Source organism: Oryza brachyantha, chromosome 11 (assembly GCF_000231095.2).
Source record: "Oryza brachyantha chromosome 11, ObraRS2, whole genome shotgun sequence".
Classification (NCBI taxonomy): Eukaryota; Viridiplantae; Streptophyta; class Magnoliopsida; order Poales; family Poaceae; genus Oryza; species Oryza brachyantha.
In genome coordinates, this window is record NC_023173.2 from 9,075,014 (window position 1) to 9,147,102 (window position 72,089).

General features: G+C 42.6%; 2 protein-coding genes, 2 long non-coding RNA genes and 1 pseudogene across 9 annotated transcripts; 3 read left to right on the forward strand and 2 right to left on the reverse strand.

The window, feature by feature from the left end:
• Positions 1-1,111: 1,111 nt before the first annotated feature.
• LOC102713415 lies at positions 1,112-6,534 on the reverse strand (annotated as a pseudogene).
• Positions 6,535-35,654: 29,120 nt separating this feature from the next.
• On the forward strand, positions 35,655-36,731 carry LOC102714502 (basic blue protein-like). The gene is made up of 2 exons (XM_006662803.1): positions 35,655-35,902; positions 36,213-36,731. The coding sequence occupies exons 1-2, from the start codon at positions 35,734-35,736 to the stop codon at positions 36,413-36,415; spliced, it is 372 nt and encodes a 123-aa protein (XP_006662866.1). The 5' UTR covers positions 35,655-35,733; the 3' UTR covers positions 36,416-36,731.
• Positions 36,732-40,445: 3,714 nt separating this feature from the next.
• LOC121055717 lies at positions 40,446-44,653 on the forward strand. 5 transcript variants are annotated; one of them, XR_005812708.1, is made up of 4 exons: positions 40,446-40,960; positions 41,052-41,139; positions 41,812-43,134; positions 43,356-44,653. It is a non-coding gene; the product is annotated as an uncharacterized LOC121055717 (long non-coding RNA). The 5 variants fall into 5 exon arrangements; XR_005812707.1 differs by having other exon boundaries at positions 41,812-41,951; positions 42,060-44,652; XR_005812705.1 differs by having other exon boundaries at positions 41,758-44,652.
• Positions 44,654-44,855: 202 nt separating this feature from the next.
• LOC102713686 (serine carboxypeptidase-like 7) lies at positions 44,856-58,094 on the reverse strand. 2 transcript variants are annotated; one of them, XM_015842535.2, is made up of 13 exons: positions 57,822-58,094; positions 57,463-57,608; positions 57,145-57,347; positions 56,708-56,810; positions 53,213-53,250; positions 52,951-53,052; positions 52,612-52,731; positions 50,939-51,097; positions 47,724-47,795; positions 47,502-47,623; positions 46,087-46,200; positions 45,908-45,953; positions 44,856-45,257 (listed from the first exon to the last, which is right to left on the reverse strand). In XM_015842535.2, the coding sequence occupies exons 1-13, from the start codon at positions 57,953-57,955 to the stop codon at positions 45,174-45,176; spliced, it is 1,443 nt and encodes a 480-aa protein (XP_015698021.1). In that variant the 5' UTR covers positions 57,956-58,094; the 3' UTR covers positions 44,856-45,173. The 2 variants fall into 2 exon arrangements, with proteins under 2 accessions (XP_015698021.1, XP_006663394.1); XM_006663331.3 differs by having other exon boundaries at positions 44,858-45,257; positions 52,612-52,695; positions 57,822-58,092.
• On the forward strand, positions 54,053-56,268 carry LOC107305323. Its single transcript, XR_001551451.2, has 4 exons — positions 54,053-54,214; positions 54,887-55,695; positions 55,799-55,862; positions 55,987-56,268. It is a non-coding gene; the product is annotated as an uncharacterized LOC107305323 (long non-coding RNA).
• Positions 58,095-72,089: the final 13,995 nt, after the last annotated feature.

Consider the following 72,089-nt stretch of genomic DNA (forward strand, 5'->3'; position numbering starts at 1 on the left):
TATGGGTATGTTGGACCAACGGGGACGTCGGATCATTTGAGGGTTTGTGTATGTAACATCCCACCAAGGCTTAATAGGATTTGATAGAATACTCGTACTTGTTTCAACTTCTTTTCCAGAAGCTTATCTTAAGAGAACTCTAAGGTTAAGCCTGCTTGGCCTAGAGCAATCTTGGAATGAGTGACCGACCGGGAAGTTATTCCCGGGTGCGCATGAATGAGCACAAAGTGCGTAGAAAAGACGTGTGTTAGTTGTGTAAGGGAAGTCTTAATATCCTAGAGCACGGACCTATCCTACCTAAAGTTTGTCTTATTATGGGACGGAGACGGTAGATGGGTTATGTAGATACATTTAATTCATCTTCTCCACAACAGCTCCCTGAGCCCTTTATACTCGAGTTGGTTACCTCCTCATAGGTTCACGACCGATGGTGACTGATTTAACCCATGTGGGTTTAGCTCCTGAATGTTTCTTTTCTTTTTAGCACTATGTTTAGAAGCTATAGAGGGCTTGTCGATAAAAATACTATGTGCATCAAATAAAAGCACCTAATAGGTACGACCCTTGGCTTTATTATTAGATAAAGATAACTAAACATAGAGTCTAATATGAACATATCAAAAACGGAATGCACCTAATAAGTGCGACCTTTAATTCTATACTTAATTATTGATAAATAAACATATAATATAATATGACTCTATCTTATGTGAGCACATTAGTGTGGAATTGTGCCAAAATAATAATCAATACGCTACAGCATAAGTGTTAAAAGAAAATAGTCAGTAAACTATTTCTGAGTGGTTCTCGCTGGAGCGTAAGAGTGCCGTGTGGTTTGACCAAAGAATAGGCCATATCTAATGGCGTAATTTGTAGGCTATTTTTACCCAATAACTATATTTTTTATAAGGACTAACCTTTAGCTTTTTAAAGAGTGTACCGTTGACACCCAACAAGCAACCACAATATAGAGTAATTTATGCTTCTATATTCATGATATAATTAAAATAATTTATGTTTGATCTCTTTTAGTTTAAAAGTTATGAATTTTACAAATTTCTATATACGTATAAATATAATTATGAAAAAACTAAAAATCTCTATTAAACTGTCAGCAGTCAGGCAAGTCCCTTGGTGGTGGTGGCAGGGCACTATCTGGAGTTGGTCCGTTCTGAACCTCAAACCCATCGCCAACCCTATAGGCAGATGAGCATCAAAGTGGCAATGCATTATCCACATCCCTGCAATTAGAAAATAAGTAATAGTATAGTATCAAAATCGTTGGAGAAAAAAATGTTTCAAACATTTATTATCAAGGCACTTCTAGCTATAAAATGTCACTCTACCGGCTTATCCACCTATCTAAGTTTAGAAAATTAACTAAAATCCTAACCCTTTTCATGGGGATGTAAAATGTCAACACTGTCCTTTTCATTTACAGTTAATTTTTGGTACTACAATTATACTAAATAATTAGTACATGGCAAAGAATCCTTTTGATTTTTATTTTGACACCATTGGCATTTCGATCCCCATTTTTTATTTTAAGTTTTTTGCAAGTAAAAAATAAATATTAACAAAATAAGTAAATTTTAACAAAATAAGAAAAATGTTTATGGAACATATCCCAAAATTAACTCATCTCATAAAAAAAGGAGTACCACAAAATTTATCTTTGTGACACCAATGTCGTGTTTTAGATTGTTGCACGATTGAACATAAATGATTTTTTATAGTTTTTAACAGTGTGAATAATAGAATTACCTGTTATGAATTTAAAAATATTTTTTAAAAATAATAAATGATGAATCATATGTATAATCTTAACGACAGACGTATCATGGAAAACTGCGTAACCAAGACAAATTTTACAAAACGAAGACAACCCAAGTCGATAAAAGATATAAGAAACTTTATAACCGTGTCATTATAATTTTACAAAATAGATCGTAACCCGGGCTCACCAGGGTTGTTTGCGACGAAGCGGATGACAGCCCAGCCACCAGCTGGGACGGCGACGGTGTTCCGCTCCTGTGGGTTGACGAGGTTGTACTGCTTTGCGCCCTCGCCCTCCTCGAAGTTGCCGAACCCTTGCGCCAGCACGAAGAAGTTGAACCCATGGAGGTGGATAGGGTGGCTCTCCCGCGCCACCAGCGCCGTGTTCTGCAGCACCACCTCCACCGTCGCGTTGTACCGCAGCGTCCTCACCTTGGTCGACTTGGACGTGAACGCCAGCCTCCCCGGCGGCCTGGCGAAGTCGAACGGCACCGGCGGCGCGTCGGGGAAGTCGCGGGTGTACACGCCGGAGATGTTCTCGGAGTGCGCCGTGAGGAGCGGCACGGCGGCCGGGAGCTCGAAGGAGGCGTTGTTCATGCTGCCGGCGAGCGCCGGCGCGTGGCTCCGCCTGCACTTCGTCTGCCCCGGCCGGCAGTCGGCCAGCCCCAGACCGAAGGCGACGAACATGCGGGTGTCCACGGCGAGCGGCACCGTCGGCTGCCCGGGCCGGAGCAGCGCCGTTAGGTTGGAGAGGAACCGGTGCGCCGTGCCGACGTCGTGGACCTTTGGCGTCGGAGCTCGCACGGGGCGACGCCGCGGTGGTGCCGGGCTCGTGTTCCCTGCGCTGCCGCCGCCGTCGGCGTACTCCACGACGGCCGTCGCGACGGTGTCTCTGAACGGCTGGGGCGGGAACGAGGTCTGGTACGGCGACACGGTCACGTAGTATCGCCGTGATGGCGTCGCGGCGGCGACCATGAGCGCGTCGACGGTCTGTCCGGGAGAGACGACGATGACGTCCGTCTTGTACGGGGTGGTGTAGCTCGCGTCCGCGGCTACAACGGTGAACGTGTGGGCGGCCACCTTGAAGAAGAAGGGCGTGTTCACCGCTGCGTTTATGATCCTAAGAAGGTACGTAGAATTAGCCTGCACTTTCAGCTTGTACATCTCTGCAAAACAAATCATCAAATAATTAACCCTCAGTATTACTCCCTTATAAATGAGCATTTTTTTCATCATTTACAGAGATATCAAATTTTATCTAGAAAATAGTTGTACATCCTGGTACCTTGGTAAAATTGCTCCTTGTAAATACATAATTAGATCATCAATAATTTACCGTATTCTTAGCTTGAAAACTAAACAGATGGATTAATGTAGACATTTGCCTTGACAAGTATTATCATGATAGTATAAACTAATTAGATTTTACTTGTCAACGTTTAAAAATCTTTAACTAAATCTCTTTGTCCTAAACATCTGATATGTATGATGGATGCACTACGGCTTATATATCAAAATCAGATGCATGAATATATGAATAAAGTTAGGGTAAATTAATTGACTATCAATGTCATTACCACTCTCGCGGTTACTGCCGGAGCATTTGAACACGTCCCCCGGCTTGCCGTTGATGGTGTACGCATCGGCCGGCCTCACAGGAACGCCGGTGAGGAAGGCGTCGCGCTCCAGTCTGACGACGTCGTCGTTCCACCACTCACCTGCATGGGAGTGACGATCGGGACGACCCTATACTAGTCAGCAGCGTAGGTAGCAATTGAATCAGTTGATCAGGTGATGGTTTTAATTTCGGAGCACGTACCAAGCAGCAGGATCTCCTCCTTGTCAGGGCTGGGGAAAGGGAAGGGCCGGTCGCCGGAGCTGGGGACGATGACGACGGCGCCGTGGACGGTTGCGCGGAGCAGCGAGCTGTGGGCGTGCCACCACAGCGTGCCCTCCTGCCCCGCCGTGCTGAACCTGTAGGTGTAGCGGCGGCCGGGGCGGATGGGGCACTGCGTCACCATCTCCGGCCCGTCCGCCCACTGCGTCCCGCGCTGGAAGATGCCGTGCCTGCCCAACAACACAAGCTCGGCTGACATGCATACACGTACTGTACTATACTGAAAACATAATCCTTTTTATACACGAGATGCACGTGCAATCACCTCCATCTTTTAGCTTTTGCTTATGCTTATAAGTATATTTGAATTTTTCATCTTGAATTTAGCGTTGATTTTGAGGTTTTTTCGTCGAAGTTTATTTTTCTATTCATAGTCTTTAAATCGTTATGAATACGTACATTGAAGTTTTATTTGCAATATATTTTTCGTTTATAAATATACTTTTAAAAATCAAATATATTTACCTGCTGAAAATGAACGGAGGGAGTTTCTTTTAAGAAGTAGGTAAGCATGGTCTTTGCTTCAGCTGAAGCTGTAGCCAATTATATTACAACCAATGAACGGAGGAATACTATTTAGAGCAACATTATTTGTTGCAACTTTAACTAAAATTAAGTTTCTTGTAATACTTTTTATATACTAAATATGTTGATTAATTACTGATTATATTTATCCATCCTATTTCTTAAAAAGATATATCAGGTTTTTTCTTTCGAATAACAGGTAGGCCCGGTCTTTACTTCAGCTTAAAATATAGCTAATTATATTACAGCCAATGAATGGAAGCAATACTGTTTAGAGAAACATTTTTATATTACAACTTTAATTAAAATAATGCTTCGTGTAATACTTTCTATACACAAAGTGTGCTTATGATTTGATTAATCACTGATTAGATTTACACATTCTATTTTTTAAAAAAAATATCAGATTATTTCATGTTAGGACATTAAATTAAAATGCTCCTTACTAACTCTCCATGTAAAAAAATGGAAAGTGAAAATGTTTATTTTCTATAAGCCACCACAAATGTCGAAGTATAGTCTACCAGCTGATTTGGGATTTCAGGCTCAATGTAACACCCCAGATCCAAAAATCAGAATAGCCCATCATACGTGTTGATTGGGCCCGTCAAGTGGGCCACATACCCATAGCATATCACACATCGATTTTTTAGTTGATTGTTGTAAGCTGGTAAACACGTAAGTAGTATAGTTAGAGAGTAAACTGATTATATAATTGTGCAACTAATATGAGTATATACATAGGATGTTTAAATGTAGAGCTTAGAATTGATTTTTTTCTCGTCTACGTCAGCAACACTAATTTATTTTATAAGCTTCATCAATACAACAAAACATATTTTTATTATTGTTATTTCCTTTTTATCTACTCTATACAATAAATTTTCTTTAAATAATTGTTAAGATTTGATTCTAAATCGTTGCTATGGATAACAGCCATATATGACGCTTCATAGTCAACTAAAAATCATACCCTTATACCTATAAGACTGAAACTAGAACCAGCACGCGCAGATGCTGCAAACAGTCGACTACTCAGCTTTGTTAGTAGACTCTGGCCCCGTTCGGTGGGCATATGCATAAGTTAACATATGCCTGGTACGCAAAATAGATTAGTATATGACTAATTAATTATTAATTATTAAAAAAATATAAAATATATTAATATGATTTTTTTAAACAACTTTTTTATAGAAAACTTTTATAAAAAATACATTGTTTAATAGTTTGGAAAACGTGCGCACGGAAAACGATGAAGGTAAGTTAACTAAGGGCAGTCCTAATGGAAGAAACCAACACGGTTGTCATAGTATAAAAAATCATCTATAGAAACTATTTTCTACAATGGAGATGTCTTTAAGTAATAATGGTTTTGTCTTTCTCTCTCCTAACTCTATATATTCCATCAATTGTGAGCATGACACATGTCTCCTAGAAACTAGTGATTTCTTCTTAACCGTGAATTTATGGTTTTTTAGTGCATTGGGTGAAGAAAAGACTTAGTTTCTTCATGAGTAAACCATTTTTAAGCTTTCCCTATCTTTCTTCATTAATTATATTGCTATGTCACCAATTTACTTACGTGACAAGCTATTTAATGAGAATAGAAATCACCATTAATACACTATTAGGACTGTGCTAAGGGGGCATCCGGAACGTGGCCCCGCAAGTGCATACCAGTGGACGGTGACATTATAGGGTGAGTTGTTGTCGACGTGGACGACCACGGTGTCGCCCTCGTGGACGTAGATGGTGGGCCCCGGAAGCTGGTTGTTCACGGCAGTGATGACCATCGGCGGCTTGCATAGCTGTCTTATGGAGAAGTTACCCACCTGAACAATTTTTTGCATTGCACGGGTAAAAATCATACATGGTTTTATATTCGGATCGACAAGATAATAAGAATTTGTGTTATCCACCTAAATACAAAGTACAAATAAAGGACAGAGCAACAGAAAGACATGAAACGAGATTTCAGATTTGTTTCTAATTGCGAGCTAGGATGAAATAGGAAATATATATTTAATGGAATGGAAATTAACAAGGGCACCTAAATACAAAAACACAAGTAAATCACAGAGCAGCAAAGACATGCATCTAACGAGGTTTCAGATTGCAAGGGTGAAACAGGAAATATCTACTTTAATTATTAAACGGAATGGAAAAGCTAATATGCAAAGGGAATTAAGGTGATGAGCTTGGACTGAAGTAATTACACTGAACGTGTGCTCCACAACTGCAGCATGGCCAGAGCTGGCGACGGAGGCCACAACACATGTCAGCAGCAACAACCAACAGCGCGCCATGTCGACGAGCACGTAGCACAAGTACGTAGGGGACCAAGGGCGACGCGATACGATCAGCAGGGGTGTGAAGATTTATAACCTGAATTAACCTGTGGCTGACCCATTCGCCCCTGACAGCACAAGGATCCAAACGCTAACTAGTTAGCATGTCTACAATGCAGATGTATCCGTCCACATCTTTTCAAACTCTCTTTATACTTATAAGCAAAAAGATTAAAATTTTAACTCTAACCTTAGAATAAAATTTTGTGTCCTAGTTTATTTTTCAGACTTATTTTGCTTTTAGACCATCAAAAACATATACAAAAGTTTTATGTATAAATTATTTATGAATTTTATAAATATGATGTTTTGTTCGATCGCCTGCCTCCTACGCGCATATTGGGCAGTGAATTATGCGTGAAAGCGAATAAAATGCTGCGTTGTGACGGCGACAGTGAGCAGGCCAAAATGAACACGGTCGATCGGCAGCGTGGCGCCATATGTTACCCGACGGCCGACGCGCTGTACTTTCGATCACTTCTAGGGCGCCGGACGCAACCCGATCCAGCTGCTAATTAACTGCTACTACGCACTACCTCCGTCCCGATGCCGTTTGATTTTTTAAACGTACGTTTGACTATTCGTTTTATTTTAAAAATTTACATAATTACTAATTATTTTTATATTATTTTATTTATGGTTAAATATACTTTTATGCATATATATAACTTTACATATTTTATAAAAAATTGAATAAGATAAAAGGTTAAACATGTATAAAAAAAATCAGACGTTAAATATTTTGGGACAGAGGGAGTATTAAATTAGCTGTAAACTGACGCAGTTTGTTGGACTCGCCTCGCCTTCCATATGGAGTGATGGAGTGGTCGATAGGAACAGCGCAGGAACACGCTTGGCTTTCGGCTAATCTTGTCGATGGTGGCGAGAGGGTAACGATGCCGAGAAGCCCTATTTTTGATGGGCGAAAAACAAGGCCCATAAACCATCGAATCGATGGGAATTAATGGCAAGGTTTTGAGTTTAATATGATGGCCTATACATGTGCATGGCTGCGGTTCATGTTTTTCACTCGAAGTTCTAATTCATGGCCGATACTTTTGGGAAGCCAGAAATTAATTGAGGTAGGTAAAAAAAACTTGACTTTCTTAAGGCTAGGCTGAAATAGTTTTGTTATCATAAATACTGCTAGTTCATCTCGGCTCTCGTGACTTATGCTCGATCTTGCGCATCAATCTTGTTAACTAAGTTTATCTCATCTATATATCACTTGTAGAATTTATCATATGTCACTAAAATAAAGTGCTTAATAAAAATACAAATAATTTTGAAGTAATTTTGAGGGCTAATCTCGGTTGTTTCCTCTGGTTAATATTATAAATCACTTTAGAATAATTTATTAAAAGTCAAACTTTTTACAGTTTGACTAAAACTATAAAAAATGGGACTGCCTATGGAATTGCTGGCTGAAAAGTTTTGTAGCTTCAGTCATTTTTATGATCGTGCGATGAGGACACGCGTCGTTCATCCGAAGTGTCGTGCGTACACGGGCGTACGCGCTTTGTCTCCGTTGTACGTAGTTGCCCCTCCAGATGCAAAAAGCCCAAAAAAACATTAATAAAGCCCAATGATGAAGATTAATTGAAAGCCCAAGAAATAGCTAAATGGGCTGGTTTTGACACTAGAAAAATCCATGAAATAGTTAATAAAAGCCGAACAACAAAAATAAGACAAAAATATGTCCCACAACTACCCATGTGCGTCTACTCATCTAGTTGCCTCACCAAAGGCTTCAACTTGGCAGCCAAGAAAGGCAAAAAAGGAGAAAAGAAAGATCGTTCAGGAGAGGAGATCGAAAAAGAAAAGATCGAGAAAGAAGAGGAGAAAATCCAAGAAGGAAACTCCATTGATGCAAGGTTAAAAGATGAACCAAGAGGAGGGGGATGAATCAATGATAAAGAATGCCACACACCTAGGTATCATGCCTTTCTGATTGCTTTTAATCCATAGGAACATGCTTCTTGAGTTTGTTGATCTAATCTATAGATGAGATTTTATCTGAACGAAGAGGTGTTCTTTTTTATTTGATGAATAAAAAACCATTATGATATGAGCTTCTGATCTTGTAAGTATGTTTGCTCCATGTATGCACCTGTTCATCAAATACAAAATTTATAAATATTATGATTATAGCATAAATAAAAGAAACAACCGACACAACTATGTCTATATTCTGAACTTCCAAACTTTAATGTCAATGCATAAAAAAATCATAACATAATAATGATTCTAGTGCTGAACTTGAAGTTAAATATATGCATATTTGATTAATCATAAAACATGTCATACTTAATCTTTCATCTCGTGTGGATACAAAAAGCGCATACATAGAACTATATATTTCCACATGCTAGATTTCAGAACAAAATCTTCTAAGCTTGAACTGAATCTTAAAAACCTTCTAGCAGGTAGTGTGCATGACTGCTCAAAGCAATTGTAGGTCAATCCAAGCTATGGGTAAAATGCAAAATGAGCCATTGGACTTGATTGCCTAAAAAACTCAGTGGAGGATGACAATGTAAAAAATGCTATAACAGGACCAACACCAAGGCCTTTGATCAATACAAGTCACCTTGATGTGATGGTTTTTCATTCATGAGAGATACAAAACAAACAAAACTACATATTGAAATTAGGAACCTAGCTGACAAAACAAACAATACATTGTCCATACTTTAGTATAAACTCATTGCTATGTTGTTCGAGCCTAGCTAACAAAACACACAAAACACTCTAAATCTTCATATTGAAATTAGGAACCTCAAGTACCTAACAAAACTGTTTGAGCCTAGATACAAAACTAACAAAACTACATATGGCAGCAGAAAACAAAATATATATGCACTCAATTATAAAACTTGTTGTCTACACTTCAGTACAAACTCATTGCCCTGTGTTGTTAAAACCTAGCTGACAAACCAAATAAAACACTATTCATATTGAAATTTGATGTCAGAAAATCAGAATTAGTTCATAGCCAAAAGATTTTTGTAACTGAGTACATGACTATGCATAGAACTTCAAATAACTAATCATATACAACTAGCTAAAATTTTGACAAAACTAAGGATATGATTAGGAACTAAGGACCTAAAAAACTATCTGAGCCTGTATACAAACTAACACAACTAGGTATGGCCAGTAGAAAACAAAACTAACCTTACTTAATTTTGAAAACAAAACACAACATCACTGAAGCAAACAACCTTAATTGTGCATCTACATTGATAGAAGGAAAATCTACATTGATAAAAGGAAACAAAAACTGTACTGACTGAAAATGAGATACAATTTATTCAGATGTAGAGATCACTCCTCCAAGCTACCTAAAACTTCCTGAAGCATATCAATCTAATCATGAGGTGTACACTCCTGTTGGTTCTTACCCTCATTCTGATATTTATCCTTCCCATGGTTGCTACAATCCTAGAGGCTTCTCTGATTCGTCTGCAAACAAAGGTATGTTCTTCTATTATTTGATTGAAAAAATAATACCCACTTATATATTATTTCAGTACAAAATTGATAACATGACTTATCTTTAATAGCATCTTTCAAATGTATTAGCTCTTATAGGAATAATGATGATCCAACTTTGTCACTGTCAGTCTTTTTTGGTTCCATAAACCTAGTGAATAATGAACTTATCAAACTCAGTCTTGTGCTGTTAGGTCACTATTAGCTAAAAATGTGCTACCATTTTTAAGACAAACTAATGTTGGAAGAAAAAAGAAACAATATACTAAAACTCTGAATTATAAAAAAACTGACATAAATGGTAGTAACATTATGAGCACATGTTCAGGGTGGATGCAGAAACACGCAAGTAGTTTCGTCAGTAAATGGTGGGCATGAGGGTGATCTGTATGATGAGTGCACCTTGATGAGGAATGACCTAATGGTAAACTTGACTATTGACTAATAAATTGTGGTTTTCATTCCATCTATGTGTACATTATATCATATTGAAAAAATTAATATGACCTGTTAGGTTCAAAATTACTATACTCAAGTTCCTAATTCATCAAGCACAACACAGGATGGAGACTTTATGGTAAGAAAAAAAAATAGTTTCTTTATTTGAAAAATCATTGTTCTATATTGTTTATCCATATTTTTTTTGCATGTAGGTGTTGCCTGGTGTTTTTACTACTCTCATGCACCATTCTATGGCTAGATGAGACAAATTTGATGACATCACAACAGGGGATGCTTTTGGATTTTGGGTAACATAAAAAGCAGTGAAAAAATAAGGGACTGTCTATCTCTTTTAAACATGGTCATCTGATGAACTAAAATGAGATGATTGTTTATCTCTATTAAAAAGAGACATGGCAAGTGACTCTTAATCAGTTCCAAGAAAAACAAGACAGTTGTTTATTCACAGACAACATTTTTTTAATAAAAAGATGTCGATATTCATAGACTACAAGTGCTCCAGAAAAACATCTCCAATAAACTCCTTAAAGTGTGCAATAGATTGATCTCTAGTTTCTTCTCTTAAACATGAAGATGTTAATCATTAAAAAGAAAAAATGGCATGCATGTAGTTTATGCTCCTACTCCTGGTAGAAGCCGAAAAAATTTTCACAAGAGTTTCTGTTATTGCTATTAGTATATGTTAGTATCTCTATTGTTACTCTCATTGGTGAGAGGATGACACTCAAACTTGGGGCAATTTTCTGTTTACTTATCACCAAATGTCATGCCCTTCCCGGGGAGGGTTGGATACATATTTATAGCTGCCTACTAGTCTAAAAGATGCTGTCCTAGAGCATCTCAACAACCTGTCCTAGAGCATCCTAACCACCTGTCCTAGAGCATCCTAACAACTTGTCCTAGATGCTGTCCTAGCAACCAAAAGCTGAAAAACAAGGGTAGGACACCACAAGACCAAGACCAAACAGCCCAAGACTTATTCCTTCATTCTTCCCCTAAGTCTTGTGCGTCGTCTTGTGAGAAAGTTGAGCCATCCCGATCCGAGAGCAAAGCTCAAGGAACTTGATCCTACCAAGGGGCTTGGTAAGCAGATCCGCAAGCTGGTCCTTGGTGTTGATGTAGCTTGCCTTGATGCTCCCTTCCTCCAAGCAGTCGCGAATGAAGTGGTACCTCACCCGGATGTGCTTGCTCCGTTCATGAAAAACAGGATTCCTTGCCAGGGCCAGAGCGGACTTGCTGTCCACCCTAAGCTCCACCACTCCAGTGTCTCGGCCGAGGAGATCACCGAGCAGTCGAGCAAGCCAGAGTGCCTGGGGCGAGGCAGTGGAAGCCGCTATGTACTCGGCCTCGCAGCTGGATAGGGCCACCACCTGCTGCTTGATCGACTGCCAGCTAACGAGGCACTTGCCGAGGAAGAAGAGAATCCCGCTCGTGCTCTTGCTAGTGTCGATATCGCCGGCGTGGTCGCTGTCGGTGTACCCAATGAACTGTGCCTTTCCAGGGCACCTCGGGTAGTAGAGGCCGTGGTCGAGAGTCCTCGCAACGTAGCGGATGATCCTCTTCACAGCCTGCTGGTGCTCCGTCGTCGGTCGTTGCATGAACCGACTAACGTAGCCGACGGAGAATGCCAAGTCCGGCCGTGTGTGGGTGAGATAGCGTAGACTCCCCACAAGACGCCGGTACTGCGTAGCGTCCACCTCCTCCGCCGTGCTGGCCCGGCTCAGCTTCAGCCTCTCCTCCATCGGGGTGAGGGCTGGGTTGCAATCGTTGAGCCCAGCGAGCTCAACTACGCGCTTGGCGTAGGCAGTCTGGCGAAGTGTGATCCCAGAGTCATCTTGGTGCACCTCGATCCCCAGATAGAAGGAGAGGGGCCCCAAGTCACTCATCTGGAAAGTGGCCTTCATGTCTTCCTTGAACGCTGCCACCTCCGTATCCTTGGTGCCGGTGATCACCAAGTCATCAACATAAACACCCACCAGCAGGGTATTTCCTCCATTTCCCCGCCGGTAGATAGCAGCCTCGTGCGGGCTTGGCTCGAAGCCCATCCTCTTGAGCGTGGAATCCAACTTGGCATTCCACGCCCTCGGTGCCTGCCGCAGGCCGTACAAGGCCTTGTGCAGACGTAGCACCTTGCCCTCCTTGCCGGGGATCGCAAAACCCGGCGGCTGGTGCACGTAGACCTCCTCCTTCAAGTCGCCGTTGAGGAACGCCGACTTGACGTCCATGTGATGGATGCGCCAGCCTTCCTGAGCTGCCAGCGCAAGGAGTCGCACGGATTCCATCCGTGCCACTGGGGCGAAGGCATCGTCGAAGTCGATCCCCTCCTGCTGCACGAAACCACATGCCACCAAGCGAGCCTTGTGCCTGACGATGACTCCGGCTTCATCCCTCTTCAGCTTGAACACCCACTTAAGAGAGATTGCACGATGACCATGAGGGAATCAGCAAGCTCCCAGGTGCGGTTCTCCTTAACCGCGTCCAATTCCGCCTTCATCGCGGCGCGCCATGCCGCGTGTCTCTCGGCCTCTGCGAAGGACCGAGGCTCGCCGTCGTCGCACGCAAGGTGCAGCTGTTCCTCCAGGTCATGAGGCACCAGTCCCGGCACTGGCTGGTCGCCGAGAAGGTCCTCCATCGTACGGTACCGCAGGGGCTCTCCATCATGGTAGGCGTCGATGCGCTCCTCATCGTGTGAGAGCGGAGTAGCGAACTGCACCGGGCTGCGCTCGACGTGAGCTGGTGTTGGTGTGGACGTGCCCGGAGGGGTGGCTGGTGGTGTCGGAGTGCGTGGGGTCGCCAACTGTGGTGGTGTCGGCGTAGAGCGCGGCGCAGCCAAAGTCATGGCTCGAGAGCGTGGCGCTGCCGAAGTGGTGGGTGCTGGAGTTGGTGGAGAATCGGAGACTCGGGTAGGCACGCTCGGTGAAGGGGAGCTGCCCACTCCCCCAGCTTCCCTGAAGTGGATGTACTCGACAGTGAAGTCGTCATACGTCGGAGTAGAGCCGTTGTCCACCGTCTTGTCCCATGTCCATCCGCGCCCTTCGTCAAACACCACGTCGCGCGCCGTGCGCACACGCTGTGTCGCCGGGTCGAGGATGCGGTAGGCCTTCGAGCCTTCCGTGTAGCCGATGAACACCCCTGGGATGCTCCTGTCGTTGAGCTTGCCGATGTGGCCAAGCTCCTTGGCGAACGCGAGGCAGCCAAAGACTCGCAGGTGGGAGACCGATGGCTTGCGCCCATGCCAAGCCTCGTACGGCGTCCTGCCATCGAGAGCCTTGGTAGGTGAGCGGTTGAGGATGTAGACGGCCGTTACCACCGCCTCCCCCCAGAAGAGAGCCGGCATTCCTCTCTGCTTGAGGAGGGCTCGAGCCATCCCCACAACCGTCTGGTTGCGCCGCTCAACGACGCCGTTCTGCTATGGGCTGTACGGCGCGGAGTAGTGGCGGTGAATTCCTTCATCGGCACAATACGACGCGAATTCAGCCGCCGTGAATTCGCCGCCGTTGTCGGTGCGCAGGGTGCGCAACTTGCGGCCGCACTCCGCCTCCGCAGCAGCCTGCGTGCGCCTAATGGCGTCCGCAGCCTCTCCCTTGCTACCGAGGACCGTCACCCACATGTAGCGAGAGAGGTCGTCGACGAGCAGCAAGAAGAGGCGTCGTCCTCCTGGTGTGGCCGGAGTCACCGGGCCACACAAATCCCCGTGCACGAGCTCGAGCCGCTCCTTGGCTCAGAAGCTCGTCTGATGGGGAAAGGGGAGCCGCCTCTGCTTCGTCAACACACAGACGTCGCAGAACTGCTCCACGTGGTCAAGGCATGGCATGCCTCGCACCATCTCCTTGGTACTGAGCCGCTTCAGGGCCTCGAAGTGGAGATGGCCGAAGCGCTCGTGCCACTGCCACGCCTCGTCGTCCCGGCGAGCGACGAGGCACACGGGTTGTGCTACCTGCACGTTGAGGATGTAGAGTCGGTTGTTGCCTCAAGGAGGCGACCACGGCGCTCCCCGATCTTGCGCCGATCCCAAATCCTCATGACTCCGTTCTTGATCACCACGCATGAGCCTTTCTCTTCTTCCAGCTGTCCAATACTGATGATGGAGTTCCTCAGCGCGGGAATGTAGTAGACTCCGGTGAGCAGCCTGTGCTCGCCGGACTTGGTGGTGAAGATGACGGAGCCGGTGCCCTTGATATCCACGCCAGAGGCATCCCCAAACTTGACGAAGCCTCGGACGCTGGGATCAAGCTCGGTGAAGAACTCCCGTCGACCGGTCATGTGATGGGTGGCCCCGGTGTCGAGGACCCATCCATCAGTCTTGTCGTTGGAGTCGTCACCAAGGAGGGCTCGTGCCTTCGGCTCTTCTAGGTGGAGGAAAGCCGATGCGGCCGGTGCCGCTGGAGATAGCTCGATGCTTGCGTGTGCCAGGAGCAGGGCTGGTTCTTCCTCCACTTGTGCGGCGTTGGCTTGGCCTTGTCGTGGTTGTCGACAGTCCTTGGCCCAGTGGCCAAACTTGCCACAGTTGCGGCAGGCGTCGTCTCGCGTCGGCCTGCGGTTGCCGGTGGTGCCGCCCTGGACGCCTCCGCGGGCTCCACCCCGGATGCGTCCTCGCAACCTGACCCGGACGCCTCCGCGCCCCTTGTGCAGATTGCCGCGCTTGCGGCCGCCTACCGAGGAGGACTCCCCCTTTTTCCCATCACCCTGGCAGGCCTCCCACTGCTCCCGAGTGAGATGGAGCTTCCCGCCAATGGTGATGGGCCCGGAGAGGGGTTGTGGCTCATCGCCGTCGACGACCTTGAGGAGACCAATCGCCTCCTCGATCGTCATCGTGGAGAGGTCCAGCAGAGACTCGATGGAGCGGGCAATCTGCTTATACTTCTCTGGGATGCAGCGGAAGAGCTTCTCGACAGCTCTCTCCTCGTTGTAGGTGTCGTCGCCGTACTGCACCATCTTCTGCAACAGAGTGTTGAGACGGAGGGCAAAATCATCGATGTCCTCACCTGGCTTGAAGGCCAGGTTCTCCCACTCCTTGCGGAGTGCTTGCAGCGTGCTCTTGCGGGCGCGATCGCTGCCGATGCGTGCCGCAGCGATGGCATCCCAGGCCTCCTTGGCAGTCCGCTTTTGCGAAAGGGAAAACTGCATCTCGGATGGAACTGCAGCGATGAGGGCATCTAGCGCCCGTCGGTCTTCATCGTAGTCGACGTCGCCATACCGAACTGCCTCCCACATGTGCCGCACCTGGAGCCTCCCCCTCATCACCGCGGCCCACTCGATGTAGTTGGTCTTGGTGAGGGTAGGCCACCCACCACCGGGACCAAAGTCCCTGACCACCGCTTGGATGCCGTGGTAGCCATGGCGCCAGTCAGGGGAGGGAGAGTCGCGCTGCCTGTGAGGGCCGCGCTCTCCGTAGATCCGGCCGCCATCACCGGGAGGGTAGTCGCCGCGGCGTGTGTTCTCTGGGTTGCCGCCGGCACGCCTGCGCCCATCTGGGCTACCGTTGCCGCACGCGCCCTCGCTTGGGGCGCCGTCGGCGGATGCGTGGTCCCCTGGACCGCCGCCGCCATGGGGGTGGGCTGCTGCCCACCGTATTGTCCGCTCCCGCACCCTTCCTCTCGCCAGCTCCTCAAGGTCCCCGTCGGCGGTGATGTCGCCGACGATGGAGCCGTTGATGCTGCTACGCAAGGTCTCAACCTCAGCCTCCGCCGCACGTGCTGCATCTTCCGCCTCCTCTGCTTCTGCCTCCGCCCTGATCGCCGCCAACTCCGCTGCTGCCAGCCTTGCTGCCCTTGCTGCTGCTGCTGCTGCGGTCTGTGCCGCTGCTCGCCTGCGCTCTTGCGCTGCAGCGAGCTCGGCGTCCTGCTGACGTCGTGTGCTCGAGGCGCCTGAACGCCGAGACTGTCCGTCGGACATGGCGCGCCTCCGGGGGGCTGCTACGTGGAGAAGGGAAGGGGAAAGGGGAAGGAGGAGCAGCCGGTGGTGCTGCTGTTGATGGTGGCTGAGTGCTCACTCGAGCTTGGGAAGGGGAGGAGCAAGAGATGTTCAACCTACAGGAAAGTGTGGCTCTGATACCAGATGTTAGTATCTCTATTGTTACTCTCATTGGTGAGAGGATGACACTCAAACTTGGGGCAATTTTCTGTTTACTTATCACCAAATGTCATGCCCTTCCCGGGGAGGGTTGGATACATATTTATAGCTGCCTACTAGTCTAAAAGATGCTGTCCTAGAGCATCTCAACAACCTGTCCTAGAGCATCCTAACCACCTATCCTAGAGCATCCTAACAACTTGTCCTAGATGCTGTCCTAGCAACTAAAAGCTGAAAAACAAGGGTAGGACACCACAAGACCAAGACCAAACAGCCCAAGACTTATTCCTTCAGTATAAACTAAAATTGAGCATGACAATCATTTTGGTTCATGGTTACTGAACTCACATCTGCGAATAGAGTTTGATTTCAAAATCAATATTGCTACAATAAAAATGCCACAGGAAGAGGCTTCCATTCCAGAACCCAGAAAGGCAAGGGGTGACAAAATAGGTTAAAAAATGGTGAAATTATGATAAAGCATATGTATTTAGAAAAAAAACAGAGTATACAAACCTGTGGATGATGTTAGCTTTTGTGTAACTTCATCCATTATGGGTGACAAGCCTTGTGATCCAGAACTGGGCAGTTTCACAGTCTCTTCATCAGATTGTGTCACCGATTTTGATTTTGAAAGAATTTCAGTGCCATTGTTAGATGTACAACAGTGTGTGCTACCCTTAGGTGCAAGTTCACCTGCCTTTGAATCAACTTGATCTCTTGGAAAGTTTACAGGAGATGTTCTTCTTTTGCTTGGAAATAGATTGGATAAACGTGGGCTAAATCCTGAAGCTTGCTGTTAATCTTCTTTAATGTTCTTCATGGAAATTGTCAAGAGCAGAAGCTATCCCATCCTTTATCTAAAAAACAAATGTAGTTCAGGTTTAAAAATAAAAATAGAAATGACATAACATGTTTTCTATAGTCCAAAAAGCTGCTACAACATGTCCTAGCAATCTAGGTAATAATTAGGGCTGAAAAATTGTGTTACTGCACTATTCTTTAATGTTTCTTATTATCTTAGATACATATAGCTCATGGGACTTTTAACAGAAATCCAATTGGATTAAAAATCTCCCATGCAAGAAAAGACAACAACATTCTAACATATGCTTGAACGTATGTGTACTAATAAAAAGAAGCATGATTAAGACATGAGTGTGCATTGTTACTAAAAAACCATGGCAAACACATAGATGAGATAAAAAAACAAAAATCACTGCTGAGCTCCCTAGCTTAAAAAAACATGATATAAAAGGTGTTTTGGAGGTCAGTTTTAACAATATTATAAAGTAGAGAACTAATATATGTTTACAGCACCAAACGAGGGAGATGATGCATTCTGATCAACAATTGCTTTGAAATATGAACCAGGTCCACCATGACACGCTGCTTCAGTAGCAGCACACCTAGATTTCTGATGCAAGCAAAAAGACCCGAAAAAGGTTTTCTGAATTTCTGATGTAAGATAAACATGTAGAAAAAAGCTAAGCTGAAGAACATAACCTTTGCATTGGGAATAAATTTGTTGCATTTGAGGTGCTTCCTTTTCAGGGATTTATACTTCTGCATAAAAGAGTAAAGAAAGGAGTAAATAGAAGTTTAACCTCTCACACAATGTGACAAAAATTAACCACATAAATCCATATTTTTCATGGTTGATCATGGATACATAATACATAAGAAAAGAGAATAGCTACCAAAACAATTTTATATTTATAATAACAACAGATTGTGGTATTGCAGCTATTCAAAACAACACAAAATAGCAGCTGGATGTAATTAATAGGAAATAGATAGATGTAATGTGACTGCCAATATGGAAATAAATAAGCATATAACTATCATAGCAAAGAGTCTGGGAGAGATCATGTCACACACTATTACCTCACTAAAAACCAAAATTAAAAAAAAAAGATAAATATTAGCACAACAATTCCATGGGGGGCTATACACCTTCTTTAGTAAACTGATGTCATCTGTATCCGATCCAGTAGATAAAACATCATTTAGTTCTTCTTCAGTGTGAGCAGTGGTTTTTTCCTATGAAATCAAAAGAAAATATCAGTGAGGCTTAACTTTCAATTCACACAATATCTTAGTAAAAACAGAAGGCTTTAACCAACAAAATCCCTAAGGAGAATATATGCTAAAAATACTTAACATCAAGCATAAATAGATCTGATAGCCCATTTAACCTTTAGATTATGCTACATAGCATTAATGTATCCCTGATTCAACAAATGCAATTTGAGAACAGCGATCTAATTAACTGTAAAACTACAAAAGGTCTAAAATCACAGAACTTCCCTTTAGACCAAACAAAACTAAGTAGTTGGTGATATCCTCCGTTTCCCTTTAGACCAACCATGTTTTGCTGCTAAAAAAACTGCATGCTCCATTTCACCTAAAACTCTATGGATCTAACTAGAAAATCACTTGAATCAACAATAGAAACAACGCCCATGCCCTTCTCCTACTCCTTGCCTCTAGCTCCAGCAACCTAACTTCTTTCTTTGTGCAATTTCACTTCAACTGAACTAGAGCAGCGCCAATGATATACTTGTAGATCTAGACGAACAACAATAAAAATGGGACAAAGCATTCCACCCCCTCCCCCACTCTAAAATCCATATTAAAAACACATAAAAAAGGGCAGAAAAAGATTGGCTAGCTCACCTTGTGAATCGTTGCAACTCCATTACTGCTCAAAGGTATAGATCACCCGGGATCCACGCAACAAGCTGGCTGGGAGTTTTTGAGCACACCACTAGCCATCACAACACCCATGGGCCATGGCTGCGCCAACATCACCCGCGATTGGGTCTGCAGATGCTTCGCCGACGACCACAACCTTATCAACTTCTCTGCTTTCACCAATCATCCCTGACTCCACAGAACAAAGATGATGTATAGCCATAGATCCTATACATGGGGGTTCCTCTATGTCGATGGTGAAGTCGAGAATAGGGGCTCTGTCCATTGGAGAAGAAGGAGAGCATCGCGGTGTTGCTCCGGCAACCACGGTGGTGAAATTGCCTTTCCCCTCTTCCCCTCCCCACTAGATGAGAACGCGATTTGTGAATTTTGAACAGTTCCTGCGCGCGTGGGCTGGCTGAGAAAAAAAGAAACGAATGGAGTGGGTGTGGGCCCAATCTGCACAAATCTAGAGAATAATCGGACGGCCAAAAAAACAGCTGATAAAACCAAAAAAAATTACAGGCACTTGTGTAGCAAATCCCTAAAAAATATACTAAAAAATATACTAACATAGATGACACCAAATTATGTTAATTAGATTCGCCATTTAAACTTAGTTAATATTGAGTAGGTTTGTTGGTTTAAGACAACCAAATGAAACGAAACGGGTATTTATGAAGTACTGCTAAGCTAAAAAGATAAGATGGCAGTTTTATGCTAGTTAGTGATGTTAAGTAGATTAACAAGTAGTTCATAAGCTTCTTTTATTTGGTTTGCTATAGATGCATGACTGATATTACAAGGTAGTGGAGTTAAAGCTCTTGAGTGGACATCCCCTCAACTATTATATGTTAGTTAAATAGTCATTAAAAATTTCAAAATAAATGTGACGATAGATTAAATATGAGATATATCACTCCATAAACATGTAAATTAAGATATGACTTCTACAATTCGTAATAAAAAGATATAAAATTAAACTCTGAATAATATACACATACTCATAGTCAGATGTTTTATTTTTCTAATAATTCTTATAAGTCATATTTGAATTATATATTTGTGAAGTGATATATCTCATAATAATATATCTTCCTAAATTTTGTTCAATTTTTTGACAACTATTATATACCACACAATTAATGAGGAGACATCTTCTTAAGAGTTTAAAGTTATTTCCCCCATTCACTAGTATAGATCCCTACAAATATGACGGCCCAACCGTGACGGAGCCCAAAAGCCCGTCAGTGGAAAAGCCATCTATGACGGGCCGTCATAGGGCCCGTCACAGATGGTTGCGTATGGTTTGGCCCGTCACCGCTGATAAGTAATACGTGACTCGGGCAAATTTTGGCCCATCACCAAAAGTTATTGCTGGCCTTAGTGCAACCCGTTACCGGGGCACACGATCCGTGACGGGCACTGAGCATAGGCCCGTTGTAGATGTATCATCCCCGACGGGCCACAGGTTAAGGCCCGTCAGAGATGTCCTATCGGTGACGGGCCTCGAAGTAAGGCCCGTCAAAGATATTTGTTCCGTGATGGGCTTTAGATTAATGCCTGTCACGGATATTTTGACCTGTGACGGGCAGAAGTGTTGGACTGGCCTAAGGGTTCACTATATATATCAATGTCGGTCGCATTCCGTATCCCACTATTCATATTGGAGGGGGCGAGTTGTTGATCCAAATTTAATTAATTGGGAAAAAGTGTGGTAATATACTCAAGGATACATAGCAATAAATATTGAATAATTTTAAAACAAGTAGTATATCTAAATTTCTATTTTTCATGGATTGCAGTGTTCCGTTCTTGTTGTTTTAAAGTTGAAGTGTGGAGAAGCATATATTTCGCAAAGGTAAGAGAAAATAAAATATAAACAAATGATATACACTAGTAACAGTATATTTATAATAATTTTTTTCCCGTAGGTTTGACAATGGATAGAAATTGGATGTATGGAGTCGACCGGCTGAGCGAAGAGCATAGAAGTGGAGTCCAGGACTTCTTAAACATTGCCGAGGACCACATGAAAGGAAAGAATAAAAAATATATGACATGTCCATGCGTCAATTACAAAAATGAGAAGATGTTTGCCGATCGAGTACAAGTACAGTCACATCTAATTCGTCGAGGATTCATTAAGGGTTACACATGTTGGACAAGTCATGGAGAGGAGGAGTCAGTTAGTACCGTAGGACATGGAGAGACGGGTGAACAAATTGAAGAACAAGAAGAAGATGACATGTTTGTTCCATCTCCTTTAGGCGGTGACATGATCGATATGGAGAATGATAGTCTTAATGCAATGCTGCGGGATGCTGAGGATGCCGATTATAACCAAAAGGACTGAGAAATTCACAAGATTGGTGAGCGATTCGGAGACACCGCTATATGATGGATGCAAAAGCAAGTATACAAAATTATCTACAACCTTGGATCTGATGAAGTTGAAAGCAAGCAATGGTTGGTCCGACAAGAGCTTTACGCAACTACTGAGTTTATTGAAGGACATGCTCCCGGAGGATAACACCATACCGAAGACGACGTACGAAGCAAAGCAAGTGTTGTGCCCCCTAGGTTTGGAGGTTAGAAGGATTCATGAATGCCCTAATGATTGCATACTGTACTACAAAGAGTATGCTAACTTGGATCCATGTCCAGTATGCAAGGCCTCACGGTTCAAACGTAAAGATAGAATTAACGAAGGGAAGAAGTCGAAGAGAGGTGGTACAGCAAAGGTTGTTTGGTATTTGCTGATTGCTGCTCGTTTTAAGAGGATCCTTGCTAATCCCAAGGAAGCTGAGTTACTCCGTTGGCATGTGGAAGGTCGTAAGTCAACGGTATGCTAAGACACCCTGCTGATTCAATGAAGTGGAGAAACATTGATAGGATCTATGCACAGTTTGCAGAGGACTCGAGAAACATGAGGGTGTGCTTGTGTACAGATGGAATGAACCCGTTTGGAGATATGAGTAGCCGTCACAACACTTGGTCTGTTCTCATCGCAAACTACAACTTGCCATCGTGGTTGTGTTTCAAAAGGAAGTACATCATGTTGTGCTTGCTAATACAAGGACTGAGACAACCGGGGAATGATATTGATGTGTTTTTAGAGCCAGTTGTCGATGACCTAGAGATCCTTTGGAATGAAGGGGTTCAAACATGGGATTCGTATGGGCGGGAACAGTTTAATCTTCGTGTTCTACTGTTGGACACAATTAATGACTGGCCTGCTCTTGGTAACCTATCCGGTCAGTCAATTAAGGGGATGAACACCTACATCGACTGTAAAAAAAAGACACAGAGTTTGTGGCTTAAGCATTCCAGGAAGATGGTTTACTTGGGTCATAGAAGATGGCTACCAATCTGACATCGGTACAGGAGAATGAAAAGAAGTTTCAACGGGAAGAATGAACTCTTACTTGCTCCCAAGACTTTGACTGGAAAAGAGGTTTACGATATGGTCCAAGACGTGCGTAACGAGTTCGGAAAGAAGAGGAAACCATCCACCCAAAAGGACAAGCCGGTATGGAAGAAGAAGTCCATATTTTGGCGATTACCGTACTGGAAGGACCTAGAGGTCCGACATTTCATTGATCTTATGCATGTCGAGAAGAATGTTTGCGAGAGCTTGACCGATTTACTACTGAATGTTGCTGGGAAGACAAAAGATGGCTTGAATGCACAACGTGATTTAGAAGACTTGAACATTCGTACAGAACTTGCACCCGTTACCATTCCAGAGACAAGCAAAGTGTTTCTTCCTCTAGCGTGCCACACATTGTCCAAAGAGGAGAAGATATCGATGCTAACATGCTTGAAGAATATTAAAGTCCCTTCAAGTTATTCTTCAAGGATCAGTAGGTTCGTATCATTAGAGGACCTAAAGTTAGTGAGAATGAAGTGTCATGATTGTCACGTACTAATCACACAGTTGCTTCCGGTCGTGATTCGTAATATTCTCCCGGTTGATGTCCACCACACGATCATGAGTTTGTGCGTCTTCTTCGATTCCATTGGACAAAAGGTTATCAATCCAGAAAAGCTTGACGATCTTCAGGCAGACATTGTGAAAACTCTGTGCCACATGGAGATGCAGTTTCCACCCTCTTTCTTTGATATCATGGTTCATCTTCCTGTCCATCTTGTGAAGCAAACCAAAGCATGTGGTCCATGTTTTCTACGGGAGATGTACCCGTTCAAAAGGTACATGGGCATTTTGAAGGCATACGTCCGTAACCGAGCAAAACCTGAAGGTAGCATCATTGAAGGGTACACTACTGAAGAAGTGATTGAGTTTTGTGTTGACTACATGTCAGAGATAGATTCAATTGGTGTTCCAAGATCTCGTCACGAGGGGCGACTAGCAGGTGTTGGCATCGTAGGTAGAAAAAGAATCATCCCGGATCAACTCACTTACGGTCAAGCTCACTTTACGGTCCTGCAACACATGGTTGAAGCAGCGCCATACTTCGATGAACACCTAGCGAAGCTTCAAGAGGACCACACCGGTCGTTCGGAAGATTGGATTATCAGAACTCATAACTCTTGTTTTAATGAATGGTTTAAGAACCGCATCAGAGCTTCACAAGATAGCCATAGCGAAAGCTGGAGAGGCTAGCAGTTGGTCCTTCATGGGATGTAGACACATGGCAAGGTTATGACATCAATGGTTACACCTTCTACACCGTTCAACAGGATGATAAGACCATAGTGCAAAACAGTGGTGTCCGTATAGAGGCAATTCAAGATCAACTTGGGTCAAACTCATACTATGGGCGCATAGAACACATTTGGGAGTTGGATTATGCTAAATTTAAAGTGCCTCTATTTCATTGCCGATGGGTCAATCTATGTGGAGGAGTGAAGGTCGATAAGCAAGGTTTCACCACAGTTGATTTTAGCAAGGTCGGGTATGCTAACGAACCATTTGTTCTTACTAAACAAGTTCAAATATTCTACATCAATGACCCGACAAACCATAGGTTGCATGTTGTAAGAGAGGGGAAGAGAAGAATCGTGGGGGTTGACAACGTCGTCGACGAGGAGGATTATAACCAACACCTATATGTAGATCAACACATCGAACTTGATGATCATGTTGGTGATGGGGTTGGATATGTACATTCCAATCACCGGGAGGGAGAAAACATGTAGAACATCATAAAATATATTGTGTAATGAATTATAAAATATATTTTATATTCTAAAATTTTATCCAACAATGAAATTAAATTGTGTAATGAATTATAAACTATATTTTATATTCTAAAATTTTATCCAACACTGAAATTAAATTGTGTAATGAATTATAAACTATATTTTATATTCTAAAATTTTATCCAACACTGAAATTAAATTGTGTAATGAATTATAAACTATATTTTATATTCTAAAAATGTCACGCCCAGAAATTCCTCACATGAATTTCTGAACTTAATTGTGTATTAAATCCCTGTCCAGGACCAGCCAGGGTACACAAAAAGACAATGTTGATTACATAACCATCGTTCTTAGAAACAACTGAAAATTACACTTATTCTAGCGGAAATGCAGCGGAAAGAAAAAACAAAGGGGCAGACTAGCTCCAGCGGGTACGGCTCCAGTCCACAGGCAACACTTCGACGGCGGAACAGCTCACTCCTGAGAGGCACCTCCATCGGACTCTGCTTCTAGCTCTGGGTTGGGAAAGTTAAGCAAGGCTGAGTACAAACCACCGTACTCAACAAGTAACACGGACAAGGGGGAAAAATAAATGATGCAACGGAATTTACAAGGACGGGCTAGGGTTAGTTGCGACAAAGCAGCAGTTTAAATAAATAACAGAGACTGAAAGAAATAAAGGTAATTTAAATACAGTAAAGCATGAATAAAATAAGCAGTTGTAAAATACCACAACACTGTCCAACGTTACACCACGTTGCAACAGGCCCAACCACTACTCAACGTTACACCACGCTGCAGTAGTCCCAAGTGATAACAGATTTTACTCAAGTTATTAGGGTTCACTAATCACAGTGAAGCTGGGAGTTCGCCCGTAACCGTGGGCACGGCTATTCGAATAGTTTATACTCTGATCAGAGGTGTACTACTGTACCCACAAGACACGACTCCACTACACTTGAACGTGCACCGACATACCACCACGGCATACCGGAAAGTAGACCGTGATAGGACCCGTTACACAACCCTCCCTATTTAATCGTACCACACTTCAGGTTTCACCCCCTCCTTTACACCAAGTCGGGCAGTCCCCTCTTGTGCCTCGGTAGATCCGGAAGCAGGAGAAGCTTTCGTTACACCACGATTGCCCGTCCATACTCCATCACGCCTACCCTTGCCTGGGTACGTCAAATAGTTCGAAGTCATGCTCTAAATCCCACCTTACCCATTTCGGCATGTGGTTAGCACTTAACGACTTCCAGGGTTTCCCGTGAACCGGTCCTTAATCGCCATGGGTACGACTCTCAAAACCATGCACCCACAGCCCACCATTATCAATATTTTAGTTGACATTAACCCGAACCGGGTAGTGAATCATTGTCTCAGCTATTCAGAACTAAGCATAATTAAATGTGATCCCATGAGCTATTTGTTCTAAGCATGGCTAAGCATTAACCTAGGCCTGACACTAATCAAGTTACCCCTGGTCCAGCAATGAATAAAGTTGGATAAACAACGGCATAATTATAAGGTTTACCCGAAAATAACATAAACTAAGTACTTTAATTAAAACAATGCATATTTGAAATAAATAAGCGAGGAATTTGCAATAATGGGTTCAATATGTTCAAGGATGAGTGTCACTTGCCTTGCTCTGGCCCTTGGGGAACTTCGGCGACGATCTCGAAGTAAACCGGCTCTTCGGCGGGGTCCGAATCTAAGCGACAAAGCACAAAAATAAATAAAACAGGCACAAACTCTACTGAAACAGCAAAAGAAACTATTTTTAATGGATTCTTGATAATTTTATGAATTTAATGAAATTTGAATGGACCTAAACGGAGACTAGATGAATTACTTATGAATTTTAGAAGTTTTCTGGGTTTTTTAACTAAACAGAAAAGTCCTAAATCAATTATTGCGCAATTAATGGGGCTGCTGACGTTAGCGAGGAGAGAGGGTACTGACGGCTGACAGGTGGGGACCACCTGTCGGTGAGAGAGAGGGGGAGGGAGAGACTGACATGCGGGCCCGGGAGGAGAGAGAGAAGGCGGGCGCGGGGAGCGACTGACGAGTGGGTCCCACTCGTCAGCGAGAGAGGACAGAGAGGAGCGCGGCTCGGGCGGACGGCGGCGACCGGCGGGAGCGGCGGGCGACGCGGCGGTGGCGGCGCACGGCGACGGCGACGCGACGGCGACGGCGCGACGGCGACGACTGGCGAGCGGCGACGGCGCGACGGCGACGACGGCCGGGGCGGCGGCGCACGGGCACAACCCGGCAGAACAGCGGCGACGGCGACTGGCGAGCGGCGGCAGCGCGGCACGCGCGGGCGCAAGAGACAGCGGCGACGCGGAGGCGACGACGACCACGGTGGCCGACGGGAGCGGCGGGCGACGGCCTCGTCCGGCGACGGCACACGACTCGGCGGCGGTCGGCCGGAGAGGGGGAGAAAGAGGGGAGGAGGGTGCGGAGGCTCACCGGCGGCGGCGAGGGCGCGGACGGGTCGGCGAGACCGAGGCGAAGGTGGCGACGCGGGCGGGAGCGGGAGATCGGCAACGGCGGCGGAGATCGACGGGTGCCGGCGACGGGCGAGATGCGGCGGCGGCCGGGCGACGAGGGAACGCGCGGCGCCGAGGAGGCTCCCTGGTGACGGCGAGGGCGGCAACAAGTCGGCGACAGAGGGACGGAGGTGGTGACGTGGCTAGGCGGCGACGAACGGTGACTGGCGGCGAGATTGCGCGGCGGCGGCGAACGGCGGCAGCGCGGTGGCGACTCGAGCGACGATGGAAAACGAGCGACGGCGCGCGGCGGAGGGGGATTTATAGGGTGGCGGCGACCGGCTAGGGCGGGCGGAGGTTGGAGACTTCGGCCCAATTTGAGAAGGAAGGGAAAAAGAAAGGAAAAAGGAGGGAAAAAGGAAAACCCCACTTTGCCGAGTTTTAAATTAATTTGTTTGGCCAAATTTTATACTTCTGCAATTTGAATTTAAATCCTGTTAGTCGATTTGCGAGCCTCAATTTAAGTGAATTAATTCCTTTTAGAGGGATTTTTCCTGAGTTAATTAAGCCAATTGTTATTTACGGATTCCTTTTTACGATTTAGGCTTAGGACGAAACTCCGGGTGTGACAAAAAATTTATCCAACATATGCTCCAACAGGAGTCGAAAACAAGACCTTCGGCTATTCTCCTCCGTTCTTCTCCACTAGACCATGCTGTGTTCTGTGTCATGTGCTCAACCGAAAAGCTTATGAATATAGCCTCGAAGACTTTGTGAACGCCCCATCCGTGATGGGTTGTAAATTCTAGCCCGTCACAGATAACGTATTAGTGACGGGTGCTAACGTACAGCCCGTCACAGATAAGTTATCGGTGACGGTCTACACTTTAGGGCCCGTCACGGATCATGACATATATATATATATATGGTGCCTAGCGTTTTCGTGCACGCCACTCCACTTCGCACTCGACTCCACTCCACTCCGCCGCCAACACCCACCCGTAGATCTGCCACGACCACCGCCGCCGCTCGGACGCCGCCACTGGCACCAGCGCCCCGCCTCCGTGCGTCAACGGCCTGGACCAAGAAGGACACCGCCACCCAGACCGAGAAGACCACCGTTGTCGCCAGCCGGAGCAAGAAGGCCACCGCTGTCGTTGCCGCCCGGAGCAAGAAGGTCGCCGCCACCGGCTCCCAGGAGCAAGAAGGCCACCGCCGCTCCTCAGATCAAGAACGCCACCACCCCCCGGAGCAAGAAGCCCACCGCCGGCGCTAGGTTTTTTCTTCTAAACTTCATTTTCGGATTTTATTCCTGTTAGATAATTAGTTGCTTGCTATCATTTTCGGATTTTAACCATTCAAATAATTTTCTGCTAAAATTAGTAACTGGAATATATAATTCACTGCTAAAATTAGTTTATTGCTGTCATTTCAATAATTAGTTGTTCAAATGAAATAATTAATTGCTTGCTGTCGTTCTAATAATAATTAGTTGCTTTTAAACTTCCACAATGCAAATTAATATCTTGCTGTTAAGGTATATGACATGATTTTTATTGTTAAATGTTAAGTTAATGAGATTTTTGTGCATATTTTACTAGCTATTTATGAATTGCATGTGATGAATGGTTAACAACCAGGTTTTTTTTCGGGTTTAGCAACATTTGTCTAGTCTCCTAAAACGTGTAACACATCTGGTCGCCACCTTCATGCGGTTTGACGGGCATGTCTCCAGCTAAAGTTGACTGGCACGCTAAGCCCGAGAAAACTGCTCTCTTGCTAACTATAAATTTTAGTTCTATGAATGTTGAGAAAACGGTGTTATCCGTGTTTAGCTACAATTGTCTAGTCTCGTGAGACGTGTAACACATCTGGTCGCTGCCTTCGTGCGGTTTGACAGACATGTCTCAGGCTGAAGTTGACTGGCACGCTAAGCCCAAGCAAAGTGGTCCCCTGCGATAGTCTATGTAGTCGTGTGAATGTACTCATGTAAGTATGTTGTCACGTGAGATTTATTTCGTACATCTCACTTGAACAGCATATTTACTTACTTTGACTAAGCATTATTGGTCTGGCAGTAACTATAGTCTAGTTAATGTACAACTCGTGGGGAAAAAATCTGGACCGTTCACTTATAGACTAAACCAACTCCAGTGCAGGTGACAAGCACACACACTGCGGGATGAAAATCCAGATCTAGAGCACAAGAAGGGTGGCTCGGCTAAACAAGCAAGAAGGGTTCCTCTAGAGAATCCGAACCCCATCGAGAGCGATGCATAGGATTGTAATGTTCCCGCATCTAGCGAGTGTGGCCTTGACTTGCTCAAGGCAGTGCTAGGAAGACTATGTTCACTTCGCAACCCTGCCTTGAGCAAGTCTAGGGCACACTCGCCAGATGTGGGAACATTACATTCCTATGCATCACTCTCGATGGGGTTTGGATTCTCTAGAGTAACCCTTCTTGCTTGTTTAGCCGAGCCACGCTTCTCGCACTATTCATCCCGCAGTGTACGTGCTTGTCTCCTGCACTGGAGTTTGTTTCTTCTATAAGCGAACGGTACGGAGTTTCCTCATGAAGTCATCATTAATTACCCTATAATTACTACCTTTACTAGTACTTAGGTTAGATTAGAGGTGTTTGTTACATCTTATTCGTGATGTGTTCTTAACGTATACATGTTGAGCAATGGTTTTATGTTTCCACCTTTATTATTAGGAAAACTTACAGGACAGACAAGCCGACTGTGTCCGAAATGGCCGACCAACAACCACAACCGTCCTCACCCACTAGTGCAACCACATCAGGTTGGAACCGTAGGTCGCAGAACAAACTTCCTGAGACCAAGTACACCATCACCGAGATCGATGGGACTAGAACACCCACTGCACCTAAAATCGCGGCGAAGAAGTTTGCTAGTATTTGCGGCATTCTAGGCCGGTGCTACTTTAGCATAATCCACAAACACGTGGACCAGGTGACTCCAGCGGAGAAAAACGAGGCCTGGGAAAGGTTCAAGGGATGTTATGACTTCCCCGAAGAAGCTGAGAGAGCCCTGAAGGAAAGAGCGATGCAGAAGATGGGTACGGCTTGGAAGAACCTGAAGTATAAGCTACACACTGAGTACGTGCTCAACCACAATAACCCAACCCCATTTGATGAGTACCCGCACATCACACCCGAAGTTTGGGAGGAATTTAAGCAATTGAAGAGCACGTCGGAGTTCCAAGCCATTAGTTTGGCTCACAAGGAGCTGCAAGCTAGGAATGAGCATCCGCACCGGTTAGGAACGGGAGGATACATAGGCAGAATGGACCAACGGCGCAGGGAGGATGAGGCCGCCCGAGAGTCTAACATCCCGCCTCCTTTTGCCGACATCCCGGATGAGCGCGCGAGAAATTGGGCACAAGCACGTGCAAAATCCAGTGCCGATGGGACAGTTTTCTTCCCGAAGCCCGCGGATGCCCAAGTGTACCAAAATATAGTGAGTTTGCAATTTGATTAACATCACATCCTCGTAGACATGCGTCATCGAACTCACATTGTCTAACCAAACTTGTCTTGTGTAGGTTACTCTAGTTACAGAACAAAAGTCCTCGCCAAGCGAGGTCCAATCTAAGCGGAGGGAGGATGACCTACTCACCAAAGCGCTTGGAAACCCTGAGCATCGAGGCCGCACAAGAGGAATTGGTTCGACCGTTCCTTGGAAAATTGGCCTCGCTTAGTATAGCTGGCAGTACAAGAAAAGGAAAGTAAGCAAGGCGGACAAGGAAATCCGCTTGAAGGAGCAAATATGAGAGGAGTTGCGGGAGGAATTTAGTCAAGAACTTAATGCAAAGATGGTTGAGGTCGAGGCAAGGATAAGGCATCAGCTTGGACAGAGACAGATGGTCGTAGTTGACGAACCACCTCCCGCCGTTGTAGAAGAAGTATGCCCTTCATAGCGGAGAAGGAGCTGCGCGTCAGCAGAAGTTGAGGACGTAGCTCCTACGGTGCCGGCCGCAGTTGATCACATTCAACTAAGTAGCGACCTATTCGAAACTTGATCATTTTTCAGTATGTATATATATCCTTACATTAAATACATGATTTCAATGCACGTAGGATACCGCCATGTGCATCTTACGAGTAAGGGTGACACCCACCTGGTGCTGTGATGCTGCGGAGGGCCAAGCGTACAAGCCAACTGATACCACGAAGGTGCATGGCGCGGACTTGGTTGCTGGACACGCAAAGGTCCAAGTGGACATGGTTAAGGATGACTAGCTGACATGGCCGTTACCAATCCTCCCAACGACGAGATCATGACACTAGGGGCGGCTCATGGGAGTTTCATCCAATGGCCCAAGGACCTAATTGTCATTAAGTTGGCTCCTAGATCTACTAAGCCGTCGACTAAGCCAACTGCTCCATCTTGCCCATCACCTTCAGCTCCCACCGCTGTACAACAACTGCAGACACAAGCCGGAGTGGAAGCTAACATTGATTTTGGCCCTACGATGGCCGACTGTCGTAAGGAAACCCATGCTCAGTCGTTGCCTCCAATGGTTGCTTCTAAAAGGGCCGTGAAAAGGGAAAAGGCAAGGGGAAGGCGCCAGGGCCGTTAGCTCCCAAGAAGCTTAACCTTGACATTGTAGTGGCCAATCCACATCAAATCAAGTTAGGCATGCCTTTGGTTGTAGACAGCGTCCTTGGCAAAATGGGGTCTTATTCCCGACAACTACATGGGTACTACATGGAGAGGACCAACGTGTCAAGAAAAAACAAAGATTCATCCATAGTCGGGTACCATGGTCCTGAGCCATTCCTGTCGTCGCCCGCGTACTTCGTAGTGGGATTCGACGATTTATGCGACCTTTTTCGACAACGGGCGATCGACACAGGGTTGTTGAAGTGCTACTCCTTTAAGTATCGATAGCCTTAGTACAGATTAATTATGCGAGTACAATGCACCGTACAATGCTAATTGTAGCTACTTCACTTTTAGGTTATGTTGGAAAGAGTCCCGACGGACAAGAAGCCAAGTAGGCTTTCTAGACCCTCAGCAGATTAATGGCACGCAACTGAACAATGCTTTGGAAGCGGCTGTCGAATATCTTAAAAACTGCTTGTGGGCACACCAAGACAAAGACTTTATCGTGTATGCACACAACCAACAGTAAGTACTCCATCCATAGTTAGAAACTATTTCAAAACATATATCCTCGATTCATAACCAGAAAATACGTTATGAACGCAGATATCATTGGATTTTGGTGTGTATTGTCCCTAAATAGAGTAGGGTTTACTACCTCAACTCTCAAAAGAGCGACAAGTACAACTTCTCTCCTCGAACCTCTGCCTTGGACTCTGCATGGGACCAGTATGTCCTAAAGGGGGGCAAGCATCAAGGAGGAAAAGCAAACCTACACCACCACCTTGACTTCCCTATCCAACAATAGGTTGGCGACACGTGTGGTTTCCACGTGTGCCACCACATGCGAAATCTTATTATGCAGGTGAAGAATTCAGATCTTGAGGTTTGTGTAATGTTCCATTACTACGGCTTTACTTATAGTATTCTAACCACGTTATGTAACTTTCTAATGTTTCATCGCCATCTCTATTACAGGCAAATATAAATAATATTTCCTCCCACAACTTTGGCAATATTAGAGAAGAATTAGCTTCCTTCTTGCTTTCGGAAGTTATATCATCAAAAGGATCTTTTCATGCCACTTCGATGCCATCCTAAACAATTTTCCCTCTAGCTTGTGGTGTAAAGCTAAACAATTTTTCCGAGTAGCTGTGTGTGCTATAAAGTATAACAATTTTAATTCCCTGTAACTTATGGTGCAAAGCTAAACAATTTTTCCATACTTTTTAGCTAACTATGTGTTTACAAATATTTGCCACTAAGATACTATACATCATGTGTTCTTGTATATATTTACATGATGATTGCCGATGAAGTACAATACTTGCAGTGCACAAATATTAGTATATATCTATATTGCTCACCAAATACATCTGTTGTGACCAAATATTTGTATTTATCTCTTCTAGGATTGTATATTTATGCGTGTATATTCCAGAGGGCATGGCTAGCAATCCAGAGGCTAGCCGAAATACAAATTTTATTTTATTTTTTTGTATTTTATTATCGATGACGGGCCATAATAAAAGCGCGTTGCTATTGCATTATTCGTGACGGGCTTAGAACCTACCGGTGACGGGCTGTAATTTTAGCCCATCAAAGATAAGTTCATGCACGTCCTACGTAATCGGCTGGATGCCTATCGGTGACGGGCTATAAAATGAGCCCGTCACAGATGACTAGTATCTTTGACGGACTCTATTCCAAACCCGTCACGGATACATTATCCATGATGGGCTGTAACACCTTCCGTGATGGGCCAACGTTGAGGCCCGTTAGAGATGCCTACGATCCGTGACGGGATTTTCCTGTCAGTAATGTATCGGTCTCATCAGTGATCACTCAACACTGACCAAGCCAACGTCCATCACCAAAAGGCCTTTAGGCCCGTCATAGATGTCAGGTTCTGGTGTAGTGATTACATCTATTTCAGGTTATAAGTAAGATATTTTAGCTTTCTCTATAGTTATATGAATACTAATAAATCTGAATGCATATATAGATAAATATAACATAACATATATACACTGGTTCATACATGAATCTATAAAAAATCAAAATATCTTATAATTTGAAACGTATGCAGTAAACGGTAATTAAACTCAAGTTAGCTCGTTATATGATTATGAATCCATTCAAACCAGTCGCTTCGATTTTTTTTCTAGTGTTAGAATTAATCTATACCATCCATACATCTGTAGGATCGAACAAGATCAAACAAACCTATCAGAGGGGGTGAATGGTAGGGAAAAAATAAAACCCAAAAATCTTTCGCGAAATAAAGGATTACCTCTGTTGAAGAAATTGACGAAGGCTTGCTACCTTGATCGCGTCGCTCCTATGTCGCCGCTACCTTGATCGCGCTGCTCATGTGCCGCCGAACAGATCATCGAATCGCGCCACTCCTATGACGTCGATCGGATCGTCGGAATCCAAAAAATCACCAGTAGATGAAAGTCGAAAACGTAGATTGAATGATCTTGACTTTATTGCATCAACTGGTATTTATAAAGTACACCAACAGCACTCCTATCAAAATCGTCGATCTAGAATCAACAACTAAATCTTACAAAAAGCACACCGGGGGCATACCCCTCGGTCTTTATTTATATCGAAAAGTCTATCACTAAATAGGAGTAGGACTCCTTATACTAATACGACTCATCCTCGAAAAGTATTTCCAATTAGAATCCAGTTTCTCAAACCGTGCGAACGCGCGGTACAGTACCCACGTGCTACAGTCGCCGGACGTGAACAGTACACGGTTGCTACAGTAATCCGACTCGCTACAGTAGCATCCCGACTCCGCTACAGTAACCCGTGGCCTGCTACAGTAATCCGAACCGAGTACTGTAGCAAATTTCTTTCCTTTTCTCATCCAGTTTTGATCCGATTTACTTCCCGATTTTTCCAGCGCTTACGCATACAACATGTGAAAGCCCGTTACGATTCCATCCCACACGGTGTTGCTACACCATGTGCCAACTCGTATTCAACATCGTCACCTGGCATCCTCGATCGTCCGGACCTCAGCTCCTCCCTGAGCCTAGTCACGATCCCACCGCCATTGGCCGATATTGACCTCAAGTCACCTGCACAACTAGAGACAAATCAACCGTTTCCGAGCAGAGATATCGCAACCTGACTCACATTAGTTACACACACTCGCACCAACACCTTTATTGTTTCCAAACCAAATTCAATTTATCAACCAAATCGCAAGCCAATTGTTAATCACAAAATATTAATCATGCATATGATCTTACAACATCATTATATCATAAACAAATAGATGCTCTTATGACATTATTAGTGATTTACTACTTTTTTGAAAATATTTGGTATTTGTATTCATAAGATTTAATTTACACGCTGATCCACTCGGAATGATATATATATACATCAGTTGGGACACGTAGACTCTTTTCATGACACCTTATCCACTGCAGCTTTAAGTTAACCATGCACACTGTACACTGAAGTTCAGATCATCCAACCAAAACCAAAACCTACCGTGAGCCCGTGGTTTCAAGTGAAACGACAAGATTGATTTGCTATCGAATGAAATTAAGGGTTTTGTCTATTGGGATGTCCACAGTTAAAACTGTGACCATGGTTAACTTTCTCCTAACCTGTGGCTTCACCCGCAGGAAGAAGCACTATTCAAGACAAAGCTCACAGGCTAGAGCTTTTTCATGCTTGCCTACTCATGCACCACAAAGATTGGTGACCGAACAACTACACTATAATTTTATCTGGAGGAATCAAAATCAGCACGTATGCACTAAGTGGATCATATTTTGGCTTTTTGAGACAAAAAACAAACCGTATATTTGCAAATAAAAAATAATTTATGAATAAAACTTTTATACATGTGTTTTTGCCGTTTTAGAAGCAAAGGCTAAAAAAAATATAATACGATGAAAAAATCCTCAAAGTCACCTCCAAATTTAAGAATAAAAATTTAAACTTTGGCTTACAAGAATGAGAAGAAATGAAAAGAGAAGGGGTGTAACACCAGCAACAAAATATAAGCAAGCATACGGCTATAAATAGGGGCATGAGGCTTGCCATACTTTGCATGCACATAACAGATATATCATATCACAGAAGCAAACTTCCAGTGCAGTAGCTAGTTCATCAGAGCGTAGGCCAATAATATGGGGAGGTACAGTCTTGGCCTTGTGGTTTTAGGGTTGCTGGCCCTTGCGTTTTCGACCACTGTAATGGCCGAAACACACGTCGTTGGAGATTCCAAGGGCTGGGACTACTCCGTGTCGTTCGATAGCTGGGCCGATGGAAAGGTCTTCGCTACTGGTGACACTCTTGGTACAGAGACAGTCTCACTCTTTCTCCTCTCTATCTTTCACATGCACAAACATATATACATGTTACAAATTTCTCCATGATATATATCTTTTGTGCTCTCTCTCTCGCTCTCTATTTACATAACATTTGAAGCTAGTTATGTAAACATTAGCTAGTTCAAATAGTTCGTCTGTCTTTTGTCCAAGAACGACGAAAGTAAATCACATCATGTCAGTACGCTTATTGATCACCAGCTATAGTTATGACGATCTCGATTAGTTTCCATGTTATATCACTCGTCGTCCTGACTGCGTTGTGCACGTACATGCAGTTTTCAACTACAAGCCCGGGGCACACAACGTGCTGGCCGTGGACGCGGCGACGTACAGGAGCTGCAAGGTGAGCAGCCCGGACTCGGTGGCGGCGGCGACGGGGACGGCGTCGTTCCTCCTCAAGAAGGGCGCCAACTACTTCATCTGCGGCGTCGCCGGCCACTGCGCCGCCGGCATGAAGCTCCGGGTCGTCGCCAACTGATCAATCCCTTGAAATCTATATATAATACCGACACGATGGCTGCTACCTGCTGCAGTCTGCACTCTGCAGCAGCAGCCTAGCTTGCTCGGTTTGGGGATTTGATCGTATGTGTATGTGTGTAAACTGTAGTCTATAGTAGCTCGAGTGCAACACTACCGGGTCTGCCATGCTGATCACCTGGATGGGCAGCATGGCTCTGCATGCTATCTGCTTTGTGTGTTCTGAATAATGACCCGAGTGAGTGCATGCGCTGTGCGCACCTGTGTGCCTGTGTTGGAACTACTTAATATATGGTTCTTCTTCACCTTTGATTGGATATCTGACTACAAGAGTAAAATAATTGCACTTTGCAACCGATATTTTCGGTTTGCAGGAAGGTGGGCCAATAGACAAGCACACCATTCCTTCTGAGGGTCAGTTTACGATTTTTCTGTGTTGTCAGTCGATTTTAGGACCATCCGGTGAAAATCTTGAGGACAATAACAAATATATTAAAATCTAAAGAGGGGTGCTATCCCAAGTTGTACATTTTCCAGAAACTACGGGCTCCTTTGAAATACAGGATTCTCAAAACACAGGAATAAAAAATATAGGATTTCTGTCAACCTAAATCCTATGGATTAGAGAAATATATAGAGAAAACCTACAAGAATAATCATTTGGATCAAGTACAGAAATAAACATAGGAATTAAAAGCGAGAGATAGACACAAATACTTTTTTTCATGAGGTTGGATCTTATGTTGAAAATCCTCCAAAATTCAAATGTTTTGAGGGGTTCCTAAGGAATTTTAGAAGAATTTGGAAAAGTCATTCCTTTGTTCCAAAATGTCACATAGGAATTTTTTTTCTATAAAAATCTAATCCTTCGAAATTTTCTTTTGTTCCAAAGAAGCTTTAAGTGTGGTTTATTGAATATGCTTGGGCTAACTAAACATAATGTATAGGCATGTGGTCCTCACGCATGTGGCACTCGATAGCCCATCCCTGGCCCTTTAGTGCAAGGCTAAAAAGTTAGCCAACAACAAGCTATTTAATATTGCCATGTTATCAATAGCCATCTAACAACCATCACATATATAATAAATGGTCTATTAGGTTGGCTCTTAGTTTGCCACTATTAAATATTCAGCTATTTAGCACTTGATGTGCACATCATATGTTATGGTTACATCTGTATGGCCATTTGATCAACAATCACGAATGCTCATCCATTCATGCACTTATCAAAAACAATATGGAATATGACCAGATTAAGGCATGGTAATTATAACAGAAAAAAATGGCCATTTCATCAAAGATAATTAGGTGGTAGAGTGCTAATTAATCTACTATGCATGTGGTGAGCAGCCAGGAGAGCATGAGCAGCAGCCCCGCAAGACAGCATCTCTGTACAACCACACATCTCTTTACATCTCCATACCCCCGAAGAAAATCACAAAACATGAACTATTCAGTGTGCTGACATGCAAGCACAGTAAGCCTGGAACATATCAAGACATATCAATTCATCATTATGTAGCAAATTCATCCGTACATAGTACGAGGCTATAAGCAAGATTTACCAAACAAGAAAAAAATGTACGTAGGCTATGCATGGGATATTTTGCCTTTCCTATCCAGGAGCCTCGCGAGCGTACGCATCGCACCCATGCAAATGTTCACGTATTAGACATTCCCTCCACCTCCGGTTGCCACTCATGAGCAAGGTATTCCCTTTTATATTCTATTTATTTAGTTATGGTGTCTCTTGGTTTCGATATATCTCCTTTTTTCTTTTGATTGGTAGTAATTTGAGTATTTGGCAAACTTCGGGTAGAAGCAATGCAGCTTCCGGTGTGATACTCCCTCCTTGAGGGAAATTGGGAGTAGTTCTGCTGGTGGTGCATGTGTCGTTTTATTTTGGTAATCATGTTGTATTAGTTGACATTACTGTTAAAAATATAAGCATTTGTAGATTTAATTAATTCCCTAAATAAATCATGACACTTAATAGGAAAACAAACAGAACCATGTAATATGATCTAGACATATGTAAATTAAAGCACTACGTACATATGAATAGATCAAATATAAGAAACATCACTGAAACGTACCGATGATTTAGAATCGAGTTCTCAACTAGAGCGTTCACGGCTCTAGGAGCATAAACCCTGCGCAACAGCACATGTTGATAACATCATGCTACAGCCGAAGAGGAAAGATAGCCATGGTGGACAAATAGGTGCAGTCATACTTAGCTCTTCCTAGAAACATTATTCACCATCTCCTTGTGGCAGGACGTGTAAGGCGACGGTTACATAGATCTACTCTTCCAATCCGTTGGTGGACACAGGCGAGCCGGACATTGTGGGCGACTTGCGATGACATAGTACATAGGAGGTAGCATACCGTAGATATCGTTCACGTATGCTTCATGGAGGCTCGACTCAATATTTATAAGCAAATCAGGACATGTGATTAGGGTGCTTGAATGATCTCAGGAACTCATAACCGAACTGGATAAATTACGTGTATTCTATTCGAACTTCACGTAAACCAGATAAATAGGAGTTTCAAAACAAACTCTAGATAAATCCAGTAATATTTGCAGCAAAACAAAACTGCAAAAGAAAGCAGAATATGTGCATGCACGAGGAGCTAATTAGTAGACCATTGACACGCATGTCGCATGCATGAGCCACCCATGTTTGGCCAGGCAAGCGAGCACATACATGTAGTTCTCCAGTTCGATCTCTCTCACACCATTTGCTGAAATGACTAGGATACTACTATCCGTTATAAGGAGATTTCCATCTCCTTGTTAAATAAGCTAAGTGGTACTAAACTTTACATGCATACCTTTTCATGAGATGTTCTTTTAAGATTTTCTTAAAAAATATTTCACCTATGGGCTAGACCTATGATCTAATTCCAACAATTAAAACTATGTTATGCTACTATGTGTTTTGAAACATGTCGCTTGAAGTTGTCTGGTTATGCTAAACTATGTCATTTGAATATTAATACTCGATCATTAAACTCTGCTGAAGTCTTTCAACAATCAGGATTATTTGAAATGTATCACTTCTTGTCCGGTTATGTTCACGCAAGCATGCCTCCCGCGGGAGGTGGAGACGGGGATCACTCATTGCCTGCCATGTGGTAATGGGCATAACCGCACGCAGAATTCTCTCATGGGTGCTCGCATCGATAGAAACTATCCATATCCATCATGCCCAATTGCCATCGTTAATCGTGAGATGGTAATATTCCTTGCTTTGGTATGTTTTGTATACTATGTATTCATCCTTTCGTATGGTAATATGCAGATTTTATCCACCAACAATGTTGATTTTATCCCGAGATGGTAACATCTGCCTTTACTTTGTACTCCATATAGTTTTCATATTTTCAATATCAAACTATGCTAATGAAGCAGCACTGCCAATTTCAAGTGACATTGAGTGCGATAGTTGTACCATATGTATAGGCTTGGCTGATCCTATGTGAAAAAGTTAACATCTACCTTACAGTGCATCAACATGAGTCCTTACTTCTACATCCTCATCTCTTAGATCCAACGGTCTATCTTAGTCTATCTCTAAATCAACGGTTGGCATCATCTTCAATCTACTCTCCACTCAATCCGTCACACATGCGCCATCCCGCACGATTTTTTTTATTTTTTAAACCTTTTTAATAAATAATTTTATTACTAAACCTTGGGAAAAAATATTGCCACCGTATTAATCTTTTGGCCACGCCATCAACATTGGCGTGGCAAAACAACGCTGCCACGCAGAGTTTTTGGCGTGACACGCTTATCACGCCATTGTAAGTGGCACGACAACATTGTTTTGCCACTCCACTGACACTGGCGTAGCAAGACTGCCACGTCGATCAGGCTGTGCGGCAGCGTTGTCTTGTCATGCCACTAACATTGGCATGACCAAAAGGTTTATACGGTGAAAATATTTTCGCCCCAGGTCTAATACTAGAATTATTTATTAAAAAAGTTTAAACAATAAAAAAAATCATCCCTCACCCTAGCAAACGCCCGCCTGCCGGCGCCGCCGGCCCGCCGCCCCTCCATCGCCTACAATCTTCTCCAGCCGCCTCCTCCCACCGTCCCTAGCAACCGCCGCCGCCTCCGTCTCCGCCTCTGCCGCCGGCCCGCCGTCTCCCTCGCCGCCTTCCTCACCACCTCCGTCCCCGCCTACGTCACGGCCTCCGTCGCCGCCTCCAACGCTCGCCCGCTGCTTCCGTCGCAAGATGAGGCAGAACCCACAAAGCCGAACCCGAGCCCTCCCATTCGATTTCAGAAGCCAAACCCAACATCAACACCGTCGCGCCGCCGCCGCCGCCGCCACCGAGAAAGAGGAGGGAGCGATTCGCATCCACCGTCGTCGTCTCCAGGTTTCACGGGAGCAACACGCCAGCGCCGGCTTCCTCTCCCTGCTTCTGCCTCTTGGGGATTCACCGCCTCCTGCGCCGAGGTCGCACCCTAGGGTTCCACCACCGCCGCGTCGCCGCCAGCGGAGGAGCACTAGGATAGAGCGAGATGGTATGCTGATCCTAATTCGTTTTATCTTTTCCTTGCGATTTGTTTCGACCTTCGCCGCCTCATGCTTGCTTGCGTCGAATTTTGGCGGCAGGCCGGTAGGCTTCTCGCGAATCTCATCGTCATGGGCGAGACCGTGCTGGGCAGCGCCGCGGTTCAGGCGTATCGTCAAGCCATCTTCAGTGAGTAACTCTTTTCTTGATGAGCTACTCTAACATGCCGTTGCTCGCATCGTGACTGAGTGTGATTGATGGTCAATGTAATAACTATTGTTAATTGGATTCGTTGTAGCTTACTCATCGTGATTGATGGTCACATTAGTAAATATTGTTAATTGGATTCGTTTTAAATAAGTAAATTACTAATAGTCGTCTAGCCTAAATGGAATTTTGGAAATACGCGGTCTGTTCCCCTGTTCCTTGTGACTTTTTGTCGCCACTTTGGATATGTGCCAGGCTGCGAGACATGATATATCATGACTTCTGTTGCCAATCAAAATGAGCATAGCAAAGAGTAACTTGCTAATGGAGAGGAAACAATCACTTGTTCTACGCATATATGTGCTATGTTGTGTATTGAAGTCATTTGATAGATTAAATAACCATTTGATAAATCAAAATGATGCCTTGAACTTTATTCCTTTGTGCATCATGAGTCTTTAGTTCTTTATGGATATGAGGATCGTACAATAGGTTTAGGCTGTGTTTGCAATCTGTAACTTTTGATGATTCTTGATTATGACTGAGTTAATGGGATTACACATATTACACTGTTCCAACCTGTTTGCTTGAATATTCAAGATTGCAAACCAAAAGAAGAGGATTACTTTTATGCTAACCCCCACGAATGCCTAGCCAATTCAAGAGCAGAGCCAGAGGAGACATGGTCAGCTTCACGGTGTCAGAGCTACAGCCTCTAAGAGCAGAGCCAGAGGACATCCCACTGGACATTGTTTGAGGATCAACATCTTCTTGTGAACAAGCCGGCTCATATGGTATGTGCCATTTTTCTTGTATTTTTTTTTATTTTCACCGGATTGCAGTGATACTCAAGTGTAAGCTTTGGTTACACGGTTCTTATTTCTTGTTTGCTTTGCTCTAAGCATCAACCAGCAGCCGTGCCTTTACAGTACTGGAGCTCTCGAGTCTGCTTTCTTCTGTGACAAATAGTCTTAACATTCTAACGATTGCACTTTATTGTTTCAGCAAGTTTCAGCAACAGTCCCTTCATGGGTGGTTGGCTGGGTGCTAACATTGTTCGTTTAGTCCTTCCCTTCCACTGCTCCTAGATTAGTTTATTCTATGTATTTATGTTATAATTTGCACAGATGTCATGGTTTGTAAATTGTAGCTGTTCATCAAACCTGATAAACTTTTCTTGAAGGTGTTATTGAACACTGCATACCTGTGTTCACCTATTGTGCACTGCATCATTTGTCATCCCTTAATATGATTTAAACTAGGATGTTGCATACTTGTGTGCTTGTGACTGTGACCTGATTTAAACAACTACAAACAGGTAATTTACAACCACCTCTCCAGTACTTTTAGGCAAAAAAGAGTTAATAATTGCATTTTGAGTATGTATATGGTGACCAAAAGTAATACCAGTTGATAGATTAAATTTCCTGTTCTCTTGTAAAACAAATAAATTTTGTAATTCTATCCTAAAACAACTTATGTTTATTTATTTTAACATGGTAATGGACGATTTTCTGCTCCCCGCTGCCGTAGCCTCGCCATCCCCGCCGCCGTCACCGCACCATCCCCACCGACGCTGGTTTGGCTTATACTTTTTATTGGTGAATGTACAGATACATTCCTTTTATCTAAAGGTTACATTGGGCAGCATTTTTAAACAAAAAAATATTGGTGTTGATGTGTTGCTGGTTTGGTAGGATGTCAAATGATAGCATCCTTTGGTTGAGATGATGAACATGATTTTACTGCCTGCATCTTATAGTATCAAGTTTAGTATTTTTTATCTCAGAGTACATGTTAATTGTTCACACACAAACAAATTTTTGATTGGTTCCATGGAAAATCTTGGGTAAAGAGCCAGTTATTGTTCTTATTGGTCATCTATTTGTTCTTGCTCATCTTGCACCTGATGGATAGACTCTGAAGGGATTCGTTCTTGTTCTTGCTCATTCTGCACCTGATGGACAGACTCTGAAGGTATGTTCAATAAAAGAAACTAGCCCCCATTGTCCTGTGTTCAGTCTTATGCCCTGCTTTTTCAGGGCTATATGCTGATTAAATGTGATCTGTACTTTTCACCCTGGGTTATGCCACTACCGAGTCAATTTATATGGAGTATAGACTCATTCTAGAGTTCAATCTTGTTATGAATGCTTTATATAATTGTTCCTGCCCGTATCGTCTCCTTATTTACCTAGGAGACAAGGTCAAAGCCGTTGTTCCTCCCTCCTTCCACCGTCGGCACTTACAATGGCTCTGCCAAGGTGGGGGCGAAGAAGTAGGGACCCGCGCAGGTTGGTCCACGATCTCCACCTTTCTGTTGCAGTTTTCCTGGTAGCTTGAGTGCTCCATGTCGTGTTGTACTTTATGTACTCGCTTAGTTTTGCTCGGGGTATCGCGTGTGGCTGCGCTTGCATACTGGCGGATTGGTACATTGTCAAGGGGATCACGGTATAGCTTGAGATGATCGTTAAAGTTAGGTTTGGTGATTACTACTCTGCATGGCCTCGGTGCGTCCTACATATTTGGGACTAGCCTAATTATGGTTAGAAATTATTGCCGGCATTTTTGCTACTATGGGAGTGTAAGCATAAGAGGTCATTCGTCATATATTTACTGTCAGTTTGTATTCTCAGCTGAGCAAGCTGGGGTTACAGTAAAAGTCCTTGAATAAACTTTACATTTTATTGTAGTCACACTACATGAAGTCGTTGTTATCCACTGTGTCCATGATTCTGGGCCCTGTTTGAGATATATTATTGCGCGATTATTGTCGTGCATTATTGATTTGATTATAGGGATAAATTAAATATTTTGAGAAATAACCTTAACATTAATGAAGTACAATATTTGTTTTTGTTGACAAAATGTACTTTTCAAAGCATGGAGCAAATAGTCCGATGAATAAGCTGAAAAGAACATTGCCAGTCTTGTGCATATGTAGTCGAATATACCCCATGATGCTAGGTAATTTTTTTGCTTTACTAAAATAGATTCCAATTAAGTTTCAATTTATAACTCCTATAATTTACTACAAGTCACCATGTTTTGTAAAACTAATATACAGTTGAAAAGGCATGTTTCAATCATTATCTCCATATATTTATTCAAATAAGCAATTATACCATTATAATATCGTTCTATTAGGTGCTAGGTTTAACATGACCAAATTTGCACATGTATTTTTCAGAGTGCACTTCTTAACATATAGAACCTTGGATCTGTCTGGACTAGGATCTTTATATTTCCTGTTCTATTTGTATAAATCCATAAAGTCACTTTTTACCTATGTTATTTAATTTTTTATTTCCTGTTATATTCGATCCTACGGAATTGGTCCAAGAGTGAGGGTCATGCTGTAATCTTTGTATTTCCTGTTCTATTTGTATAGACCAATAAAGTCACTTTTTACCTATGTTATTTATTTTTTATATTTCCTGTTTTAATGGGCTAGAAGCACTACAATGGATTATTTTAAAGTATGCATCTTGATTTTTGCTCTCCAGTTGGCCACTGCTTACATATTTTAATTTTGGTGAATGTGCGTATTTCAGTCATATGTTATTTGAAACAGGAAAGAGGACAAATAATATTATGTGTAGAGACGTTCTCGATTGGTAGGTAATGATAATGATTTTTAATTATTTATATGCAATGCAGAATATGAAATCTATTGAAGTCGCAAGAGTTCAAATTTATAACACAAACAATATTTGTTTATTAATTTGGAACTAATTAATAGGGTAGTTTACAAAACTATAAAATGTTGCAGTTTTAATCTTAGTCCAAGATAATCAAATGCGGCCCGATAAACAATCCCGGTCTTCCACTGGAAACAGAGTACTAGTTCTGAAATGGCATAAGCATGTGATCTATCCTACTAAGACATGTGCTTATTTATACAAATACCTCTCAAGCAGAAATTGCAAATAAGTTCTGTTGACAAGATGTCTGGACTCAAATCCACCATTATTGAAGTAAATAGATAGAGTACATCCAAATATCTAATATATTCATCAAAGTGGCCTGTTGGAAATCCAACGGCTGAACATGGCGAAACATCTCTCTGGCTGGTACTCTGGTACAGTATGTCCACCACTCTGAAATTAAGTTATTGAGGACACTGTTATTGTACAAAGAGACTAACTATATTTATGTCCCTACATTATCCCCAAAAAGTCAATTTACACCCTAAATCACGTACATTTATATTGTAATTGTATTATAAGTTTCATACCTTATACTGCAATTTTTATACTATACAACACATTAAGGGAGAAGAAAAATGGTTACCAATATATTTTTTAATAATCTGAATAGTAAAGCATCATATGTCTATTCAAAACAAGGCAAATATGTGCGAGCTAGAGATTATTTTTGTTTTGTTAATATTTTTTATTTTTATTTTTTAATTTTAAATCTGAACCCTATCATAATTTATTCTTAGATCTAAATCTTTTGGACACACAAGTCCAATTGATACGGGGAAAAACAACATTGTCATGTTAAGTTTGGCGACGCCAGTTGACATGTGAATTTCTTATGACATGACATTGTTATTTAGTCATAGTAGGTGAGGCGGCATGGTCAAAATGTTAGAATATAAAAATAAAATTTGGTAGGCTTTAGTTTTAAAACTGATAAATAAAAAAATGTTCACAAATAAATAAAAAAATCAGAGCCAGCTAGCTTTAGATGGGAATGATGATCAATGACGCATAAAGCAGAATATTGGAAATGTTACTTTTACCTTCACAGTAGTGAATGTCACATTGTTTCCATACGTAATGGTGAATCTGCAAATCAATCACATTTCAGGGCGCACATAAGTATTATGGTTCAAAATGTTTTGTACATTTTCATTATAAAAAAGATGTGTTGTCAAAGCGGCCTTTTGTTGAATGAACCAAATTGCAGAAGCAATCTCACCCAGCAGATTGGCCATCAAGATGCCAGGCTCTCCAGTCATCCACAACGAGATCGGTGAGTGATCTCACCCAGGCTTGGGTACTAAGAAATGGCACAACAGCATCATGGTCGCCGCTATACATAGAAACAAAGTTATTATAAGTTAGAGAAAGTAATAAGCAATTGTGCGGCGGGCTAGCTACTAGGATGTTGCATGAGTACTTTATTCGTACTGTGAGTTTAATTTGTTTTTCAGTAAAACGTTAAAATTGTTCAATAAGGGTTGGGCAAAATTTTCTACTGGGTATCGAAAAAACACGTAATTAGCTGGTGGATACCGTAAGATCACAAATTTGCTGTAAGGCATCATAAAAATATGGTAATTAGCTACCGGGCACTTCGGCCAATTTTTTATTATTTCCGGAGTAAAAAATTTTAAAAATGACAAGATTGCCTTCGGTGGCCAACCTGCTATGCGCCCTCGTCGCCGCCTGCTCACTTGCCCTGTAGGCTAGGGTTCGGGTGTGGTGCGGCGTCAAGACCAACTGGATCTGGTTCGACTGGACCCAGTCGACATAAGGGGTTGGCCACCGAGAGCATTCTCGTCATTTTAGAATTTTTGACTCCAAAAATAATAAAAAATTGGCTGGAGTGTCCTATAGCTAATTACCATACTTTTGTGGTGCCCTACAACAAATTCGTGATCTTACGGTGTTCACCGGCTAATTAAGCATTTTTTCGATGTCTTGTAGCAAATTTTGCCTAAGGGTTGACATTAAGTTGCATACAGACACACTGAGTATGCGGGACTTCCACACATTTCAGTACATGAGAACAATGTAGTTAAGACATAATTTCTGCTTGTCATGATAAGAGCAAATACAATACTGCCTCGGTTTCACATTGTAAGACTTTCTAGCCTTGTCTAAATTCGTCATCGATAAATATATATAATTTATATATGTGTCTAGATTCATTAACATCCATATAAATCTAGAATACTAGAAAGTCTTACATTATGAAACGGGGGCAGTAGCAGGCTATAAGCCGGCTAAATGCTATTGTGGAGGAGAGATGGGAGAAGACAAAAAGCGGGTTGTAAGCTTACATCCAACTCAGACACAAGAACCAATAGAGATATATGGATCTTGCATTAATGCTAAAGAGCTAACTAGTATATGAGTGTACTGAAAGAAAACTACAAATAGTCTTATAGTCAACTTGTTAGCTATATTATTAGGCTTGTTCTAAATACACAAGTGTTTTCTCCGTTTCATGGTGTAATACGATCTACCTTTACCTTTACCTAGATTGATTAGGATGCTATATTCAAACGCTATATATATAGATTATTGGGTGAATCTACACAAAACTAGAAACCATAAGTATATGGAACAAAAAGATTCCCTGTGCAAATTAATGTCAACCTTACTTACCTATATACCAAAGCTCGGTAATCCTGTGATACAACGTTACGATGATACTTTATGCTGTTTTCGATATCCTCGTCATAAGGTAGATCCCCTTGATGGCACCTCACCCACTCATTCACGGTCCCCTAAGTTGGTATAGCGATAAGATAAAAGAAAGTGTAATTTTTTTAATGTAAGCAAGATGAAAAAACTAACATATTAAAATGAAAAAATATATTAGTTTACCTTCTTGATCCCAAGAGTTTCGAGCGTGGCATTGTTATTAACCCAAAAATACAATAGATAGTGTGTGTACTCCTGTATTGTTTCAAGAAATTCAAAACACTGCTCAGTCAAGGGGAACCTTCCATATATAATACTTTCTCGTAATTGAATTATAGGACGCCGTCAACTTTTTGGCACTAGTTTTGACCATTCATATTATTAAAATTTGGGTAACTCTCCGATGTATTTTATTAATAGTATTATACTATTAGTAAATTACTAATCTCAGTCATTGATTTAAAATGGTATTTTTATACTTGGTTAATTAATTGATTACCAGTATTTTGTAATTTTATTTTTTGCAATAAAGAACACAACAAAAAGGACGATATTGCACCTTCAAAATTACTACACCTAACATTGTTGGTAATATAATTTAATCATAGTCATCCGATAAGAATAGATCAACGGTGTAGATTAAATTCTAGTGCATGTAAAATGCACCGGAGTCCAGCTATTAAAATTATAGAAATATGTGAAAATATAATTATAGTTAAAATACATTAAGTGATAGATCCAATCATAACAAAATAAATTATAATTACAAAAATTATTAAATAATACGATGTTTCTAATGTATGCAAAAGTTAATAGCGTCATGTATTAAAAAACATAGGAAAGTAGAAGTAACAAACTGAAACGTTTCTTATCCGTGCTAAATGTTTTAGCTCCCCATGTTTATATATATATATATATATATTGTCTCACTGTCTCTGTCCCGAACTCTGCAAATATCGTAGTCATTCTACACTTTATTATTTGACTATGTTAATTTTAGGATCTACGTATCTGTTAATGCCTGAATTTAGATAATTATCGTTGAAGATTAAAATGTGATTAAAGACTGAATCGGACAGGAAAAATGGCAGTCGGATAGAAGACCGGGAGGAATACAACTCGGATTCAACCGATGAAGTCTGGATCGGATAAGAAAATAGAGTTTGATTGGGCTTACAATGTTACAAATAGATTCAGAAATAATCAGATCTGTATAATTTAATTTTATCTTTTAATTAGAGTTAGTTTAGATTTTTTTTTCCTTTATCTCTAAGAGAGAGTCCGATTGAGACTTGTGTGCTAGAGATAGAGTCTACATAGGAGTTTGTTATTTCTTTTTATCTTTTAAGAGTCGTATGAACAACTCGGATTCAGCCGATAAAGTCTGGATCGGATAAGAAATAGAGTTCGATTGGGCTTAGAATGTTACAGATAGATTCAGAAATAATCAGATCCGTGTAATTTAATTTTTATCTGTTAATTAGAGTTAGTTTAGATTTTTCTTTTATCTCTAAGAGAGTTAGAGTCCGATTGGGACTTGTGTGTTAGAGATAGAGTGTACATAGAAGTTTGTTATTTCTTTTTATCTAATAGGAGTCGTATGTCATGTCTAACACGGACTAGCGTCCACCCAAGGGTATAAATATGTATGCTCGAGGTCATTGTAAATTATCTACTCATCAATAGATCAATTACTCTCGGCGCATCGCCACCCTCTTAATCGAGGTTTCAACTCCGGCGAAACTTGGCACCTGACGCGGGGCTGCATCGCTTCGACCTCCGGTGGAGGGGTAAGTACAATATTCTGCCGGCCAAGGTAATCGTATCGGCTATATTAGAACTATCCTGGTTCAGTCCGATCTTCTAATCTAGTTGTGCGATTGCCAGTTACCGTATCAGTTTCAGCTTGAGTTACTTCTGTATCTTGAGTTGATCTGGTCAACCACTTTGGGTGATCTACGTTGGTTTGATATTTGATATTTGACATATTCAATTTAGTACTATCTCGGTTTGGTTTGATCTAGTACATTGCGTTTATCAGAGAGTTTATATCATATCAATATATTTTGTTCATTGTTTTATCAGAGTACCAGCCGATAAGTTATCAGTCATCGGCTCATTGGCTTGATAGCAATCTAGATCTGTTTAGTATCTAGCCTATCATTGCCCGGTGTAATCTCGAACTATCTCGGTTGGGTCCGATCTTCTGTGATTATTCTTAGCAATCTGGGCTACATATTTTATAGATCTTGGTCGTTTGTCAGTTGTTTATAGCTGATGATCTTTGCTGATCTACATGCTCATCATATTTACATCAATAGAGTAGCCGGTTCCCCTACTATGTTATTTTTATACCAATCGACTTGATTTATTTAGATTGGCAATTATTTATGTTGCATCGGCTCGCGAGAATTACACACAAATTGGTTTTAGCCGATCGCAGCAAATCATTCATTGTTTATTTAATTATTCCAAATAATTCATCGGTTTATTTATTAGCCTTATTGATCTTCATGTTTTCTATAAGGTAATTATATAGTGCTGAACTACATATTGTCTTAGTTACTTGGTTAAGTCCGATCTGTTTGGTTCGTTCTGTTTATATGGGCTCATCAGATCGACTAAGATTAATAAGTAACTTGGCGGATTACGTTGGTCTAATATTTAATTCAAGTCTATTTGTATTGAGTTTCTAGCCGATCCAAGCTTTTAACAACCGATCGATCAGATCATCCTATCGGCTAAATACTGCTATATCAACATTAGATCGGCTAGATTTTTAGTTACCTATCGGCTCAATAACCGATTGACTTGTTTTACTGCTTATCTTGTCAATTGGAAGACTAAACTGACTGGCACGTCAAGAATTTAAGTCATACACCGGAGCTGGCTAAGATTGACTCCTAATCTTCGTGTGTGAGATGTCAACGTTCATATTTTGACGTCAACAGTTTCACAAATTATATTGTTTAATAGTTTCCATAATTATTATTTATTTTATTATGATTTAATTTATTACTAAAGACACTTTTAGTGTGACTTATTATCCAATGCTATAAAATAAAAAGACCGAAGGGAGTATTGGACACGCATGGTTTTTGTCATTGTTATTTCTTCCTCATTTTCATTACACATAAATAACTATCCTCGCTACACTTAACGTATCTTTTCACTCCTACTTATGTTTATAAGTCAAAGTTTAAAATTTTAACCTTAAATCTAGAGTTGAGGGTTTTTTATCGAATTTTATTTTCTAGCCTGGGCTTTTAGATCATTAAGAATATATATATATATATATATTTTATTCACCAATTATTTTTTATTTGTCAATGCCGTTTGGTTTTTATTCATGAAAAGGCAAACTATCAACCCTGCTGATGTGGAATTTATCGACTTACAACGCATTCAATTGCAGGACGAGGCGGTGGGTTCTGTAGTAGGCCAACCTCCTCCTTCAATATCTTTCTTCCACTAGTAGTCCTTGCATTGCTTGGTCCTGGAGACACTGCAATGCACTTGCTATAGAGAATGTGGGGCGCAGAAATTTCGTCAAATAGCTGCAGACAAAAATCAATATGCACTAATCTTTATTAGCTATATAATTAAGTACGTAATCACTGTGTGATCTGATTCGTAACAAAAGCATATGTACTTAGCAATATATAACTTCTACTCCCTCCGTCCCTAAATGTTTGACGCCGTTGACTTTTTTATATACGTTTGACCATTCGTCTTATTTATTTTTTAAAAATATGTAAAAAGCTATATATACGCATAAAAGTATACTTAACAATAAATGAAATGATATAAAAATAATTAATAGTTTTGAAATTTTTTGAATAAGACGAATGGTTAAATTTGCATAAAAAAGTCAACGACGTCAAATATTTAGGGACAGAGGTAGTATGTCCTAAAAGCCCATTAAACGTTGTCTAATTATATATCCTAAAATCCATTAAACATCTATAGAAAAAACTGGCACAACCTTCCCTAAATATCTGACATTCAAACGGTTATAAATTACAATTTCTCAATTGACCAATCAATATACAACATAATTGATGTAAAACTGTTAGCAGCCATTATACAAATATTTTAGTGTTCATTATAATTTGATCCAACTAACGTTGTTTTGACAAAATTTCTTCAGCAAACTACTTTATCATTCCATATATATTACTTTTCAACTCCATCAAGAACGTCTAATTTTTTTCTATATTTTTTTAAATATGTTTCAATTTCACCGAATTTCATTCAAACCAAACTGTCAGTGACCGCTACCACGTCTCAACGGTTTAACCATGAACTACGGTAACTGCGGTGGTTACCGGAAGTGGTACTTATAATTACGAACGGATCAGTCAGCCGCATAGTTATTATTTGCGATTTCGTCAAAAGCATATGAGAGGAGGAGAAGCTCCCCTAACTGCCAAGTACGAGATGATGGCGACTGTGGGTATCTACCATGTGCATGTAAACTGGGTAGTAAGAAATAAAATACTACTATTATCAGGTTGTATATATTGTGGAAGTAGTAAGTAGCTAATATCAGGTAATATGCTTACTACCTAGTCATAAAGAATAAACAATTAATTTCTCTCATCTCAATCAAGCTAGTGATGGTGGGGTCTGGCTTACTACCCACTTTTATTCTTTCGCCATTGTGGTTATAACAACAACTAATACCTAATGACGTAGGACCCACCCTTATTTATTAGGTAGGTAGTAAATATCGGTAATGCCTTAGAAAACTAAGATATAGAGACAGACACCGCCGGTGAACTAGAAAGTGCAGAATATTTTCCAGAGACGAGCTTTGCCAAAATCGCCTGCAGCATCATCACCCCATTGCAACTGCTAACAATGCCACATTCTATCTCTCCCACAGACTATGCCGGTAGTAATAATGCCAGAGGGGAACTGACAGTACGAATTGATCACAAGAAATCAATCAAACAGACAAATATATTGCAATGTACGTCGCCATAATTATACTGCAGAACTTTACGGGTTTCCTCAACTAATTTGCTGAACTTGAATAATTTTTAAAAGTAGTTGCAATGTTCCTTACTTTGTTGAACTGGGACATAGCTTTTGAGCAAATCAAACTCCTGGGCTTGCTGTAACCTTTTCGATGGCAGTGCAACATTATCGTCTTCAGCCGGTCGCATGCACGCAGAAACAAGAGACACTTAATAATATTGATTAGTAATTATGTGACACATATGCATGGGAAAAACTGGTGGTATATATCTTTGTGGGAGCACCAGCTGTAAGATGGGGCTATATTTTTCGGACAATATAATGGCCTCTACATTATTTCAGATTTATCCAGTCATCTTATTATTATGTAAGAGAGCAAGTTGTAAGATTAATCTAGTAAGGTTGTAATGTAAAATGAGCATGGTACCTTGTACAACTGATCCGAAATGATTCCAACTCCATGACAATATGGCACTCGCGAATCAAAGTCACTGCTATCACCTGTAAGAGGACTACCGACCGTATAGCCCTGTTCATCACCCAGAAATAGAAACAAACATGTGTACTTAATTTGTCATATAGTAGGTTACACTATAGTTTGGTTGTAAATTAGATGCTGTCATTATTTCCATTAAGATAATAAAATAATTAAGACATTGATAATTGAAAAACAAGTGTACAATGGTTACCTTTAGGTTAATAGTTGGCCTCACCCCAGCTTCAATGCCTGAAAACAGAGTGCCGGTGAATTAGTGAAACTTACTTATATGGACTATCATCTTTAAGTGAAATAGCTACTTTTCCCCGCCTATATATCATGTTTCCTGTCAAACATATATCGAATAATTACGTTATGTCATTTTTTGTTAAAATTTGTGCATAGTGAATCTTCCTATAGGTAACGCATAGTATTTTTATAAAAACAAAAAATAATTACGTACATCCAAGAGTATAAAATAGCCAGTAAATCTCAAACCATCATGTGCACTAACTGATATAACGAGAAATCATATACAAAGCTATTTATTTTTTCTTATCTTTTCAACCGCAAAATGACCATTTGTAATATAAATCTTAGAAGTGAGTACCCATGTTGAACATCAAGTGGGTCTAAGGATAACTTATCTGAACAACCTTATAGACCGAATTGAGCCTTTGGTGAAACTCGAGAAAACTAAATTGAATGTTCACTCTTGTTTTGAAAAAAAATAGATCCTACAATAGACCCTCGACACACTCGACAGTCACTACAACAAAATATATCTTTAGTAACCATGTATTTAGTTACCAAGATATTTAGTTACCAAGTAATTTGGTGGCTCTAGTCTAAACAGTAGTAACCAAACATCTTAATTCCTTGGTTACTAAAAGTCTTACAACCTTTTAGTATAGTTTGCATTATTGTTACCTGAAGTTAACTAAAACCTTGGTGACTAGTGATGTAAGGGCCCTATTGTAACCATGAACTTAATAATTGAATACATGGGGCGCTACAAAGCAAAAGTATAACCAAGAACATATCTGTTCGTGCTGCATATCTCCAGCCACACAAAAACAACGCAGCTGCAAGGCTAGGTCATGGAGGCGACGGCGGGGGCTGCAAGCTCGTCAGCGGCGGGGTCGCTGCGGTCTCGGCGGCGGGGCGGCTGGCTGTGAGCTACGACGGCCAAATCGGCATTAGATCTGGACAGGTATGGATTTTACTTGTATTTTTGTTGGATTTCATTGTTTGAATTTTGTTTTGGAGTCATGGAGATATGCCCAGAATTTTTCTAAGATTGAATAATCCCTATATTTTAGGTTAATGCAATAATACGTCGACAAGAGCCATCTATATTATTTGTTACTTGTTGTTTACAGCAGTATTCGATTGTAATTTCAATTTGGATGCCTACTGAAACTTACAATTAGCTGAGCATATATTCTCTAGATCAATTTCTGTTGGGGTTATCACTGGAATCAGATGGTAAGGTTCTCTACACCTACAGTAAACAAAAGTCGTTGTTCAGAGGATGTTGTGTGTTGGACCATAGTAGGATCTGTGTGGGGTTCGGTTGGGAGGGGCATTGTGATATGGTTTTGTTTGGAGTGGACTTTAGATGATAAACACTGAATATATAATCAGTTTGGTATACCTAACGTTGAGGTCACCGAGGATGATAAACCGAGCATAGATTATTCGGGCATTGATGTGTACATTTGTGACTCAGAGAATTCCTTGGGATTGTGATGCTCTCACTCACCTTTTTATTTTTATGTATATTGTTAATTGTTATACTTCTAGTTTCATTGTTTACTGTAGGTGTAGTGTGTAACAGGTAAATTTAGAGTCCCCTTTGATATTAGATGTTATGTATGTGTAGGTTAGGTATGGATAAAAGTTGGATGAGGTTGCAAGATAGGTTCTCTAGTGACTATATCATGGGAGTAGATGCATTCATTGAATTTGCTTCTCAACACAATGGAGGGAATGGTACAATGTTTTGCCCTTGCCAAACATGCATGAATACAAGTAAGAGGTGTGCTAATCATGTTCGAGTCCATTTACTATTGTATGGTATACAAATGTCATATACAAAATGGGTACTACATGGAGAACAAGTGAGCAATGATGAAGATCAAGGTTAAAAACCCGTAGAGGATGAAGATGATGATGAAGATTTTGAAGGACTTGATGCTATTCAAGATCTTGTAGCAGACATTCATAAGGGCACAACTGGGATTCAAGAGCAGGAAAATCAAGGTGTTCATGGAGATAACACTACTAGATCTAATCAAGAGGCAACCCGGTTTGATAACTTGCTAAGCAGTGCACAACGTGAACTATACCCGGGCTGCAATAGTCATTGGGTGTTATCTTTTCTCTTGAAGTTAGTCCATCTAAAGGATTTGAACCATTGGAGCAACAAATCGTTTGAGATCCTTCTAAAATTATTAAAGGAGATTTTGCCAGCAGGTGACACACTACCAACCACATATTATGAAGCAAAAAAGATGCTAAGAGATCTAGGATTGGGTTATGAAAGTATACATGCTTACATTAATGATTGTGTCCTATTTTGATGTGGAGAATTTTGATGCACAAAACTTGCTGGAATTCGACCTCCTGATGTGGAGAATTTTGATGCACAAAGGCAAGCTTACACAACTACAACATCAAGTGGTGGATCTGGTAGGCAACATTTTATTTTGACTTAGATAACAAATATCATGTTAGTGACGGCTTACAAATAAATTATTCATAAGTTAGATCTTGTTCCTTTCAATTTTGGTAGGTTCTCTGGTATCTGATGGAGTCTCAAGGAGGGGAATGTGATTCTTTCAAACATCATTCAGAAGGTAAATCTTGTATTTGATTTTTGTCACTATCAACAACCATCAAGCTGGTTTTCTTGGTACTGTATTCAGTGTAAATGTGAGAAACCTTTCTGATTTGGTCTAACCTTGTTTTTTTTCTTTTTAGGTGCACCTTGTCAAAAATCTCTGACAGATACTTGCCAACCATACTGTGCTCGCAAATCAATTCCAAAAGAATAATATTTTTCTTTAGTTGTTTGAAATTACATAAATGTAAAGCATATATTTTCCTTGTAATAGAATGATTTGGATACAACGTCAGCACTTGAGTACTAGTTATGTAAAGCGACCAATTCTTACACTGTACTATTGAATGAAACCTGTTCTCAAATGTGAACTATTATTTGAATTTTGAGATTTAAATTTTAATTTCTCATTTGGTGTCATAAATTATGATAATATTATGATCTATATGGATCGTTATTTTGTCTGTCAATATCTTTTAGTCACCAAGGTTAGTGCTGTTCTTTGTGGCAATAGATATTTAGTAACTAAGAGCTCCACGGTCATAATACTCTTTTAGTTACTAAATACTACTTGGTTACAAATATACTTTAGTTACCAATATTTCCTTGGTTACTGTTGGTTCTAATATATTGTGACCAAACAGTGGCTGGTAACTGAAGGCATTGTGTTTAGTCACCAAGGAAATTACATATTGGTTACAAATAACATTTAGCAACCAGATTGTAGCCACCAAAATGCGACCAACGTCTAATAGTTGCTAAATATCAATAGCGACCCACATGTGTCCTCTGGCGACCAACCACCTCGGTGACTAATAGTCATTTTTGTTGTGGTGAGTCATAAAAAAATCCTTTATGTACCTTCTGAGATCTTCTGTGTGATGAATGGAACCAGCTTCCCGGCGTATGAACCTCCTCCAACGTAGAATGGATTTGCAAGGTAATCTTCGTGCTCGCTAAACCACTGCACGTACACCAAAAAGATCATGGTGGTCATCTTTTGATTTTTTTTGAGAAAAATAATGAAGCTAAATAAAAATAATATATTAATAAAATAATTATGAACGTATTGCCAGTGATTAAGAACAGAATCCAAAAAATAAAGTACAATGAGAAAAACTTTAAAATCAAATCGAAATATAAGGTTATAAAATTAAAGCTCGGCTTAATTACGAGGATAAGAAGGGAAAAGATAGGGGCAGCCAGGGATGAAGGAAGCAAGCAGTAGAAATCAACGAACCCAAGTGAAACCACTCCATGCGCCCTGGCATGCATGTCCGTGTCAGTGTACGTACTACCTTGCGGAGAAACTTGACGAGCTGCAGCGAAGCGGAGATGTCGCCGACGTCGTAGCCGCTGGGGTCACGGGAGAAGGAGAAGCCGGCGCCGACCGGCGAGTCGACGAAGAGGATGCTGGCGACCTTGGTCCACGAGCTGGGGTTGCGCCGCAGCCGCGGTAGGCTCACGCCGTCGTAGGGCTCCCTCACGAGCTCCACCGGACCTGGCCACCCCGTCCCCATCCGCCGATCGTAGTCGTCAGTTACACGTACGGAAAATGCGTATTCATGCAACGGTGCATGCGTTGCTTGATTAATTGGTCGGCATCGACCGCTCACCGATCTCGAAGACCAGTCCGCTGAGCACGCTGCAGCGGTCGCCGCCGGTGAGCCAGAGCAGGACGGGGTCACGGCGGGGGTCGCCCTCCGACTCGACGAAGTAGTAGAACAGCTCCGCTCCGTTCTCCTCGTCGACCGTCACGTACCTGCTCAACGAGAGTGTCACAAGCACAAGCCTAGCTCAAACAGGGAGTGAAATTTCGGTATACACTTCTATGCCGGGCCAGCCGGGGACTGAAATTTCTGGTTAGCGGATATTTCGGAAATTTTTCGATAAATTTCAGGAACTTCGGAACGAAATTGCAAACCCAGGTCTACAGAAAGCTTGGGTAGTCCACCGGCGAGGACGGACGACGCACCCGGTCTCGAGGCGGGAAGGCAGCGGGCCGTCGAGGCCCGGAAGGCTGGTGACATACGTCGGCTTCGAGGTGGAGTCGGCTGCGGTGGCAGCGAAGCCGGCGACGAGGAGGACGACGAACCAGAACGCCGCCATCGATCAACCGGCCCCGCGCGCAGGTGGGCGCGCGATTGTCTTGCTTGCTCCTGTGCAAACCGGCTGCTGGCCAGCCTGCAGCTCCTTTTAACGACGAGCTAGGAATTCAGCACGTTTGTTTCGAGCTTCTTGTTGGTTGTTGCTGTTCGTCCGGTGTTTCACCTTAATTCCGCTTGTACGTGCTCCTCCTCGTCCTGATGTCCATCGCCATGAAATTCCAGCGGGGAGTCTCCTGGACCATGCCCGCCTCGTCAGATTTCGTACAGATGAACGTGGCGCCTGAAACTGCTTTCTGCAGACTTATTGTCCTATACGTACTTGTGAGATAATTTCATTCAACCTGCAGTACGTTCGAAGTAAGGAAGCACGTGCTGGTATGATCCTCGAAGCGCTTAGGTCTCGATGTTAGAGATAAAATATCGTCTTTGCTATTTTGCAGGTGCCTGATTTCTTGCCTGTGCGTCCGTCGATTTCTTGCCTGTAAAGCCCATTCAGTCGGGACGGTGATGGGGGCACGTAGTTATTTTGTTCAAGAGAAGCAAAACACTGTGACTCTATCTCGGCCGCTCGCTGTCTCTCTCTCTCTTTCTGGAGAATTCTCCCACAATCTCCCTCATAGCTGTTTGATGTCAGATTTCGCCGCTCATGGCCCTAATTGCGGAAGAAAATTTGGTGCAGCCAGGCTGCAGCCCTCGTCCCCTGCATACCTTGTTTTGATGTGTGACATGTGGAATGAACAGCGATCGGACGACGCGACGCGGACGGCTCCACCCCTATGTGATATCCTCTGTTCGGCTTAGCCCAATCGGCTCCAAGCCCGTGAATAGAAGGTGCAGCTCGGCTTGCTCACATCGGCTTACAAAATCTAAAGGAAAATCTGCTCAAAACGAAAGGGGCCACGACTGTCATGGCAGGAGAATGCTCCGACGCTGCCACCGGCGCCGGCGCCACAGCTGCTGATAGTTGCTGTTCGGTAGTTGCTGATAGCTGCACAGTTGCATTATATTCTTTTTGGTTGTATGTTAGCTTTGGATTCCTCATGCATGTAGATGATGGCTGGGAATAGAAGTAGCAGAACTAGCTAATGTTAGTTTTCAGTTAGTTTTCCAGTTAGTTTCTTGACCAAGCTAGAAAACTCGAAAAGCTGCAGATAAAGTTTTACGCAGCACCAAAATACTTTGTTTGTTCTCTGTTCTTGTTTCTTCTGAAAAGGTTCAGCTTTGTCAGTTACTGTTTATAATCCGAAACGTTCAGAGTTCCACAAAATTCAGACAAGTGAGATAGAGGGTTGCTGAGTGAATTTGCTGCCAATGATTGAAAGGAAAAGAGAAAAGATGTTAGTTCTGTAGCTCAGTGACATCAATGCACTTGAAAGCAGATTATTGTACGCACTGCTGCTGCAAAATTACGAATGAGATTTATTTATAAATAAATTTCTTGCCATGTGGAAATAAATAGCTATGTCTGTCTTTGTATATCTTCTTGGTTATCTTACATAACTAACAGGCAGGGGCTGAAAAGATGCAAAGGGGTGCTACTGCTAAACCAAATAACAAATGAAATCTGGAATACTAGGCATGGTTGGCGTTCAGGAAGCTGGATATTACAGCGAAAGCAATGCCAATGCTAGTGGACAACCATGAAGGCAATAAAGGAAAGATGTGCAAATGTCATTTGTAGTTGCCATGTCTGATCATTTACATGTGTCAAGCTGGATGTAATGAACATGGAGTTGTTTTTTTCCCTTTATATGTAATGCTCGATGTAAAATGTAACTTCTTGACCCATTTGTATTAATGTAAATGACAGCAAGTTCGCATGTGCTCCCGTGAGAATATTACACAATTGAGTCATATCTACTACTGAAATAAGGATTTTCAGACACTTTACTGCATCCTGATAAATACAACTGTATAAAGAATCTACTACTCATGTAGATGGTTCCATCAATGACAAAATGTTCATGACATGGTTCCTTTAAACAGAAATCTGAAAAGTTGCGTAATCTGAAATCAAAGGTTAAATCTGGATGTAAGTTCTGGAATTCTGGAGTCTAATCATACTCAAAAAATATAGTTGATCATTCAGTGCTACACAGTGCACACAAAAGGTTAAGTCCATGGATACTAAAAAAATCCATCCACAAAAATTTGCCCCCCCTTGCCCTCCCAACTGAATTGTTAATAGTACACTGGTCAGGATGGAAAACAGTTGGCTGTTGGGAGTATTTATACTACCAAATTAACTCAAATGGGGTTGAACACCTTAGATCAACATAACTTTATCCCTGTCATAGGTGATGGGCCAACATCTATAATAGGTTTCCACTAAAACGCCCGTCACAGATGTGGTCATATTAGTGATGGGTTTTATTGAGAAGCCATGATTGGTAGCCTGTCCATCACCTTAGAAGCTTTCTATGTTAGCCTGTCACTGGTATCCATCACAAGTGACGGGCCACGGCCAGGCCATGACCGAATGCCACACCTATGATGACTAACCGGATGACCTGTCAAAGGTGACGGTCAACTCTGATCGGGCCATCGGCCCGTGAGTGGTATGCCGTCACAGGTGTGGGGTTTTGTTTAGTGCTTGTTATTTGTGTACGTCAGGTTTCCAGCTGACATCCTTGATGCTCCCATGGCTTGTTCTTCTTCCCATTCGATCTGGATTATCATGAAGGTGCCATGTTGGGAGTTAAAAATGAACATTGGATTGGTAGACGGAGGAGCATTGCCACCGATGAGAGCGGCAAAGGGAGGACTGATGTTGGTGAAGGATGCAAGCAGGTGGCGGCACCACACTGTTATTCTTCTATATCACCGTATTGGTATCGTTTTACGCCCAACTAGGGCACAATCGAGTTGTATTGTGCTGGTATTGATTCCCAACTATCTAACCACGGTCCAATGAAACAAATGATTGTAATGGGATCCATTCATACTGCTATCTGCTCTGGCCTAAGAAAACATGTCATACATGGAATTAAGAGTGTACCTATAGTGGAAGACATTATTCATCGTCATCATTTTTCTTGTATAAAGTTCGATATGGATGTACATAGGTGAGGGAAGTACTAAAGAACTGATAGCATGAATTAAACATTACACTAAAGAGCACTGAGATGCGAACTAAAATCAAAGTTTTCAAAACAAAATATAACACATAGAATGAATTCTGGGTTGTTTTCATAATAGCTAGCATCAATATGGTCAACTGCTGGACGAAAAACTTGCATGTGTGCGGCCTGGCCAACAAGGAGCATGAATGTTATGCCTGAAGTGAGGCCAACAAGGAGCATCAATATGGTCAACACCTGTTTGTAGGGCACCGTTTTAGCAGAGCACTTGGGCTGGAACGAGAGCTCGCGACCAATTACTGAAGTCTAGTAAAGTACTTCAAGGTATAGAACTTGTACCAATTACCGAGTGTGGGATACACATAACCGTGGTATTCATAACCTGTACGTATCCATATAGGAAGGGGTACCGTATGAAGAAGGCCATATTATCTTGTACTGGGTCGGTTAGAGTTTGGTTATATCTTGATTGTGTGCCGAGATTATTGGACTGTACCATATCTCGGCTGGGCAGGCTTAGATCTTGTCATATTAGGTCACTGTATAAGCGGGACTTGGGCTCCCTCAAGGGGCACATCATATTTAGATTTAGCTATTTTCTAGTTGACCTATTCCTCATCTAATACAATCATCAAGTAGGAGTAGGGCGTTATCTCGTATATCGAGAGCCTGAACCTAGGTAACCCTTTGACTACATCTATCCATTGATCTTTTTGCCTCGTTAGTCATCCCGTAGTATTACTGCTGATCTAGATTGTCGACAGTTGGTGCGCTAGGTAGGGGAAGCTGTTTCGAGGTTTTCAACAAGATCAATGGACCCCAAATTTGAAGATCATGAAGTCAAAATTTGCCCTAGGGCAGACCTTCAAGTTCAGAGGCCTCAATCTTCTCCCTGATTAGTACGGTGCACTCTCTTTTATGAATTCAGAGTCATCTTTGTCCAAGTAGGAGGTGTGCTGCTTTGTATCTGACAACTCGACGCTAGTTGAGGACAAGATCCAATCTAGATCTCACCACACGGAGCTACAATCTTCTGAGTTGGTACCTATACAACTTGGGATTTACGTGGACACTGAGCTAACCGTACAACTCGCTGTGTCTGACACCTATAGTTGCTTGGGAAGCTTTTTCCGTCCAAGGAGATCTTCACCACTGCTCGGACGTCCATGGATGAGGCCGAGAATAAGCGCTAGGAGGAACAAGCGGTCAAACTAACCGAGGAGAGGTGGCAAGAAGACTACCTCAACAACTTGAAGCCGAAGCTAGACGCCAACGTGAGAATCAATCTTGTGAAGAGTTGAGGAACTTGTCATGTTGAGTGTAGCACGATCTACTCCATCGTAAGTTGGGGGCACATAGTCTTAATGACTCCCAATAGAATGTCAGAGTGGAAACAGATCTACTCGGCGATATCTTTGACCAACTCCCCGACCACCAACGTTTTGCATATTTAGTCCATCTATTTAGTATATATGGAGGTGGCAAGATGAAAACTTCATTAATATTTAAAACTCGGATAGCATGTCTGCATAGGAAATTGTAATAAAAAAATCAATGCCAAAACCAAATAGTATTATGAACGAAATGTAAGTGTTCTAATATGCATCCTTACCTGTTGATTCATACTTTTGCAAGAACATGATATCTCACATCTTTACGGCTAAAGACAACTATTGTCTCATCTTCAGTTTCAGTAGACATGACCTTGTAAGTTCTAACAGTGTCCTCTCTGAGCAACAACTTACATCAAAAGCAAAGTTCTTTAAACTGCTGCTGCAAATAATAATAGAGTCCCCTTGTATATGATTCAGCTGTACTTTTAACGTAGGCAGATTTGGAATATAAATAACTGGACTAGAGTGTGGTGATTTATAGTCCACGTACAATTCATTCTCATGGAGATTAGTACCACACTTCCCACATTCCTCTAATAGCTCTGAAAGTGACAACTTCCAACGAAACCTTCTCTTGAAAACGATGTTCATACCTTCGCTTCTTTGAGTTGAAGTCATGTCTACAGTTAATGAATGTTGGTGGAAGACAGTAGCTCACTTCTCATGCAAATTATACAGTCATACAAACAATTTGTTCCCCTCAAGTTTATAAGCATTTAATACTTCTTTCCATTTCTTTCAAAGTGTGCCATTGACCTCTCATAGACACATCCCTTAAAATATGGCAGAAATTTAGTGTTGTTGAAAATTACATGGCTAAGATGTTTAATAGCATATTGATTAATGTGCCACAAACATAAACAATGCTTTGCACTTGGAAGCACAATGCTAATTTCTTTCGCCATGGCAGCACACTGATTTGTGAAAACTGTGGAAGCTAGCTTGCTTGCTAGACATTGCAGTTAGAAATGTGTTAAACAACCAAATAAAGATTAAGTGGTTTCATTGTGCAACTCCAAAAAGAATAGTTTGTTTATGATGGTTCATCAGAGCATCACCAAAGCAAGCATGATCAATAATAGCTGGACCATCTACCCAAAAGAAATTTGCAATCCATCCATCCTTTTTATCTAATTGTATGGTTTAAAAGAACGAAGGATCTTCTAATTGCTTGTTCTTTAAGTATTCCAACAATTTTTGAGTATCATTCACTTCAAGATATTTGTTACACTCATGACCAACATGATTATTGCAATCTACCCGCAGAAAAGGTACATTCTCAGCCCCTCCGTATCACTACTTGAAAAAACTATATATTTTAGTTGACCTTATTCCTACTCTTCGCATCTGACTAATCAAAAGTGTATTTGCCTTGATCAAACGATGTTGTCACCTCATCATGTGCTTTTTATTCGAACTTGCTAGGTAGTGATTGTGGTCAAGTAAAGCCTTTTGCACCCTCCAAATACCCTTCGATAGACACTAAACGGAACACGAGCACTACATATGACCTGGTAGTAGCATTTCCTTTTTACTATCATGTGAGGAATGAGTACCTCAAGTTCCTTCTTTGCTGCAAACAACGTGTTTTTTGATATATGGTGCCATCTCTTCTCAGCTTTGAGGGACTCTTACGAATACTAAATCCATCCTTATGAGCATATAAGTTGTAAAAGTCAGGCCATTCCCAACATGTCCCTGTAATTTCACCCAATCCCTTCTACAACCCTGAATTTTGCTTGATATCTTATATACCCCTGAGTTTTTATTCGGAGCCCTTATATACCCATTTTGTTAGTTGACCATTAGTTTAACCGGTAGTTACGGTAGAAATTACTTTATTGTCTTTGGTTTATTGCTAAAAGCTAGAAATATTTTATGTGTAAATTATTTAAGTTGTGAAAACCAATATGAAATAAATTACTAAACATTTGTTCTGAATTTTTAAAAATGAAACATTATTTCATTAAAATAAAAAGATTCATTGTAAAAAAAGTTCTACATCAAATTTGAAAATTACTTTTCAACAAATATGTGTTGAAAAAAGATTTGTTTTGAAAAAAATAAAGGGATGTAATTAGTTTATCAACAACTAGAAAACATATTTAAGATTTTTAAATAAATTTTAGATCAAATTTGATGAATTTCGCATATATCCAAAAATTTAAACCTAAATAACCTTTAGTTTTAGTTCTTAATTTTCTAGTGAAACTAATGTATGGATTTAATCATAATTTTTTAAAAATAAAAAAATAATAAGTTTTATTTTTAAGTTGGTCGTTAAATGATTAGATCGCTTGTATGTTAGTATAAGTTATTTTTTGATATAAAAATTTATTTGGTAGGTAGCACATATGTATAGGAGGGGTAATATAGTCATTTTATAATATTTAATGGTCAACTAACGGAGATGGGTATAGAGAGGATCAAAATGAAAACTCAGTGGTATATAAAGGATGAGGTAAAATTTAGGGGTATTGAAGGCATTGATCAATTTTTCAGGGATATGTAGGAAATTTTCTCTACTAATTCGAAACTCATTCCTTCTTTAGGGACTACTGTGCCTTCACAATTATCATTATCCACATGCAGTATGTACCAGAAGAAATTGCATTGGTCTTACTTTTTTAAAGGAGTGCGCATACTATACAAGCATCTGTTTAGTGCAATGGGTTGCCTACTTGCAATAGGTATTGTACAAACTGTTGAATAGTGTGCTGTTGTGGATTCTTGTACTCCCCAAAGCCGCCAGCTATTGCTGTACAGGTGTGTTCGTCGATGCAGGTGTGAGGCTGGCAACGTCTATTATACATGTATTTATGTGGGTGCAACTGAAACCCACCGACACAAACTCTTCAATTTAATCGACGTGAAAGCAGTCAATGTTGGAGCTGTCAAGATCGTTAATCCATGAACCATCGCGGAGGGCAACGACGCCACCATCGAGATCACCGATCCATGCATCACCATCAAGGATGATGAATCAATGAGTTTGGTGAAGGATGCAGAGCTTACGGCATTGCTGGTTGTCTCCATTGCTCTGGCCGATATAGCGACATCACTGCGTACAATTACCTAGCTAGGGCGTAGCAGATCGCGTGATTAGGGAATGCAATGTGTGCGCCATGCCACCATCTGCTTTTTTACCGGGAGTACGTATGAGGTGTATACTCAGAGAGATGGCATAAAGAATTATAAAATTAAATTAGAGGATAATTGTGCTTTAAGATGTGTGTAATCCCATGCTGGAAAAATCATTATCGCAAGTGTCACACCCGGAGTTTCGTCCCAAGCCTAAATCGTAAAAAGGAATCCGTAAATAACAATTGGCTTAATTAACTCAGGAGAAATCCCTCTAAAAGGATTAACTCAATTAAATCGTGGCTCGCAAATCGACTAACAGGATTTAAATTCAAATTACAGAAGTATAAAATTTGGCCAAACAAATTAATTTAAAACTCGGCAAAAGTGGGGTTTTCCTTTTTTCCTCCTTTTTCCTTTCTTTTTCCCTTCCTTCTCAAATTGGGCCGAAGTCCAATTTTCCTCCCTCTCTCTTTTTCCTTTTTCTTTCTCTTTTTCTTTTCCTTCCCGGGCCGGCCCAGCCGAGCCGGCCCATCCTCCTCCTCGGCCGGCCCAGCCGAGCCGGCCTCCCTCCGCCCGCCGCGCGCGCCCCCGCCTGGGCCGCGGCTTCGGCCCAGCTCGCCGCGTCGCCCGCGCCGCGAGTCCGCGTCGCCTCCCTCCTCTCTCCCGCGCCACTGACAGGTGGGGCCCACCTGTCAGTGACTGTTTCGCGCTCGCGCCCGCGCCGCGCCGCGTCCGAGTCCGCGTCGCCGCCGCGCCGCAACCGCCGCCGCCGTATCCGCCGCCGCCGAGACCGCGTCGTCGCCGACTCGGTCTCCAACCTCCGCCCGCCCTAGCCGGTCGCCGCCACCCTATAAATCCCGAGTCGCCGCGCGCCGTCGCTCGCTTTCCATCGTCGCTCGAGTCGCCGCCGCGCTGCCGCCGTTCGTCGCCACCGCGCAATCTCGCCGCCAGTCACCGTTCGTCGCCGCCTAGCCGCGTCACCACCTCCCTCCCTCTGTCGCCGACTTGTTGCCGCCCTCGCCGTCACCAGGGAGCCTCCTCGGCGCCGCGCGTTCCCTCGTCGCCCGGCCGCCGCCGCGTCTCGCCCGTCGCTGCCGCCGATCGATCTCCACCGCCACCACCGATCTCCCGCACCCGCCTGCGTCGCCACCTTCGCCTCGGTCTCGCCGACCCGTCCGCGCCCTCGCCGCCGCCGGTGAGCCTCCGCACCCACCTCCCCTCTTTCTCCCCCTTTCCGGCCGACCGCCGCCGAGTCGCGTGCCGTCGCCAGACGAGGCCGAAGCCCGCCGCTCCCGTCGGCCACCGTGGTCGTCGTCGCCTCCGCGTCGCCGCCGTCTGGCCGCCGTCTCTTGCGCCCGCGCGTGCCGCGCTGCCGCCGCTCGCCAGTCGCCGTCGCCGCTGTTCTGCCGGGTTGTGCCCGTGCGCCGCCGCCCCGGCCGTCGTCGCCGTCGCGCCGTCGCCGCTCGCCGGTCGTCGCCGTCGCGCCGTCGCCGTCGCGTCGCCGTCGCCGTGCGCCGCCGCCGCCGCGTCGCCCGCCGCTCCCGCCGGTCGCCGCCGTCCGCCCGAGCCGCGCTCCTCTCTGTCCTCTCTCGCTGACGAGTGGGACCCACTCGTCAGTCGCTCTCCGCGCCCGCCCTCTCTCTCTCCTCCCGGGTCCCGCATGTCAGTCTCTCCCTCCCCCTCTCTCTCACCGACAGGTGGTCCCCACCTGTCAGCCGTCAGCTTCCTCTCTCCTCGCTGACGTCAGCAGCCCCATTAATTGCGCAATAATTGATTTAGGACTTTTCTGTTTAGTTAAAAAACCGAGAAAACTTCTAAAATTCATAAGTAATTCATCTAGTCTCCGTTTAGGTCCATTCAAATTTCATTAAATTCATAAAATTATCAAGAATCCATTAAAAATAGTTTCTTTTGCTGTTTTAGTAGAGTTTGTGCCTGTTTTATTTATTTTTGTGCTTTGTCGCTTAGATTCGGACCCCGCCGAAGAGCCGGTTTACTTCGAGATCGTCGCCGAAGTTCCCCAAGGGCCAGAGCAAGGCAAGTGACACTCATCCTTGAACATATTGAACCCATTATTGCAAATTCCCCGCTTTATTATTTCAAATATGCATTGTTTTAATTAAAGTACTTACTTTATGCTATTTTCGGGTAAACCTTATTATTATGCCGTTGTTTATCCAACTTTATTCATTGCCGGACCAGGGGTAACTTGATTAGAGTCAGGCCTAGGTTAATGCTTAGCCATGCTTAGAATAAATAGCTCATGGGATCACATATAATTATGCTTAGTTCTGAATAGCCGAGACATTGATTCACTACCCGGTTCGGGTTAATGTCAACTAAAATATTGATAATGGTGGGCTGTGGGTGCAAGGTTTTGAGAGTCGCACCCATGGCGATTAAGGACCGGTTCACGGGAAACCCTGGAAGTCGATAAGTGCTAACCACATGCCGAAATGGGTAAGGTGGGATCTGAAGCATGACTTCGAACTATTTGACGTACCCAGGCAAGGGTAGGCGTGATGGAGTATGGACGGGCAATCGTGGTGTAACGAAAGCTTCTCCTGCTTCCGGATCTACCGAGGCACAAGAGGGGACTGCCCGACTTGGTGTAAAGGAGGGGGTGAAACCTGAAGTGTGGTACGATTAAATAGGGAGGGTTGTGTAACGGGTCCTATCACGGTCTCCTTTCCGGTATGCCGTGGTGGTATGTCGGCGCACGTTCAAGTGTAGTGGAGTCGTGTCTTGTGGGTACAGTAGTACACCTCTGATCAGAGTATAAACTATTCGAATAGCCGTGCCCACGGTTACGGGCGAACTCCCAGCTTCACTGTGATTAGTGAACCCTAATAACTTGAGTAAAATCTGTTGTCACTTGGGACTACTGCAGCGTGGTGTAACGTTGAGTAGTGGTTGGGCCTGTTGCAACGTGGTGTAACGTTGGACAGTGTTGTGGTATTTTACAACTGCTTAGTTTATTTATGCTTTACTGTGTTTAAATTACCTTTATTTCTTTCAGTCTCTGTTATTTATTTAAATTGCTGCTTTATCGCAACTAACCCGAGCCTGTCCTTGTTAATCCCATTGCATCATTTGTTTTCCCCTTGTCCGTGTTACTTGTTGAGTACGGTGGTTTGTACTCAGCCTTGCTTAACTTTCCCAACCCAGAGCTAGAAGCAGAGTCCGATGGAGGTGCCTTTCAGGAGTGAGCTGTTCCGCCGTCAAAGTGTTGCCTGTGGACTGGAGCCGTACCCGCTGGAGCTAGTCTGCCCCTTTGTTTTTCTTTCCGCTGCATTTCCGCTAGAATAAGTGTAATTTTCAGTTGTTTCTAAGAACGATGGTTATGTAATCAACATTGTCTTTTTGTGTACCCTGGCTGGTCCTGGACAGGGATTCAATACACAATTAAGTTCAGAAATTCGTGTGAGGAATTTCTGGGCGTGACAGCAAGCGGCCCAAAAAAGTCTTCGCAGTCGGGGGGCCATCTGCCTGTAGGCAAACGACTACGAAGATATCTGATCTTCACAGGCGGAGAGGCCACCTGCTTGTGAAGATAGTTTCCGTTGGCGGATATTGTAGTCCTGTCCACCTGCGAAAATAGAAAGCCGTCGTGTGCAAAAAATAGGAAATCCACCTGCGAAGATAGGTAGAAATTTTTGAAATATAATAATAATCTACCTATAAATGTAATAATAATTTGTTCATTAGTAGAAATTCTTGAAGGTAGATTTTTATGGACATATATTGGAAGATTATCAAGCATTTGTAATGGAGAAATTTACATATAAGGCATAGCTAAAAAGTGTTGCCAAAATATATATATTACAATATTTTTGTACATTGTTACTTCAAATACGTCATCTAGTAACATTATGGCATAGCATTGTTGCACTCCTGAAAATTCTTGAATTCATCACTTGTCGCTAGGGAACCCTCTGGGTCAAAGAAATGTCCTTTCACATGACAGCACTCACAGTGGATGATGTGGTATAGATCACGCTGGACATTTGTGATGTCTGTATCGTCAAAGCTTGTTCGATGTTCAAATCTGGCAATTGCATGCATTGAAGATAAACATTATATTAGTACCATTAATATGTGAAGCTGTCTAGTAGTACGTAGTATAGAGACTTACATCCTCTGCGTTAGTCCTGTACCTCCCACTAACCCTAAGAAATTCATATATGTAATACCCGCAAAGGACAAACCCTCTAGGTTGCTTGTGACACTTCAAGACATATCATAGGAAAAAATAGTTAAAATTTTCAATGAGTGAAACAATTGAAATACATTAAGTGAGTGAAGTATTATCGGCCAATAGGTACGTACTAGCATCTTCTCCCTTATTCGGGTCTGTTCTCCACCCTTAAACTTGTAGTATCGGTACACACTGTATGGATGTCATACCGTTTCACATTAAGGAGGATATTTATTTATAATACATTCATATAAAAATGCAACAGTCATAATCACTTACTATTGTAAGATTGTTAGAAATTTTTTGTATTGCTAGTGTTTGTAATCGAGAGGGTCCAAGACTACCACGGTTCCGTCTTTAGGGTGGATGAGTAAATAGATATAATGATTGCTACATATTAACAACAATATAGTTAGTTACGTACCAAATAAATAAGACAGTGTAGAAAAAAAAATGTACCGGACGTACTTAAAATTATAAGTGGCCATGACGACTCTCTCATCTTGAAAGTGCAAGAAGGCTCATCCAATGTACCGTGCGACAGTAATAAATTCCTGCTTGTGCAAGCCCTTGTTGCATTCAGTTATCTGTTTTGGAGTCTTGCTCTTTAGTTGGTCTGACCCTGGTGCTAGCCTCACGGTATGTTGTGCTTGACAAATCCGAGTTGATCCAAGAAGTGGATAGGTTCTTTTTTCTTCTTAGCATCCATGTATTAGCATCCTACAAAAGAAATTGGTTAGTAACAATCACATGGATTTGTATTGTACATATTTTAAGGTAATTAAATACAACTCATACTCGCATGCACCAAACAGCAACATAGATGATGTCCATCTGCCCCGACGATATATGGCGTGGAGATCTACGAGGGCGGCGGTGCAGGCCGGGCAGAGTCGGCTGGGGGTGGGAGGGCAGCGGTGCGACGGCGACGGTCAACGAGCCGGCGGGTGGCAGTCGATGGAGGCCGGCAGAGGCGGCGGTCGATGGGCCGGTGGTGGAGGCTGCTGGCCGGGGCGGCAAGGGTGGCGGTGGCGATCGGCGGATGGGGCCGCGTTGGAGCTCATGCCCTGGCAAGCAGCTAGCAGAGGCGACGGTTTAAGAGGCGGCGGTGGAGGCCGACAGATGGAGGTGTGATGGCGGCGGTGGAGGCCGGCGACGCGGTGCATGGGTCGGCGGCGGCGGCCAGACGTCGAAGCACGGTGGTGGAGGTCAGAGGGCGATGGCGTAGGCGTAGGCGGCAGAGGACGGCGTGCGGTGGCGAAAAAAATTTGGCAGCCTCACGGCCCCAAAAATATTGGGTTTGCACTCGGACTTGAAAATTTTGGGGCAGCGGGCGGGCGCTTATATAGGGAAAAGGTTTTCACAGGCGGGCGGTCCTGCCCAGCCTCATCTTCCCAGGCGGACTGCCCGCCTGCGAAAACTATTTTCATGATCTTCACAGTCGGACGGTCTGCTTATGAAAATGTAACCCCTACACGACATAACTATCTTCGCAAATGACCCGTCTACCTACAAAAATTGTTACGAATGTGAATGTATTTATTTTGAAATTATTTTATTTTATTTTTTTAATTTGTAAATGTATACAGTAGTTGTAATAAAAATATTAGTTTTATTTACAAATATAGAAACCTTAATATTATTACTTTTATTTTTAAAAAAAATTCCATACAATGGTAGGTTCACATAAAAATTTGGTACTAAATTTTGAAACCTCTTTTTAAAAAACCTTTAACATATAAAAAGTTGTACATTGTACCCTACATATGGTAATTGTGCATAAAAAAAGTAAAAACTAATTTGCAAAATGTTGAGTAATTTTTTTTGTCAATTTACAATATGATAAAAAATAGTAAGACCAACAAAAAAAAATAGTAAGACCAAGATAAATAGTAAGCCCATACAAGAGGTGCCTGCGAAAATAGATTTTATCAGGCACACGACGCCAGCCGCCTATGAAGATCGTTCTTTGCAGGCGACACTTTTATGGCCCGCCTGCAAAGATCCATCTTCTCTGGCGGACCGCCCCCTCTAGCCTAGGTACAATTTTTGCCGGCGGTGTTTTAGCTCCAATGGACATGCCCCCCTGTGAAAATCAAACCCCTTCGATGCCGAAAATGAATTTTCTAGCAGTGCTAGGGAGCAAAAATATAAGGCGGGCCTCAGCAAGCAAGTTGGCTTCAAGGCTCAGTACCATAGAATTTTTTTCCAAATAGGTAATGGTGTCGGAACCGTTATACTCTTGGATGAAATTAAAATGCGTTAACTGAATTGCCAATAAACTGTTGAACCGCGAGAGTACTTATCTCCAACCTATCAGCAGGCAATCCTCACATTGTCGGGGCATCCAAATCATTCATGTGATAGTTTGGGTGGTAA

Excerpts from the sequence above, each read along its gene's own strand:
- LOC102714502 (XM_006662803.1), top strand. The coding sequence starts at position 35,734 with ATGGGGAGGTACAGTCTTGGCCTTGTGGTTTTAGGGTTGCTGGCCCTT. Across the intron at positions 35,903-36,212 it reads CGCTACTGGTGACACTCTTG|TTTTCAACTACAAGCCCGGG; the intron begins GTACAGAGACAG and ends ACGTACATGCAG.
- LOC102713686 (XM_015842535.2), bottom strand. The coding sequence starts at position 57,955 with ATGGCGGCGTTCTGGTTCGTCGTCCTCCTCGTCGCCGGCTTCGCTGCC. Across the intron at positions 51,098-52,611 it reads CTATGTCCCAGTTCAACAAA|CTATTTGACGAAATTTCTGC; the intron begins GTAAGGAACATT and ends TTTTGTCTGCAG. Across the intron at positions 46,201-47,501 it reads TACCGAGCTTTGGTATATAG|CGGCGACCATGATGCTGTTG; the intron begins GTAAGTAAGGTT and ends TTCTATGTATAG.